Raw genomic sequence first — 72,089 nt, 5'->3', positions numbered from 1 at the left:
AGTTATAACTCTAATAAGTAAATATTCAGTGGAATAAAGTGCATTGAATCAGTCTCCCGTGCAGAGTCAGAGCTTGCCCTTATTCAGGGTAGTGTGCAATCTTACAACTTTTCAATGCATGCATATTTTTTCCCTTTGTAGGGCTGGATTTGACCTTCTTCTAGAGCACAATGGCAGTTATTGTGAGAGCTTTGTTCTACTGACTTTCTCAAAGCTACATGAATGGAGTGAATTTTGATGCATGGAGTAAATGTGATGCGTGGAGAAATTTCTGACGTATTTAGTTCATTTTGCTGTATGTATGCAAGGGGGGGGGGGGCAAAGCAGATCATTGGCTAGCAAAGGCATGATGCCACGCCCACACCCATGGCAGCGCGGGCCGAAGGAGGGGACATGCACCGTTGCCGAAAACAAACACCCCCAGATCACCTTTTAAATTATACATGCCCCTGCTGAAAAAAAGCGCCCTGGGTAATTAACAGGAGAGGCACGCCATTACATAACTAATAGGTTATTCAATCAAGTGGTCCGGGGGTAATTGCTGTGTCTAATTAGGCAGTGACATAACCGTCTGGCCTTCCTTTTAGGAAGATTTATGCGTCTCAGAGCAAGCAGCACTGCGCCCACGTCGCTGTGCGGGCGTCGGAGACTGAGGGCAGGGGTCGCCGTGGCAACGCGGGCGGGGACGGGAGGGATGAGGCGGGGCAGGTCACGTTGCAGACGGTGAGCGCGATTCTCACGCTGGCCTGTCACAGTGTCATGCTGCGTCTGGGACGGGCACAGCATGCGCCTCAGGTCCTGGCCCCCACCTGATGATGGAGGAGATAGACAGGCATTAAAATAAATCATCACGAAAGTGCTGGGAGCTGTACTCATCAGTTCCACAGAAGGAATTGTCAACATGAAGATTTAGCCTTCATGGCATTCACTGACAAGTGATAAACACTTCCAGTAATGGTTGGCATCATCATTAAGTGATGCACACATCCAGTAATGGCTGGCATCATCATTGGGCTTGAAGCCCAAGCACAGGATCACACCTGCTGTTGACCCTATACTCTCCCAAAGCCACCAGAAGGCACAGAATGCACATTCTGTAAGTGCAGCAGTCTGGTGTAGTGGTAAGGAGGAAGACTCATAACCGGAAGCTTGCCAGTTTGATTCCCAACTGGGGCACTGCTGCTGTACCCTCGGGCAAGGTAGTTAACCCAGAAGTGCTTCAGTAAATATCCAGCTGTGTGAATGGTTAAAATTGCAATGCATGTAAGTCCTTCTGTGTAAGTGTCTGATAAATGATGAAAATGTAAAGCATGGAAAGGTGGAATCAGGGAGGAGGACTGCAGGAGGACAGATAAAGACCGATGTTAGAGGATGCAGCCATCTTAGATTTCCAGGACAAAATGGTGTGGCAGGATCGGGATAATATTGTCTGGGAACTTGATGTTAATTCTTTGTTTCAGGAGTCTTACTCCAAGTCTTCCAACTGTGAAATGGCACTCGAAATTTCTGAAAACATTCCCCTGGTTTACGTTCGATCACGTTTCCAACAGATCCTGTCAGTCAATTTGCTCATCGATTTTCTCACCCACTCAAACTCCCCATTGGATACTGACAGTGAGGGTGAAATAAGATGAGGCAGAAATTAGAGCAGAGTAGCGAAAAGCAAAAAGCAAAAAACAGAGTTTAGAATAGCAACGTTATGCAGAGCACAGCATCATTCATCCGTCGTGAGAGACCTGGTGGGTTTCTGAAAAAAGAAAACAAAAACCCTAGCATACCAGAAGGAGAACAGGAAACACATAAAATCTTACAGGCCAAACAAATAAAAGAGAGAGTGTCTTAAACCTCCGAACGGGGATTGAACGAACATCAGGGACCTTGTGAACATGCCTGGGGCGGCTTCTCCTCAAATCTGACAGTGTTTACAGGACCAGATCCCTCTGCTCCAAAGGAGCTGGGGATCACGTGACCGAGTCACACTGCATCACTGCAACTCTCATGTTCCAGCTCTGCAGTTATCGAGAGAGAGAGAGAGAGAGAGTGTGTGTGTGTGTGCGTTTCCTCTGCGCTGTTCAAAAACTGTTTTTTCCCTCACCTGTCAGGCTCAGGCGTTTACTGCTAGCTGGCTGTTGGAGTGGTGCTGTTGAGGTGATCTTCCGTTAGTCCCAGTGTACCATTATGAGATGTGTTGTTAAACCAAATGTTTAAGAAGGCAAAACCTTAGACATAAGATTCATCCCTACTGTACCATTTCACCAAAATTGTACCACATTGTACCAAAATGGTGAGATGAATTTAGGTGCACAAACAAATGCAGCTTATTTTTGTAAGATTGAGAATGAATGTAAATAATACATTTATAGATCTGCTTTTACACATTTGTAAAATACATGACTGGAGATAACAATATTCCTCCAAAGTTTGTTTATGGGCATTTATGTATAAGTCTTTTAGATACACTTTGCCACAATTTGCATTTTTAAAAATGATCTCTCTGCAACAGGAATAACAATAAGCGAGCGTATTGCAAACTCACAGAGGTGGTCCTTTTATTATTTCATATGTGCAGTGTCTATCTCTATGAGGATGGGTATGTCTATGCTTTTCAAATAAGAAATGAAAAACAAGGTAGTCTCATACAAATAAAGTGCTCTGGTTATATAGTAGGCAACACATCACTCTTTTTCTTCAGGAAAACATCGGACACTCTCTCTCCATCTGCATTTTATATGTATATTTATGTGTGTAAAATGAAGCACATAATCAAATCATGCCAAAATGTATCAATCTTAACGGCTTCTGGCAAGGAAAGCTGTACTGACATCGATGCAGAGAGCAGTGCTATCCAGCACACACACGGAGATCACACACACATCGGCTCTGCACCGGCACATACACAAACCCGACTCCACCCATCTCACAGAAACCGCCCCGCTGCCGTTGCCTGGGTCTGTCAGCGCTGCCAGCTGCTTTCCTGGGGTGGCCTTTCTCCCGGGGGTCAGGGAATCATTTTCCAGATCTGCCAAATAAGACCACATTACCCTTTCCCAAGTGTGTTAACTCTGAGTAATAAAGTTTTTGCATTACTTGCAGTAGGGTTTTTCATTAATTTCAGCAAGGGCCAAACTCACAACTGTGTTTTGTTTGCCAGGTTTAAGGGCAAAGGGCATTGTGGTTAGATGGAATCTCACTGGTCCTTTGGTTCTTTAGTCCTCTGATTCAGCCCAGGATCAGAATCAGTTTCCAGAAAAAGAAAAACCGCACCACATCACATTATTGGCATTTAGCAGATGCTCTTATCCAGAACAACTTACATCAATTACAGGTTTTTTTTTACAGTGTTATGCATTTATATAGCTGGATATTTACTGAGGCAATTGTGGGTTAAGTACCTTTCCCAAGGGTACAGCAGCAATGCCCCTGTGGGGAATCAACCCAGTAACCTTTTGGTTACATGTCCTGCTCCTTAACCACTATGCTACACTGCCGCCCCCAACACTCAAAACCAAACCATCATTCTCTCTCTCACAGCCCTCTGTAGAGCAGGAATTACTTATAGTCGAGAGGGGATGTAACTGCGTATTAATGGAGTTCAAAAATACAGTGAACACAGACTGGTGCATGTATTGTAATGGTAGGAGTGTAATGTCCTGAACACTCAGGGTTTTTGCAGAGTTTACCAAAAAGTTAATAAAGTCACACTGAATTGTAGTCTGCGGTGTGCACCATATTTTCCCTGCTGTCACCATGCCACTTTCTCCACTTTGTCAATCACCTGCTGAATATGACTTGCACCCAGTCGCATACTGCTAATCGGCCTCTACCAGGCTATAGGCAGCTACGATAGGTTACCTTCCATTTGAAAGCATGAACCAAAGCTGAGTTGCCTCACAGCTGCATCAACCGGGATCCCCTGGAATTTGCGCCCAACTGCGTTTCTTGTCTATTTGTCCCTCACGCCACTGCTGATTTCTGTCCTGTTAAGATAAAAATCAATCCATGCACACAGAGACTAGGCCACAGAACCCCCTCCACCCTCAGCCCCTGGCTGATTCTGGTGTGGACACACAATGTGAAGAATGGCCACTATGGCAAAGGCAAACGCATCAATGAGAACAGGTCGAACAATGTAGAGTGTCTTTGGAACAGTGCTGAATATAGCTAGCTCAGCCAGATGAAATGAGTTCTGCTGCATGGGGGCAGGATATTAGTCACATGACCTCATCACATGACCTCATCACGTGACCTTATCTGAACACAGCATTTCTTTTTTTCTTTTTTTTGTGCAGAGTGAAATCTGCCACGTGCACTGTTTTTGCGAAAGGGAGATCGTGCGCGCATCCTCAGTAACAAGGAGGCCGACTGCTCGCCGAGATCTCAGGGAAAGGGGAACAAAATATCTGCAAAAAACACAGCCCTCCCCACGATGCCTGAGCAGCCTCACCACTGTGGCTGTGTAAGGAAAAGTTCCTCCTCTGGGCGAGATTTATGACCCTTTTCATCCGACAGTTGTCTCGTCCATTTCATTGGTCTCCGGAATGATTTATATGGCCCTCACCAAGCCAGAGTGCAAAAAAAAAAAAATTTCCCCGATTTTTCTAGCGGGGGGCTTGCTGTATGAGTTTAGGATGGGAGCCATTTATAACAGACATGCCCTGTTTTTTCTCATGTGGGAGGGATAAACCCACTGTGTGTTTTCAAAATTACACGCACCCCATCCTGTGGCCGGGACTCAGAAAGACCCGTTCAGAAGAGTTTTTGGAAACTGCCAGCTGTGTCATAACATTATGTAGCTCGAAAACTCACCGTGTAATTATGATATACAGTGCCTCGGTGGAGAATCCATAACAGAGATGCACTGTGGGGGGAAAAAAAACCCTAAAGTGTCTTACATCAGCTGAGAAGTAGCATCCACACAGGGTGGGTGACAGGGTGGGAGGGCGGAGCAGACTGACTGGGTTATGGTGTCCTGCTGGTTTTGCCACAGTCTGGATAGAGTCAGCTGTAATGGAGCCAGAGGTCTGCTTCGGAGCTGTGTGAAACTGGAGTTTGGAAGTTTCGCCAAGATGGGAAAATAAACTGAACAATGGGGCAACAGTGTGGTGTGGGGTTAAGGGGTTGGGCCACAAACCAAAAGGTTGCTGGTTCAAGTCCCCACTGGGGCGCTGCTGTCATACCCTTGGGCAGGGTGCATCATCCACAATTGCCTAAATCCAGGAAATATCGAGCTGTACAAATGATTAAAATTGTAAGTTGCTCTTGGATTTTTAACGCCGAAACAACCTTTCCTTTTGAGTCCCAGTCAGACATATAGATATACAAACCTATAGGCCAGATTTTCCCACCATTGTCTTGGGGTGAGTGACCACTCACATACAGAATTTGCACGGCATAGTCAAACAGTTTGGAACACTGGTTAAACCCAGGAGTGTGACAATCGCCTGTTTACAGAAGGAGAGATCACATGAACCAGAAGTTTTAAGATCAACATTGAAACTGAATCACCATAGAACGAACGAGGACAGGGCCGAGTCTCGGAGACACCAGTCAGTTACTTTTCCTCTGCTGTGGGTTTTCTCTCCCCGGCAGACCGAAGACTTGGCTCTGGTGTTGTGGCGACACACTAATTGAAGTGTGGCAAAGTGTTCTCTTAAAGAGAGGCCCCCTCCAGCTCCCTCTGGGCTTTAATGTCCTGAAGGGCTTGTGAAAGCCGCAGGCTCCCAAGACCCCGTTACAGACCAGCGGAGCACAAAGTTTATGGAGTCACAGCCTCTATTTAGCGGCAAAGTCGCTGGCTCTTGGGAATTTACTGTAAAAGGCGTCTAAACTCTGACTCTTTGTTTCTCATGTTGACCGAAGGTTGACTTATCGGACATATTCAGAGGAGCTGTGTTCAGGTTCAGGTGATGTTCAGGTGTCTGTCTTTCTCTTCAACTCGTTTTTTTCAAACAGGAGGTACACTGTAATAATCCCAATCAGCATATTTTCAGGCCTACATTTTCAGAGACCGTATGCAGACCAGGATACAAGAACACACCTTCCATTAAAATATATGGTCATTTTGCCAAAATCAAACCCCTGGCTGGATTCTGCACATGGTTATGAAGGCAATGTGTTGAGTTTACACAACAGAAAGCACAGCTCTGTTACCCAGCGACAGTTCAGAGAACAAGCTCCGTTATCCCTGATGATAACATCACCGCAAATTGCACAGTGACAATGATGAATAACTACGCAGAGTATGCGGTATTAATAACAGCAATTAATATGCACTGTTGTGCCTCTCTTATGGCTAGACAGAAAAATGACCCACCTACAGTGTAGTTATAATCAAGCACGTCTAAGGCGCTCAGTGTGATTTACACATTCGACACTGTGACACTTTACTATGGAAATACTATAAAAATACTCAAATAGAAGCAAATAGAAACAGTGTGGTATACCTTCAGGAGTTACAAGCAGTCTTATGCCACGTATGTCATTTGAGGGTACACCTTGACCCTTATAAAAATGCTTCAAAATTGTTGTAATCAATGAAGGTATTTTCTTTCTGGTGCCATATAACTGTCAGACAGCCTGCAGCCGGCAGACATTTAATGGCTGCGCTGGACTCTGCAGAACCTGGCGTTGTACAACAGCATAAAGAAAGACAGAACATCCTTAGCAGTGATCACTGTAAGAGAGCATTTTATCGACAGAATAACCGTCCAGATGTTTCTCAGCTGGGTGAATCTGGGAATGAAGATCTATGCAGAGTCTGTCAGAGACGAACATTCGCCCTGATCTGTTCTGAACATTGGGCAGAGTCTCTCTGAAGACCTTTTCCATCATGAGCCTAGCTTGCTTCTCCACACATCTGTTGACCTTCAGGTCTGTACATATTCCCTCTAAAAGTCGTTACTGCTTTATATAGAGCCTGCTTTCTCCAGACTTCAATTTTACCTGCATCCTTCCCCTGCACTGAACAGGACACGATGAGGAAAAAAGTGACCAGGTGAAAATAAACAGCAATACAAACATGGATTTTATTCAAAGCAAAGAATGCAAGGTTCTGCCCTTTTCACTAAATCATACTAAATACAATGACAATTCTACTCATGTTTGAGCATCTAGGTTCCAAATTCTACATCTGTGTAGAAGTAGATCAGTATTTAACTCTGATACTGCATAAAACAGTGTTTCACCAAGAAATGCTTGGAATATTGGAAATAGATTGGATTAATCAATTAGGGTTTTAGGGTGTAATATATTATGTAACTGAAAATCCCAGCACTGGAAGTCCCAAAAAAAGCCTATCGAGGAAGGATGAACAGTACTTGATAACACCCCTAAGGAACAGAAAGAAAACAAACTTTGACTAGACAGCAGAACTGACCGGTGTCGTTGTCTAACCATCAGCACTTCACACTTCATTACTGAAATCAGGACTTAAAGGACGTGCTTCAGTACAAAAACTTCTGTTAAGAAATGTTTCCTTATCCATCAGCAGGTAAAAATTCAAAATATGTAAATCCTGTGGCCTGTTCCTTGGTGCCCATTTTGAGATTTCAGTGTGAGGCCAAATCCATTTCTAATACAGTTTCGGGATTTGGAGGACGATGGCTCTCCCTTTGGAAATATGCTGTTGGTTTTGGAGGCACACGATGACCAAATGGCAGCGATTCTCAGAGCAGCCCAAAGGCCAGATAGTTGCCATAGGAACCCTAACTGCTTCCACTGGAAGAGCTGCATTCACAAGATCCTCTGATCATGTGCAATCTCTGATCCTCTTTCTAAGGGACATCCTGAATAAAGTACATTGTCAAAAGTGACAGTTTAGTTAATGTTCATGTCTTTGTTTCCTGTCATTTGATTCTTGGCTCCGCCCAGTCTTCCAGTGTGGGCAGTGCTAAGAGAAGATCTTTGCAATTTGACAGCAGGTTGCATTTCCAGTATCAGCAGAGTAGAGGTGACACTATACCTCAAATACCTAAGAAAGCTGATAGCATTGATTAGCAGCTTTCTGAACAGATTGTATTTCAACACTGTAAAGTATCAAATGACTTTATGCAAATTTTATTGTTACTCGCCATCTCAGTTGGAACTGATTGGGTTCCTTTCTATATTCACCAATCTGGTTTTTGAGGAGCGATTGTTTCCCTGGGTCTAGTTAAGGCCGATTTACTTGTCAAGCCTTCCAGACTCATTTCTTTTTTTTTTTTTTTTTACAACCACCAAAGAAGCTCTCTTATGAACTGCGAGATGTCTGTTATCAGCCCCCACTGCCAGTCTGTTTCCTGCTCAGATAAAGACAGTGATTTATGGGGCTGCAGACCGGAGCGTTTTACAGCCATCAGGGGCCACAGCGCTGCCACCACATGAGCCCCACCTGCTCCGCTGGGACCCGCAGAGCCGGCGTCTCTGCCACGTTTTGCCCGTGCACACACGCGCATCACTCTTCGGTGACATCTGTGCCTCTTTGCCCTGTCTCCTCGAAGTTCACTGACCAATAAATCAAATTAAACATTTTACTCCAGGTGAGTCAGGCCTAAAGAAGGGGCAGATGTTGATCTGAGACCAAAATAAAGCTGAAAAATATTCTGCTCCATCACTCTGTTGATTGTTACAGTTGCTCACGGATAGTTACTGCGCTGGTGTAAGATGCAACAGCTTCATACCATAGTTTTCTACCTCGTGAAGGAGGTTTGCTGTGTTCTGAAAAGGAATGCAACACCTCAGAAACACTGGGGGAGAGGGAACGGAACGAGGGAGAGAGAGCAAGGTGAAAGAGAGAGTATGTATGTGTGTTAAAGAGAAAAAAAGGAAGTGTGTGTGTGTGTGTGACAGAGACAGAGAGAGAGAGAGAGAGAGAGTGAGAGGGAGACCTGGCCTTTGTCAAAAGGAGAAAGCCAGAACCCAGAACCATGCAGTGTAATGAATGCATTAATGATGCTTTGTGACCCTCAAAGGGAAGGAACACAATCTAAATGAAGTTATTAGAACCCCCCCCCCCCCTACACACTCCTCCTACCACCCCCCTCCCCCTCCCGCACCCCCACCCGGGGCAGGGCAGGGACCTGAGCTTTGAACCTGCAGCTCACAGCAGGTCGGATGTTGTCTGTGAAAGAGACTGCAGCCCTCACCTCTGTCCACATGACACACACATGGCTGACTTTCTAGGCGAGCTACACAAATGCTCGCAGCTACGTAGAGGCACTGTTAGCTGTGCGTGATAGCAATTATTCTCTCTGATCCTCTCAGAATGTTTGCCTTAAAGCCCCGATCGTACTTAGGGAACCTGGGGGGAAAAAAGGAGCTTTCAGATTTAAGGCATGCGATTGGAATGGTTTGCCAGCCCATCTGCTATCTATCACTCTGCTTTAACAACATCTGGGTGCTTTCTACAGCAAGAGTGCTTTTACAAGTGAATTGTCATATTTGTGGTTACCGTGAATTTTTTTGTGTGTTACCCGCTACCTCTCCTGGCCCCCCTCAAAAGTAAGATGTTGCACCTCAAAAGGTATCATCCATGCAATATTTCTGAATAAAAGGAAAAAATATTAGCACCAGTTCCAATCAGTGAAGCGGGGAATTCTTTAACACGGCTCCGTACACAGAGAGGCCAGTCAACCTCGCCAACTGGAAGTATTTTACAGCAGAAAGAGATGAAACAAGCAATGGAAGGAAGTGACCTCATCCTCCACAGGAAGTCATTTCCCTTTTCCGAATGGCTCCTCGTCTCCACATGGGAATCTTACCGCTCCTCATCAGCAGACCCCTTGGACTCCTCTCCATTGGTATGGTAAAAAAGCCTCCCGAGCGTGTTATGAATGACAGAAAAAACTGTCCTCTAAAATCCCTCCCTGAACTTGCTGGCGTTTTCCCTCCGGACCACTTCCAGCGTAATAAACATCTTAACAAGGCCGGCCTGCCCCGGGGGCTTCTGGGAACTCCTGTGGACGCTCGGCCATGGAGAGGGAGCCGGGGCTTTATTACCTGCAGGTGGCTCTGTTAAAAAGCGCTGGACCCCGCCATAAATGTCCAATAAAAGGCAGGTTTCACCTCGCGGGGTGCGCGGGGGTCACTGCACCTGTCTGAGGCCTGCCTCTCGCCCCTTTACCACAGAGGAACGGAGCGCTGTCGCCCCCCCTGTCCCTCCCGCTTCTTCCGATATTTCAGTCGGCTGCGTGAACCCTGTCTGGCTGTCACATCCACCCCTCGCTCACAGCGCCCCGCCCGGAAACCCTGCCACCTGAAACCGCTCCAGAGGGAATCATGGGAAAGGAGGCGGAGCCCCGGAGGGCACAGAGCGGTGATGATGTCAGGCCGGGTAATTCATTAATGCCAGGTCTCAGGGGAGTGGCAAAGAAGCATGCCTAGTTTTTTTGTTTCCTAAACGATTCTCAGCCTGTTCTTAATTTAAAGAATCTATAACTGGAATACTCAAACAACAAAAACTGCACATGTATAACTTGATCATGTCATGCAGCAACAGTGTATAAGTTGATCATGCCACAGAACATACTGCGTGCACTATTAAATTAAGAAAGAAAGGAATAGTGGTTAGATGTCCTTTTCCACCATGTGTAAGCAGGTTCAGAGGTATTTTGTCAGTAACCACATGTGTATTTTAAAATCACAAGAATAAAAATAGATGGGATTTATAGATGCATTTGTTTTAAGTGAAGAACACATTAAAGGGTCACCTAAATTTCAGCAAAATTACATGGCATTTAGTTTCCTTGTTTTCTGCAAACATTAAAGGACTTAAAAATCTTGATATTTCAGTGAAAGTTTTCTTTAAAATACCATAAAATTAGTTACTGGTACACTTGAGCATTAAGTGCCAATATAATTTCAATCTGAATTTAGTTTTTCAGTTCAATCCATAATAAAAAATTTACAATCCATTCAACGACAGCACAAAATTTAGTTTTTCATTCTGAAATTTCCTCTTGCTCGTTCATCATTATTTAATCCAAGCCTGTCGTGTCACAATGCAGGTAAGGCCCGCGCTCATGACATCCAAACGTCCAAACGCCCACCTGTTTGTAACAGGTTTACAAATGAGTGGCACATGCTCCTAGCAACACCCTGGTTCCACCAATCAGAGCCTCCCAAACCCTTCAAACAGCCAAAACAACTTCCACAGGGCAGGTAATTAAGGATCAGGTTCTGCGTATGTCTGGAAAAGAGGGTGGGGTGGGGTGGGAGGGGGGAAGGGGTTGCAGGACCTTTTGATCTCGATAGGAAGGAGCTAATGAATCTCCGTGCTCCGGCCGCTTAGCGCTCAGCCGTCCCGAGGGGGACACACGGTCCGGTCATCTTTTCAGTGGCGCACATATCAGAGGAGGAAAACGCTCACCTCGCGCCTCGCTCCATCGCCGGCCAATTAGAGTAATGGGACTCAGATGTCAGAGGCCTCCCCCAGCCCGTGGGAGCTGGGAACAGCCAGAAACAGGGCTCGCCCAGCACTTTGATACAACTCGCCGCGCAATTTGCCAAAAGTCGGGCAAACGTGGTTCTCATATCCCTTCCCCCCCGAGTCCAGTTTGAGCTTGTTAAGGGAGAGAGGCGGAGGGGAGACCACACGGTCAACACTGTACTCCCGAGGGACCATGTGGGAGGGGGGGAGGGAATCATGAGAGGGTGTGTTATTGCTATCAGCCCTGTAATCATTATCAGCAGGGATATCAGAATCACATCCAACCCTCCCTCAGGCAGCTGGAGATAAGAGCAGAAAGTTTTAAATAAATGAAGAAAGTACTCTTGGGTAAAAATCTTGTATTGGTGGTGAAGAATAAACATCATACCGGTGCCTTTGCACAATGTGTAACAGAGTTCCTAAAAGGACAACGTAAAGAAAACACTGCCTGTCAAAACAGAAGAAAATCTTTTTTTCCCCCCACTCAAAGATCCAACTCTGAAATGAAAGTTAAAAGAGGAGTACACAGAGAACAGCAGAGAGCAGTCCCAGACTTACAGAAGAGTCTCAGCTTTATATTATTACATCATCCTGAAAATGCCAATTAGGACCTCATGGAAGCACACACCGCCATAAATCAAACGGTACTGCAGCACATTAGTGGCTTAGCACAGGCCCTAATCCAGGCTGACAGACCTAGCTTGCATTTAACATTATTCATTTATACAGCTGGACATTTTATTGGAATACAGAGCGACTGCCTTGCCCAAGACTTACTGCAGCAGTGTCACCAGTCCTTGTTGAGAACCTCTCTCATGTGTTGGTTTGTGTACTGTGGACCCAGGTGGATGATCTGGTGGAGCGCGGAAGGGCCTGGAAGTCAGACGGGTGCTGGATCGACTGCACTTTGACTGCAAGGATTTCTCTGTGCAGGAAACATGGGACCCACAGCCAATCAGAAAGAGAACCCCACTCTGGTTCCATTCCCAGACAGTGGGGTCGATGGTTCTTCCCCATTCCTGTCAATACTGGAAGCAGGTGGGTCAAGAGGGTGCAGAACAGGAAGCCCATCCACCCTGTTTCTGACAGGGCCCTCCCTGTCCTCTTCCACAGCCACACCCACTCTGTGAAACAGTGCCCCTTGGAGGATAGCAAAGGTAAGACAGCCTTAATCCAACTTGGAAGTGCTTCATAAATAAAAGCCTTTTTCCCATTTCTAACAACTGCGTCCATCTCTCTCTGTCTCTTTCTCTCCATAGGAACATCCTGTCTGTATCCCGAGCGTGATTTTAAAAATGAAAAGTCCATTTCACCCTAGACGCAGTGTCAAACCTATGGCAAACCAACAGTATGCATTCTATGGTTATAAATTGTAAAAGTGTCATGCAGTTTTTTTCCAAGGTGCCCTCAAATAATATTATTCCCACACATCGTCCAAATAAATTGTCGTCTATATGTGTGTAGCTAAGGCAACAGAGTAGTAAAAAGCATCCCTAAAATAGTCCCACTTTATGCTGAGTGTTGCAAAGTACACATACTAATTTGGACACGCAGCAGCCAGAGCCAGCTCCACGCACGCTCGCATGTTGCTGGTGTTTAAAAGCGGGGCAGGGTGTGCACGGAAAGGCAGCGGAAATAAAGGCTCTCTCTTTTTCTGTTTTACGGTGTGGTCTCAGAATATGATTATTATTTTTTATATCGTAGAGCGGAGTAGGAAGAAAAGTAAAACCATGTGAAGGAGCTTTTTGGGAAGAGAAGGGACGCCCGCACGCATTGGGTCGGTGACGCGGTTCTGAGGGGTGACTCTCGACCCATCTGGAGACCCGAACGTCCCGTCACCCCCTCTCTCTCTTGGCAGATTTGGACCCCTGAGGCCCTCAGTGAAAACAGCCTTCATTTGGCCCCATCTCCCCTGCTTCAACAGAGGACACATTTCACTGTCTGTCCACTGACCTGACACCTCCGCACTCTGTACTGCTGTAGGGGTAGACATTCGCACACTTGTTAAAATGTACGGTAGCACTCCCATGTTCACGATGTCAGTAGCTAATGCAGCACAGTGTGAAGGATCGACCTGTATTCAGGAGTGGTGTATGGTGTTCGGTTTCTCCTGACTTGAAGAGAAGTACCTTTGCATTGTCAGTAACTCTGGATGAGGGCCAAGTTACAGGAAACAAATGCATCACCAGCAGCAGACTTTGTAGGTAGTGTTAAATGTTACATACAATGAGAGATCACTGTTTTTTGGAAAGGCCTCACACCCTGTATTTTATACACTTCTAATCCACTGAAACGCAGCTAAGCTAAGCCCTGCAAGCTCTCCAACGCTACGCAGAGTCCAGCCTGCATATCAGGGATGATCAAACTCCGAGCCGCTGCTTCCCTGTCCCCTGAAAGACGGATCGGGTGCGACGGACTTCAGGGCTCATCAGGGCATGGCAGGCGGGACACTGTGACAAAATTACAGGTGGGAAAATGGCACCATCAGCCGGGAGACACCACCTCAGTGGGAGCTCCACTTTTGGGGGGGGGGGTCGTAACAGGCAGTTATAAACACTACTACTATTCTTTTCTTTACATTGTAAATATCAATTTCAATGCGGTTCCCAATTTTGGACATGTACAGCATATTACATATAACTACTCTGGAAACACTGATCTGCCAAAGGAAACACTACTGAACTGATATATTGATACTGGCGTGACTGGGCTCATGTGTGGTTATACAGGTTTCCCTCTAATCGCTTTTCAACAGATACAATACCACAGCAAATACCTGTACTCAAGGTGCTGTACTCAAATTACATTTTTTCACATGATCCACTCATTGAGCTGGATGTGTATAGCAGCAGTTCAGGTTAAGTGCCTTGCTCTAGGGTGCAAGGACTGTGCCCCGGTTTGGGTTTGAGCTGGCAACCCCATGCCCTCCTCCCCTTGCCGCTGGCACTCGGTCTGGTGCCGCTGATGATCAGGAAGCTAAGCCCTCACCCTCACACCCACCTGCTCCTCCTTATGCTCCTGTTTGTTTAATCCTGCTCCCGGATCGCCATGGGTTTGAACCTCCTCGCTCCTTTAATCCCTCCCACAGCCTGCCACGGGTCTGAACACAGGGTAAAGATCCCTCACTGCAGCTGCTAAAGCAGGCACACAGGTTACAGTATCTCACATGAAGGAGAGGCGGGGACAGGCAAGGAGAGTTAATCAGGAAATATAGCCTGTGTGTGTGTGTGTGTGTGTGCGTGTGTCAGGGAAAATCTGTGAGATGTCTATGGGAGAAACCAGGAGATGTAACCCACGTGTGTGTGTGTGTGTGTGTGTGTGTGTGTGTGTGTGTTTGGGGAGAAACCAGGTGTGACCTGTGTGTGTGTGTGTGTGTGTGTGTGTGTGTGTGTATGTTTGAGGAAAAACCAGGTGTGACCTGTGTGTGTGTGTGAGAGAGCGTGTGTGGGAGAGAGGGAGACGCTGGGACAGGCCCATCTCCTGTCAGTCTCTGGCTGTCAGAAAGGCCCTGTGAGGCTTGTCTGTGTAGGCAGAGAGGAATGCCTTTCAGCTGTCACCGCGCTTCAAAGCCACGCTGCTGTGGGTGTCTCCCTCAGAAACCCGCCACTCTGACACCTACCGAGTTTAAACACACGCCGCCTCTCACTACAGAGGTCCTACAACTCCTCCCGCCTGGAGAAGCAGAGAAGCACTGTGTCAGAAGACAGCATTCACCTGCAGCAAACATCACTTCAAAACACAAAAAAGCAAGCCAGCCACGAGGACATTTTTATTCAAATTACACCAACATACATACTGCAGGAGTAATCACACACTGAAATGTCCCTTTTGTAATATATAAGACAAACAAAACCCTTTAAAATAAATACAGACACGTTACAACAGCCAAATTTCTATAACATAAATCATTATGATAAAAAGGCTCCCAGACATACATTTGTTCTGGAGAAAATGTGCAAAGTGTACTGATGTTCTTGTGTTTGATAGTAAGTTAGCTGTTCAGCTGTGAGTGAGCAGCCGTGGAGAGTCAGAGACTGCCACACTTTAAAAACTGTGAGCTGGGTGGGACAGGGGAGAGGAGAGAGATCTGGAGGCGTGTGAGGCTGAGACACCCCTGCTGTGACTCAGCCTGGCCTGAACCTCACCGAATACCCTGCGAATGCCCCTACTGTTACTCCCTGCCTGAACCCCAATGCGGGACCTCACTGAACACGCTGGGAAACCCCTCCTCCAACTCCCAGCACGTCCTGAACATCCCCGGATCTCCCCCTGCTGTGAGGCCTCACTGAAAATCCCAGGTACACCCTGCTGTGACCCCCCAGCCTGCGGGACCGGTGAGGGAAGCGTGTGTTTGCAGAAATAAGCGCTGCGCCCCTTCAGAGACCTGTCAGAAGCCACACCACGAGGGGTTAACAGTACGTATCCACATTTTCCAAATCAGTGCTACATTTCTTTTGTGAGCCCCTTATAGTTATTATTATTATTATTACTATTATTACTGTTTAACACTGTTATTAGGTATAAACTGATAGGATCAACAAGGCACTGTCTGTATGTATGGAGACTGAGGTAATTTTTTTTTTTTTTTTTAGAAATCTAATTTGCTGTTCCATTTGAACCATCATATGAATTAACGGGGGATAATGACTAGCAGCTGATGTTATAATACGTTTTCTGACCGAGCACTGTGTAGGTAGTACTGTGTCACTGTGAGGGAGAACAATGTGGTAACTCTGCTTCTAATGTGAACAAGACAATTAGGAACATTACAAACATTTGTAACAAATCTAGTGTTCTGACACGTTCCCGCACAGAACAAAAACAATAGTTAGTAAAATGCTTTCTATCACGCAATAACACAAACACAGCTCCCCGTCTATGTCATAAGAGAAAAGTAACACTAGGATTCCACAGGCCTGCTTTATGAAGGGTTTGGCACCGCAAGGCAAAGTTCCACCATTTCATTCCACATTCCACAAGGCAAGGGATTTTGGATGTTAAAAAGGTTTTGCAAAGGCTTTTGGAAAAATGACAAAAAAATGAAATTGACCCAAATTAATACAGATTGGTGCAACTGACGATCCACTTTGATCAAAACCCCTCATGAATCAAGTTCCAGATTTCAACAAGGTAAAGCTGCCTATTTCTGCTCAAAAAATGAAAAAGGGAGGGGAGGGGGAGTTAAAAAGATGCATAGAGAACACAAGCCGTCTTCTTAAAATACGTATAAAATTGGTCTGTTTCTCATTAAGTCAGCACCAGCGTATGGAGGGTGGCTGGGTTCACCTGTGGGCAAGACAGAGCACTCCAGGGGTCTACAGCTGAAAGCTGAGAGAGGCTGCATGCTTACAAACCAGTCTCATCAGGAGAACACGCAAAGAAAACAATTCATCAACAATAACAACAACCGTTCAAAAGTCACACAGTAAAATAACCCCTCCGCACGCACGCACGCACCACACACTTATAAAGACCGTCCCCAAGACACTCAAAGCTATCAATAAACCATGAGTGACCAGTCACAGGTGAAAAAGGAAAAAAAAAATCCCACAGATTCACGGGGAAAACAACAACTGAAAACTCTCCTTTGTTATAAAGTTTGTTTAAAAGCCAGGATTCTCAGAGGTGACAGAAAGGTGACAGAAGGCCCTCCTTTTATCGTGACTCCTGTCACGACAGAGCAAAACACAGCATGCAGCTCACTGCAGAGACTGCCAATCAGGGGTCTGTGGAACCCAGCTTATACTGACGAGCCCTGTTACAGCCACAGCTGTACACCACCCTGAGCATACCGGTACACAGGTAACAGGTACCCAGGTACCTGTATGCTCATGGAACCAAAACTCTCCTATAAGAACAAGCTGCACTGTACCTGATCAGTTACAGTAAGGTTACAGCAGCAGCATTTTAATACAACCTATTAAGGTACTACCACACAAACACTAATTATTATTTTGAGAGTGGCATAGACTTCAAGATAATAAAACAACACCGCAAAAACAATTAAACAAGCAATTTATCTGCTGACCCACAGCCCAGATCTAACTGCATGCACTCTGTAGCTTGGTGTGCCAAATATAAGCAAGTGTTTTAGGTTTTCATACCTTACACAGTATTATGAGTTATGAAATTAACACAAAACATGTAAAAAAGAGAAAACAAACATCGTACTTGCTTAAATTTGTTACCAAAAGCCCATTGCCATTACTCTGAATGTTGGCAAAAAGTATTAAAGTTTAACACTGCTAAAAGTAACACAAAAGAACAAATGAAAATTTTAAACTGAATTTTTACACCCGACACACTATAGGGCAGATGCTCCACAGACAAATAACCTGTCCACCCTCCCCATCTGCCATTATACATGAGGCCACTGAGGCATCATGGGTAATCACTGGCAGTGTTTCCATCTAATTCAGAATAAGCCAGGGTCCATGAAGACTCAGCCATCAGTGCAATCTCTCTGTCTCTCTCTCTCTGAGGTGTGGAGGGAGAAATCTATATAAAAAAATGCACATGAAAAGACATTTTCATTTCATGCAAGACAAACGTATATCCACATGCAAATCTCCTTATGTGAGACATACTTTAGCTATTTGTAAAAACCTGAGGGTGGAAAAAAAACTTTTCAGAGAACTAGTTAAAACACATGCTACATTAATGCAGAATTAAAAAATAAGTTAATGAGGACCTACATAGTTACAAGTTACAATACCCAATATATGTGGCAGGTATAACAATAACAGCTATTGCGGTAACATTTAAATCTTAAAATGAATAAATGTTTTTCCAGAAAACTTACAGAAAACTTATGTTGTGGATTATATAATCTTAATCATCCAATGAGCAGCCATTAATGTTTGTGTGAGCAGACATCTAAGCCACACTTCAGTCCTATGACTTATTTTAAACAGTGTTAGAAAGTTATCCCTAGAGTTTCTCCCAGTGGCTTTCGTCTCAGAACAGCAGCAGACAGGGAAGCTGGGTTTCCAATATGTACTGACGACAAAAAAAAAAAACAAAAAAACATAACTTTCCAGCACACTAGAAACACCTGACATGATGAACAATTAATTCAGCACCGTTGTATTTCTGTGGGGAGATTAAATTTTAAAATTACTATAAAAAAAGGAGGATCTAAAACAGTGCCGATTGTGGTGCTGGTTTGCTGTAAACTGAGACTGTTATGTGAGCTGTGAGAGTATTTGCCCTGTGGACTTTGCAATGCTACACAGAGCAATTCTTCAGCACCTCTCCCACTTTACACTACATCAGCACATTAGCATCGAATTCAGTCCAGAGGGCGGAAGGAAACAACTTCTTCAAGAAGCCCACCCTGGGGGGGTGGGGGGTGGGGTGGGATTGGGGGTTTTTAAATCAGACGAAGGAGGTTGAGAACACCCCTGTAACACCTGCCGCAGGTAGGGAGGCAATTCGGTGCTGGCATTAAACGGCAGCTCCGTGTTTGGCACCAGCACGCCCGGTCTCGCCGTTACCACAGGCAGGCGGTTCTGCTTTCACAGGAGCTAGGCCAGTCTGAACAACCACAGAGAGCCGAGAACAGGTAGAGTGAGCCAGGGAGGGGCAGAGTGTCTGAGAACTAGGAAATAGTTGTAGTAAAAAATCACTAGGGTGATTTACTCCGAAGAGCCCAAGAGTAAACCAGGCTTGTCCTGGGACTGTTTGTGACTGCAGTGCCCGAGTTTTTCCTGAGGATGAACACGCTGTTTCTCTCCTTCCGTCTCCTACTCTCTGCCCCTGTGTCTCTCTCTGTCGCTCCTTATACTCTTTCAGGACAAGGTTCTCCAACACTGAATCCCAGTTTTATGCCAGTCACTTGGCTTCTTTTTTTTTGAATGAGATAAAAAACAAAATACAAATCCTAGCACAAACAGGCAGGTAGTTCCTTACTCTTGAAAGTGTTCTTAGTTTCTACAGTAAGAGGATGAAGTTTAAGTACACAGGTGTGATGCTGGAGTGATGGATAGTGGTTTGGGACGGCCGGCCGGCCAGTCCCCCTGCTCTCCTCGCCCTCCGGGACCCTCAGCAGTCAGAGCTCGGCTGGAGGAGGGTGGGGCTGGGGGGCAGGCATGTGACCGCGCTCTGCTCTGTGTGGAAGCTGTACTCGTACTGCAGGGAGAAAAGGGGAGAGACAATGCAGGCTGTTACATTACAATACATTACATTGCATTATTGGCATTTAGCAGATGCTCTTATCCAGAGCGACTTACATCAACTACAGGTCTTTACAGTGTTATCCATTTATACAGCTGAATTTTTTACTGAGGCAACTGTGGGTTAAGTACTTTGCCCAAGGGTACGGCAGCAGTGCCCCTGTCAGGAATCGAACCGGCAACCTTTAGGTTATGAGCCCTGCTCCTTAACCGCTATGCTACACTGCCGCCCCAGTGTGTCGCTGAGACACACCGCGGAGTGCAGCACACACAAAACCACGGCCTGACATCCCACGGCCTGACATCCCTGAAGCTTCGTTTGGAGAATGATTGTACGGTATTTCTCATACATGGGCACAGTCTCGAGAATACACACCCAATGCCATTTTCTGCTGAAATATACTGCGCCCATGGAGGTGAGAGGTGAGGTTACTCCCATGGGAGAAAATATAAGCCAATGCTGCCCCCTTGTGGACACACCGGACAGTGTTTTAAAAGAAAAGCACATGTGAACACCGAGTACTCGATAGTGTCTCCAGACATGCGATGGGGCACAAACTGTTTCCATTAAAACAGCAAGAACTTCCAGGAAGCATTTCTGGGATCTGGATTTGAACGTCTTTCTCACCAACCAACAAAAAAGCAAACAAAGTACAGACTGCGGGTCATGCATCTTTCTGAAAACGTGCCAACTATTTCATAAACAAACAAAACAAGCCTTCCCTTGGCCCTCTCTGCAAGAGAAGGGCCTGCAATAAATTTAAATGTTTTGCTTTTTCCCCACTGTGGCAGAACGTTTCATTTATATGTAATTGGTTTCGATGTACAAATAATTTCAGCTATAGCACTGAAATGAAGTCATTTCACTGAGCAAGGAAAAGAAGTGGATTCAATTAAACTCATTACCTTTAAAAATCAGTGAGAGAGTAAAAAAAAGTTTTAAAAAGTCAACTAAAATAGTGCTACATCTATTACAAAAATGTGCACAAATACTTGTTGCCAAAGCACTCATCCCCAGTATTGAGAAAAACAAGCACTATTATTGGGAAAATAAACACGTAAACTGCTAGTGGTCTCACGTTTGCCTGGGTGTAAATATCGGATTCCAGCCCTGCTGGAAAATTGTAAGTGAAAACAAACCACAGATCCAATCGCAGAAGTGAGTTTCTCTTGAACTACTACATAATCGCTCAAAGCAGAGCCCTCCTCAGAGCGCTTGTGTCGACGCCTAAAAACTGCCTAAAGCTGCAATACATAAGCCAGCCACTAGGTGATGCTGCAAGATCACAAAATATCCCGAATCGGCTCAGCACCACAGTCCTCAGCAGCGGACGAGGCTCTGTAGAGGAAACTCTCTCCCTCCCGCCGACGTGCACACACACCTTTTCTCATCCACCTGAAGGGAACAGCAAGTTATACAAACGTGTCACATGCCACCAGCCGGTTAGTTATAATAAAAGTCAGCCTCAGCGACCGGCTAAAAAAAAAAAAAAAAAAAAAAAAAAAAAAGATGGAGAAATAAATAAAGGAGTAAGTGTGGGGGAATGATGGATTGGGGGGATTGGGGTGTTATCAGGCAGAGCATGTATCACTGTCTGCCACTTTTACACGCCAGCTGACAGGCCAGCGACACCTGAGAGTGCGAGTGTCTGCCGCCCAGATGAGCAGGCCTTCATTTCCTGTCTCCGCTCGGCGGCAAAAAAAATATATATATGTGACATGTTGTCTTCATTAATTCCACCTCTATTTGAATCTCTCCCTGTAACACACACCACACACACCCCACTCTCTCAAGCACATGTGCACAAACACACACTCATGCACGTACGCGCACAGACACACACGCGCGCGCGCGCACACACACAAAAAACCATTAGCCAGCCGCCAACAACAACATTTTTCAGCAGTGCGAACTACATAAAGACGTCAGCTCAAATCGCTTACTAATTAACACTTAAAAAGACACAAATTAGATATGCGTGGCTAAAAGCAATTATAATCTCCACAAGTTTCTCGAGTCATTTGGGAAATGAAAAGAATGCCTAATTGCTGGAACCAACATCTTCTAAGAAAAAAAGCTTAAGTGATGGCTGTTAGGAAATGCTCTTATCTACAACACTGTATGTGATTACAGCACACTTTTCCTCAATTACAGATGCATATGTTTAATGCCACAAAGTGCGTTGCTTTAATGAATGTGTTTTTAATAGAATTAGAAATCTGTCAATTACTGTGTGCCTTGACTCCCTCTTTCTCCCAAAGAGAGAAAATTTCTGCAGTTTAACACTGACCTCTGCTGGACAACAGATACCTCCCACTCAGAGGAGACAAAGACCTCTCTGACCTTTGGAAACACCTTAGCAAACCATGAAGGACCTGAACCGAGAATAAGATATTGATAGGTGTTATAGTTGGCTAAAGTTGAAGGGATGGTGTATAGGCGTTACTGAGCCCAGTTTCTATGATTACTGAGGAAAGTACCTGTACATGCTCTAAGAATCTAGCATCTTTGCTGCAGTCAAAACCTTTGCTGCAGCATAACACACCCACAGAAAAAGTGTAGATGGGCAATACATCACTGCACATACATTGCCACAGTGGCGTGTGTCTGGGAGAAAGGCAAACACTAAATTAGTGAACTTTGCAAATCTATATTTTTTATTGCAGTCACAGCACAATTGTCCAAAAAGAATGTTCTTAAGGACACCCAACATCCTAATTTGTCCTTTTATGTTACACCAAAACATAGTGAAGGTTCCTTATTAACCGGCTGCCTGTTGAGTTTATTCTGACTGGCTGAATTAAATTAAGGCCAAACTGCCTCGATTCTTCCAAAGGGGTTTTGTCTTCATTGCTAAAATATAAATGGAAAAATTACAAACATCATCAAGTACTTTTCAGAAGCTACGATATGTTTTGGTAAAATAATAATGATAATAATAATAATAATAATAATAATAATACAGAAAAGGTACATAACGGGAAGAGAGATATGTGGAAAGATAACAATAGTTTTGCATTTTTGCGCAGGCAAACTAATTATCAGACGGCGCTGTGACGTGACGCCCGTCCGCGAGGCCGCTGCATTAATCTAAATCCCGCGCATTACTGTATCTCGCGGTTACTTCATCATTTACGGCAGAGCGGTAATGAATGATTTCCCGCGCCCCTGCGTGGCCCGCGCCGCGTCCTGCTGCTAATCACGATCTCACGCAAAAAAAACGTGCGGCTATGCTGCCTTCATCCTCTGGCCAAAATTAATGCAATAACGCATTACATTCAAATTCACAAGACAATTCAAGTCATATAAAAAAGCTACCGGCGTCTTTATATGCGCAGTGACAGCGGCGTCAGCCGCGGCGGCAGGTAGACACTGACGCAGGAGCCTCTGTTGCGCAGAGGATGCGAAAGTCAGCCGCACCTGTTCACTTCCAATGTCCTGTCACACGTGACAGTTCTGATGCAAAGCTACAACGCTAATGAGACAGGGGTCTTACACACGCCGTCTTCCATTAATCTGCATGTTCCCTTCTTAGTCAGAGACATACAACCACAATTTACGATAAAAAAAGAGAACCCAGTGTAAATTCTCCCGACATACCAGCGTCGACGCAGGCAAATGCGAATTACGCATGCAAATATTCCGTGTTTAAATACCCATTTCTGTCCTACATTTCCGATGTGAAATAGAATTCAATTACGCCAAGAGGCAGAAGCGAACAGCATCGAAATTAGTGTTGCCTTCAGAGGGAATTTCAGAACAATAAAATGCCCAATAACGGCCCTGAGTGACCTCTGAAATAGGAGTAGTATAAATGTCTCGACGACACTCCAATCCTTATAAAAACGGGAGCGGGGAAAAGGAAAAAATGAGAAAATATGAAAGAACATGAGAAAGAATTACATCTAAAAACTATATTTTTTTAAATTCAAATTTTACCACTAAAGAAAAGGGAGTAGCGCAGGAATTGTTTAAACCACAGGACGGGCACGACATTCGCTACAGTGTTCTCAGGCAGAAACAGCTGTGGAGAGGCTTAAAGTCTGGCTGCAAGCGCTGCTTTCTCCATTTCACACAAAGCACAGTGACCTCTTTCACCTGATGTGTACTGTACCGTGCACCCCGAAGGAACTCATCCTGTGAACGCCTGCAGGAGTAGATTACTTACACTTCATAACACACACACACACACACACACATACACACACACGCACACAAACAGTTTTCAGACACCAGAACTCTGGACCTCAGCCCAACGTCGTAATACCGGCGTTTCCATGCACGGAAAGAGGCTCTTTTGCAGGAACAGTAAAAAGCCCTTATAAAGCACCCTTGTTTTTAAATACCAGACCGTGTCTGGGATATTGAGTCTGCGCCGTTTTATAATGTCCGAGAGCCTTATGCGATTCACTACACTACTGGCATCATAAATCCCTCTCTGTCATCAAGCTGGCTTGTGAGGGATTTGTTCAGCTAGGTGTCTCATGCAGTTAGTTTTAGTAATTTCACTGCTGTTGTCGGGGAGACATTGTTTCCAGGTTACAGAGCTTTGGGGATGGAGCCTTCAGCAGTGCCATCCGTACGGCCGGATCGGTCTCCTGGAGTTTTTAAAAATAGACTCCTTACTTCCGTTTGCTTGGCTTTTATCCAGTTCAATACTGACCCCCTCCTGGTCTTATGTATTTTCATCTTTTGTTTTGTTCGCTGTCCTGACTGTTATCTATTAATTGTTCTTTTGTTGGTCTCCTTAGGCACTTGCTTTTATTCTTGCTTTTTTCTCTGACCCACTGTGCTCTCTTCATTTGTCCGGCTCTTAGTCTTTTGTATTGTGGCTCATTTTCATCTTAATTTTTACGACCATTTTGTGCTTTTGCAGGGTGCTACATACATCAGATTTATTATTAGTATGAGTGAAAGCAGTATTACCTTGGTATTATTATTGGTAGCACTGATGGTAGCAGTGGAACTGGTAACATAGGTAAGTATTATAAGCCGAAGTTTAGAACAGAAAGTACGCATGCTTTTGTCTTGTAAGGACTGTATTCAAAGTCACAGTGCACATTGGAAGGAGAGGATGGCTGTCGCTGATTAGGGGTGCTTTTTGCCTCAGTGGGACCTCGGTTTCGAATCACAGATAATGATGTTGTGTGTGCTGTAGGCACTGTGCTATGGGGTACCCAAATTTGAATCTGACACTGCCACCTGCCCCCTGCCCCTCAGAAGGACAGGGTACAGAGGGGTGCCGGTATGGGTGAAGTGAAAGCTGTCAGGGTTAAATAATAATAAAAAAAAGGGCTCAGGACCGCCTCACCCAACCAGAACCAACCGCTCATCTGCGGACTGTAAGTAACATTGCACACAGATTCGTTCATTCTGAATGGGTTCTCCGCGAGGATCGTTCTCAGCCTGCTCCCGCAGAGGGTCCCCGGGCTGCAGAGAGGCAGCGATAACACAGATTCAGAGTCTCTCAGTGCGTCGGGACCGTACTGCGGGAGAGAGAGCGAGCGCAGCGCTGTCCTCAGCAGCGGCTAACGCATACTGCGTACCCTGTGCTTTTTAAGGACAGCTCCTGCCTCACTGCGTCAGACAAGCATTTCGCTTCTTTAGATTTAAGGGCTTTGAGGAAAGAAAGAAGAAAAAAAAACTGAGATTAAAACTATAAGGGTGAGGAGCACTGGAATTCCTTCACAAATGAACAAATAAATAAAATTAAAATGTCACGCTGCTGCGAATCAGAATTCCTGAAAATAGCACTTCTCAGCCACGCTCCCGATTAAAACCTTATTCATAAATATGACTTTCATTTCCCTGCACAAAAGATACATGTAATCTCTCTCTCCCCCCCAGCCCCCCTCAGCTGTGTGCCTGGGTTCATTCAGAGCGCTCTGATTGGGTGGATTAGCCAGGGCCCTGCGCTGAGATGTTTCTGGGGAGAGGTTTAGACCCCAGTGCGATGCCACTGTCAAAGGAGAGAAAATCAACTCGTCCCGTTTGGAAACCAAACAAGAGCCCTTTGTGGGGCACGGAGGGGAAAAATCACTCTCACAGAGACAGTGGCTTTCCTGTCGGGGCCCCGGCTTAATTCAATCTGGGTTTAGCAGAGCCGAGGAGGCCTTCCCACAAACTCGGCACTTAATTACACCCCCCCCCCCCCCTAAAAAAAAAAAAACAGCCTTTGCTTTGCATTGAGTGCTGATGGTACAGCCGCCTGTACTCACCTCCTTCTCAATGTCTGCCAGCGATTTGATCATAATGCCCATTAAATCCACTTGCTGAATCTGAAATTCAAAAAGAAGGGGATGGAGGGGGTTGTTAGAGGGATAGTTAAGTGAAGACACAGGAGAGCTCTATCTGTGTTTTGATACCAATGGGGCTGCAGCAATGGGACATTCACTGGCCCAAAGTGGTCTGCTTACCTGCCTGCAGTAATCACACTGTGTGTGCTGGGGGGGGGGGGGGAGGGGGGTCTGTACTGGGGGGTCTGCACAGACAGAGTCAGGCAGGGCAGACACCCAGCACAGCAGCACAAACCCCCGGCCAGTGTCCACAACACACCCCAATTAATATATACAGACTGACACGAAGAGCCCGTAAAATGTCTCTCCACATTCCCAAATAGGGCTACACTAACTACACCTGAACTGTACATACAACCCTCTTCAATTTGTGCTTTATTCCTCCATCAAGCTCAAACAGTCCTCTACAGATGTGCCTGGATACTGAAAAATATTACAGTGGGGGAAGACTTAGTCCTGACTTCTTGACTTGCAAAGACGTGAAAGGAAGGCCAAGGGTTAGGGTTACAAGGAGAGTGAGCCTTAGCTGGCCATCGCTGAGGATTCACACACAGGAAACATTTGTCATATTCATTCACAGAAACACTCACGTGGCTTGACACGCAGGCAAATTTCTCTGAGATCGTGAAAGGCACTCCATCCATTGCTGAAAGAGAGCAAGAAAAAAGAGAAAATATGAAGCTTGGAATTAGAGGTCATGCAATTATGTGTATGTGCTCGGGAGTAAAATATTGTTTATTATTTTCACCCACAAGCACACCTGTCATAGTGCCAATGGCTTCATATCAGGCAATCAGAATCTGACGAGCCCCCTTTTAATATCGCTGAAAATAACAGTGTCAAACAGCAGAACAGCCAAATTCAGACCCCCCTTCACCACCACACACACACAAAAAAACCCAATGAAAGCCTCTTTTTTTCTCTAAACTGTATCTGAGTGCTGTTACGACCCCCCACCCCCACCCCCCCTTCCCTTCCTACTCTTTTCCATGTTAATTACTCTTGATTATTCCAGATTCCATCTTGTCAGTAAGGCGTTCGACTCCGAAAACAAAGACACACTTACACACGCGCTGAAAGAGGGAGAGAACAGGAGACAAAACATTCACCGGATATCAATTTGCATGAAAATAAGCCGCTCTGTTCGGCGGGCGAAAAAAGTGGATTGAAATGAGGCCTTGCCAGGAGCAGGGTGGTATAATTAGCATTCTCCCAAACAAACGAGCTTCAACAGAGCTATAATTAAGCAGGCCTGTAATTAAGTATATGCCCTCTATCATAATGATCATGGTTAAAAATGGTGTGATGGGCGCTGGTGGGTTATTAATGGTGTAACCCCAAACCGAACAAGGCCTACGCCGGGAACGGGGAGAGCCGGGCCTGTCAGGCGAGAGAGCAGCCCTTTGTTTATAAAATACATTAAAAACTAAATTAACCGAGGGTGATAGGGAGCACAAAGAGCCCCTTTTTTACAGGGGCCGGGGGCCCCGGGGGCCGCTGGTGGCTGTGTCCCTGAGACCCGGGGTTAACCCCCGCACTGCCCCCCTCTCAGCAGGGCCACAAATGTCAAGAATTCTGCCTCGCACCGGTGTCGTTTTACCCACAATCCATCAGGCGGCTGGCACAGGAACAGGAAGTCATAAACACAACACGAGGGACTCCCGCCAGTCGAAGGCTCGGATCGGGCCGCTAAACGTTGCCCTGGGAGCGTGTAATGTTGTGGAAATGCTCTGAAAGGACCTCGTTTTCTCTCCCCTCGCCGGGTTTGGGTCAAACCTGAGCTGCACTTCGTCTCGCTCCGTCAGGGGAGCCACTGGGAGCAGGCAGGACTGTTACACAATAATAAGTGTGCCTGTCTGCATAATACAATGTGATAAGTCTCTTATAAATGAGCTTCTGGTTTACCCTCCCCTCATCCCTGGGTGGAATTACCGCAAAGCCTGGAGACAGAGAGAGAGGGAGAGGGAGAGAGAGAGAGAGAAAGAGAGAGAGAGAGAGAGAGAGAGAGAGAGAGAGAGAGAGAAGGAGATAAATGGAGAGAGAGAAAGACCGAGAGAAGAAGAAGGAGGGGGAGGGAGAGAGGGAGAGAGAAAGAGAGAAAGAGGGAGAGAAAGAGAGAGAAAGAGGGAGAGAAAGAAAGAGAGTAGGATACAGAAAAAAAGAGAGAGAGAGAGAGAGAAAGAAGGAAAGGGAGACGGAGAGGGAAAAAGAGAGATGCTGATGCTGATGCTGCTCCTCTCTCCTCTCACTTCAATCCCCGCCCTGAGAAATGGGTCTCCACCGGCAGAGCACAAAGGAGACAGATGAACTGAAACAACAAGAGCAATCAACCTCACGGCAAAGCAGGAACCACTTAAAGGGCTTCGGAGATCCCGCGAAATTAGCGCGCGACCCCATCCGTCTCTCCCCTTCCTGAAAATCCCCCCCTCTCTCTCACCATTTAAAAGCCATCGTGGAGACTGCGGCCCCCCCGAGTCCATGCATCACCCCTTCGAAGAGCGGGCATTTAGCGGCACCGCGGACCGGAGCGCCGTCTAAAACAGCGGGGTTCCGTGATTGGGTGGCCGTGACGGCTTGTTTAGGCCCATAAAACATGTGAATAAACATGTGTTAGGATGTCACGGGGAACACGACGAGGCTCGGAGGCGGGAGGAGGATGCATCTGAATCAATACGCCCTAACGGAAGGATCCGCCGCGGCTTTGACAGATCTGTCAGTGACAGGCAGGTGCACCCACGGTTGAAGGCTAGACCATTCCTGCATTGTTCAAGGATTACGGTTTAAATAAGATCTCTCTCGGTCTTCATAGCGGAGCGTCTTCCTAGACGCGCATGTGGAAGAACCGCTTGGATAGAGATGGAGAGACGGGTGTCATATCGGGGTCACACCATCGAACAGTACGTGTGGTAGAATAGCGTTTGGCTAATCTCCATCTTCTACACTGAACCTAGCCCTCCACCACCACCACAAGTCACGCAACTAAACGCATTGCATCCGGCTGTAACAAGCCAACAGATTTATGGTCAACTAACTGCAACATACACATTCACTCATCCAGCAGAGGCACTAGCCCAGAGCTACTGACAAAGCAAGTGCACACTGCAAGGCTCAATGAACCTACAGGGAGCATACAGGAAACACCAGCCCTCACACGAGCAGGTATCAATGCACCACAATGCTAAGGCCACAGGAATACCCTATAGCACTGCGGGCTACATTGTCTGAGCTGTAAGAGCAGGGTAGGGGAGCCAAGCTGCACTATGAGGAGCTGGGCCTTCCGTCTCTGGCAGATGATGGTCAGGGTGCGGGTAAATGCTCGGGTGACCATAGTGATGGTGATGGTGATGGTGATGGTGCCGGTGCTGATGATGATGGTGATGGTGAGGCTGAGGGTGATGATGATGATGGTGAGGGTGATGATGATGGTGAGGATGGTGAAGGTGGTGATGATGATGGTGATTGTGAGGGTGATGATGATGATGATAATGGTGATGGTGAGGGCGATGATGATGATGATGATGATGGTGAGGGCGATGGTGATGGTGATGATGATGGTGAGGGCGATGGTGATGGTGAGGGTGGTGATGATGATGGTGATGGTGAGGGTGATGATGATGATGATGGCGATGATGATGATGATGATGGTGAGGGCGATGGTGGTGATGGCGATGATGATGATGGATGAGGGCGATGACGACGGCCATAAGTGCAGCGTTAGCGGGCATTGCCGTGACGCTGGGACACGGTTGTGAGTGACGGTGGAGTAAAGCAGGAGTCAGCAGAGCCCGTGTGGATCATGGGCTTATTAATGGCGACGTCAGGTGGGATGAAAAATGCAGGCATTGTCATCCTCAGCCCCTGGGTGCAGACGAATGGAAGGGCCAGCTCATACGCTGCACCGCACTACTCCCTCACGCTAACACACACACACACACACACACACACACACACACACACACACACACACACACACACACACACACACACACCGCGCGCGCACACACACACGCACACACACACACGCACACACACACACGCACACACACACACACCGCGCGCGCACACGCGCACACACACACACACACACACACACACACACACACACACACACCGCGCGCGCACACACACCGCGCGCGCACACACACACACCGTGCGCGCACACGCACACGCACACACACACACGCACACACACGCACACACACACCGCACGCGCACGCACACCGCACGCGCACGCACACCGCACGCGCACACGCACGCGCACACGCACACGCACACACACACACACACACACACCGCACGCGCACTCCCTCACGCTAACACACACACGCACACACACACACACACACACACACACACACACCGCACGCGCACGCGCACACGCACACGCACACACACACACGCGCGCACGCGCACGCACGCGCACACGCGCACACACACACACACACACGCGCACGCGCACACGCACACCCGCGCACACGCACACCCACGCACACGCACACGCACGCGCACACACACACGCACACACTCTGAGACTGGACAAAGAACATGCTTCAAAATGCCACAAATCCACAGAAAAAAAAGAAGAAAAAAAATCCACAAATTCCACTTTCCCTGCTAATGAGACCAAACAGAGAATAGGTGTAACAAGGCCCACCAAACTGGATTCACATAGGCAATAACACCCTACTTTCAGGCTGAGATCCGCATGTTTGTCTGCAGGTAATAAAGAATCAGGTTAAGCAGGTGCATGCAAGAGTAACGGCACATTGAAATGTCACATGACTACCACTCGCCTTTTTGGCTGTTTGGCAGTTTGAGGTGGGAAGGGGGAGCCAGAGTCAAATTAAGGCAGTACAAAGCCAGGCCTAAATCCCCCTCTTGAACCATGGGCTGTGAGGAAAAACGTAATTAGCATTATCAGTACCCTTCTTCCACTCATGCACCAGGAACTTTCTGAACCCTCACCCCTCTGCCCAAAATACTTCCACCCCCCCCCCCCCCAATACCCCCCAAATATACATTTCAGAACCTCACACCCAATGCTCATGCCCCCCCCCCCCCCAAGTCAAAACCCCATCCTCTCTTTAACATGACCATGGCTGACTGAGCCTGCACCGTGTGAGAGTGTAGTGCTAAAAAAAAAATTAAATAAAAAATAAAATAAAATAATAAACCCAGTAATGAATAATTCGGCTGGGTTGAGTGGGTGCCGGGCTCAGTGGTGAGGGACAGGGGTGCGGGTGGATTCTGGGCCGCTAATGAAAGGCTTCCTCCCCCTGCCTGAGCCGCAGACGGAGCTGCAGAAACGGCTCCTCTCCCTCGCCCACTCACAACCCCTCTACTCCCGCTCTGACATGAAAAATAGCGCCCGGCACTGACAGCCTCTCCCAGACATATTGGAGTTTATTTTGTCGCCCGGGCTTGCCATCTGTGCCATCCAACACAGGCAACGAGCGCAGGCTGCCGGGGGGAGGGGGGGGGGGGGCGAGGCGCGGGGTCCCTCAGTAACTGTGCAGCCTCAGCCAGTCATTAGTCAAATCGCCTAATGAGAGAGAATAAAAATGGCCCCCTGCTCTGACAGCAGGAATTTTGGAGGTGTCAGAGCTCCTGACCCGAGCTATGAGAACAGATGATGGCGAGTTGCTATTTTCAGATTATTTTAATGGCTGCTGCTCTGCGGATTCCATTCTTTTTCTTTAATTTTTTTTTCCCTTTCTAACCCCTCCCCCCAAAAAAACTATCCGACGGAGAACCGTGGCTGGGAGGGTGGGGGGATCATCTTAATATGTTTAAATTTGCTGTAAAAAAAGGAGAGAGAAATCAAAGGGTTTCTTTCACCAATTTAATGAAAAAGATAACCAAAGAAGAAAAGATAATGTCTGAACGGATCAATTGTATCGACATCATGTCCTTCTCTGCATAAAAATGGGAGCTGCGATCCAGCCAGGATTTATGGCTGCTACTGGAAGTACTGCCTTTGTTTTACGCTGTCAGGTTTTTTTTTTCTGCAACTGCAAACAAGCATGTTAATCTTGGCCTGACCATACCATCTTATCAATAAAAAGTTATTAGTCACTTAATGGACGCTTGGAATCATATCTCAATTCAAAGTGAAATTTAAAAATACACATAAATAAGTCCGGAGACGGCATACAGGGCATCACGTTTCAAAGTGCAGTAATTATGATCCATTTAAAAAGACGCTTGTGGCTGGGCGCGGGACAGGCCAGGGGAAGGAAATGCCTCCTAACGGGTGGGACAGCGTGGGGACCTGCCTCCATGGTGCCCAGTGTAAATTACCAGCGCCGGAAGATTCCGGCAACATCCCAGCCTGCTGCTGAGGGGCCGCGGTGGAGAGCTGCTTAACAGAGAGAGGGGGGGGAGAGAGAGAGAGGGAGAGAGAGAGAGACAGAGAGAGAGAGAGAGAGAGAGAGAGAGAGAGAGAGAGAGAGAGGGAGAGAGAGGGGGTAGAGAGAGGGAGTGAGAGAGAGGGAGAGAAGAGGAGAGAGAGAAAGTGAGAAGGAGAGAGAGAAGGGGAGAGAGGGAGAGAGAGAGAGACAGAGGGAAAGGAGGAATATTTAGTGAGTGAGGAAGAGGTGTTTTTCCATCTGTGTGACAGGCAGAGCCTTGAAATCTGGCGTGGGGTGGGGAGGCAGGAAGGGGTCCCAGCTGAGACGCAGTCGATCCATCTTGCAGAAAGTGGGATGGAGAGTAGCGCTTACGGTAGGATGGTCCACCAAATGGGAGTGATACCGCAAACACAGGGGCTCTGAGCTGCGAGACCCGACTTGGCCTGTTCGTGCTGTAGTGCCCCAGCGCTGCCAGTTCACCCCACATGTGCCCTCTGCCCAAAACTTTTCCTCTTCATCCCACATGCCCCCCCTCCCGAATCCCCAGGCACTGTGGAACCTCAGCACTGAAACCCAAACCTGCCTGCTGAACTGAGGAGAGAAGGGTGAATTAACACTGCAGTCCATGCAAACCATGACGGAGCTGGACTCCGTTGCAGTGACACTAACCGAACCAAAGGCGTAATCAGAGAGGGATTGAGCTGTTCGTACACCGCGGGGCAGGAGAGCCGGGCCTGCCGGGGGCTGCTGTTCTCCGCCGTTTGCGGCCCAGCTGCGGCTGGCGCTGTATAAATAGGGTAGCCCTCTCCGGACGCGCGGAGGCTGGCAGAGGACTGACAGGAAATCGCAGGTGCCGGATGGGACGCGGCAGAAGGCACAATTACACAAATCCCCTCTTAATTAGCGGTTCTGGGGGCACGCTAACCCGTAATGACGTGAGAAAGAAAAAAAAAAACTAACTCCAACCCGCAAATACAATGAGAAACCCCACTCAAGAACAGTACAAGAGACGCACAGACCGGCTACCAACCTGCCTTATAAAGGGACAGCGGGTGGGGGGGTTGGGGGGCAATGAAGGGGTGCAGAGGCACTGGGGGTGATCGTCTGGTGCCCCGCCCCACTCCCCCCCCCCCCAACCCCACCCTCTGCGGCTGTCCCCGCCTGGCCACCCTGTGGACTCTGGCGGCGACGGCGGGCGTTATTGAGTCCTCCGTGCTCACGGCGGCGGGCGAATGCGAAGTGGCACCTCACGTGGTGAATAATGGGCCGTGCCAGGGCTGAGGCAGGAGGGATGACAGCCAGAGAGGCCCTCCTCTGGCAGCCGCTCGCCCGGCCTTGCGCCCATTCATCATCCCCCTTAAGCCCGGCCGCCAATGCCGCGCCGCCATTTGTCATTAATTATGCTAATCAGCGCACCATTACTCTCCCGGTGACACCGCCGCCGCTTATTAGTTCGTTAAGGCGGGTTCAGATGCGCCGCTCCTGCCACGGCTCTGGCTGTTTTTGCGTGCGTGTGTGTGTGTGTGTGTGTGTGTGTGTGTGTGTGTGTGTGTGTCTGAGCGTGCGGAGCCACAAGGCCTTAATTACGGTGCATACCCAATTAACAACTTGGACCGGCACATTCCTTGGACTGTTACCATGGCAGTCAGACACTCTTACACCTGAAAAAGGCTCAGCTCCTGCACTGCCACCCTTTGGGGGGGGGGGGGGGGTCATTTAGGAAAACCGGTGTCCACCCCTCAAGAGGGCCTCTGTCCAAATATTACACGCAGAGGGGAGCAAAACTCATGATCCACCAATGCAGGAACGCCCTGGCTGATTGGGTGACATTCCCACTGATACCATCTCCCTCAAAGCATCATGGGAGGTCAGGGTATGGTAACAGTAAAGGTTGTATGTCCTTTGACAGCACTTAATCCCACAATGCCACTGCATTCCAAGGATGGAACTAATGTTTCAGCATATGTGCAACCCTACTGAAGGCACTTTTGCAATTTGCTCTGGATAAGAGTGTCTGCCAAATGACTAAGTGTAAATTTAAATGTAAAGGGTAAAGTCTGACCCGTTTCTCTCGGAGGGGCGCTGCGGTTTAACATGGGGGGCGTGGCGCGCCGCACCGTCCGGCGGTACAGGCACATGGCGGAGTCCTGATTGAGCTGCACCACTCTCGGGGGGCCCAGATGCCCTTCCACAAAACGACTTCATTTCACACTGCTTCATGGTGCTTTTAAATCGCACTATGTATTAGGGGCTCATTAATAACAAACTTAACAAGTGAACAGACCCATTAAAAGATCTTTAAGGGATATTTGACCATAAATCTCCTTAAACTATATTTAATGACTGGATTTCTGGAAATATTTTTATCAAGTCCTAATTAGATGTGCGATAACAAACCCTGCTGTACAGTACATGTGCCTGATGTGGGGAGCAATTTATCGAGCGAACGCTGTCTGGGCCACGAGGATAATGGAGAACCGGTTTTATTTTGGGGAAGACTATCGAGGGAGGACAAAGGGGAATCACACATTTCCAGAGGTACAGCCATGTGCCATTCAAACTTGTCTGAGAGCACGCTGGCGCTATTCTTTAAGACTAGACAGAATGGGGATGTCACTGTTGCGGGGGGGGGGGGGGGGGGGGGTGTCTAATATTCAGGCCTTCAAAGGCCTCATTGTCTGCCTCTGCTATGTGCAAAGTCTTGAAATTAATGACTTGAGAAAAATCATTTGACTCCTTTTGTGTTTTAAGCTGTCCTGCAGCAGAGTGCAGCCGGCTTGTTTCAAAGCAGCTACCGTGATATGGAAGCCTTCCAAAAGCTGCAGCTAAAAAGGGACATTTTTATTCACCAACACCAGACTGATAGCCCATGCACGCAATTTATTTATATTTCCGCTACAGTTGTTCCAGTTTTTAAAAAATAACAGTTTAAAGGAATCGTTCTTTCAGAATAAAATATAATTCACAGCTCTTCTAAGACAAAATAATACCGGATAATAAACAGCTCATAAACAGCGGGCAAACCGGGGAGACTTGGTGCAAAATGCATAATCGTGTTTTATATTGATATTTAATATCGGAGAATTTCCCATTCGGATACAGCGGCAGCGCGACCTTCTCTGGCCGCAGAGATAAATCTTTGGAGAGTTTTAGGAGGGAGGCTGTGTTCAGTCCTTCGTGGCACATCACAAGCCTGACAACCTTGGCTCTGTTTCAGGCATTTGGAACACTTTTACAGCGCAGAAATTGCCAGGTTTAAATCTTGCACATTCTAAAGTAAAACAATACTGTAAATCTGCTTCGAGCTCCCCCCCGCCCTCCCCCCCGTCATCAGAAATCTGTACTGGATTCATTTCGCCCAGTTTAGCTGACACCGGGCGGAATCGGGTGCAATTGGGGGGGGGGGGGGCTTTAATGGGCTCCTGTTCTGGGGGGGGGGGGGGGGCAGCACCGGTGTAGTTGGGTTTGTAATCAGCGGCCCACTCTAGGGAGCCCCATTGGAATAGGACAGTAAAACTGGCCTGATGAGTTCGGTGTCACCGGCCGGAGGTTGTGTCTTCTAATCTCTCAGCTTAAGGCCTTGTGTTATTGTAAAATATGGTCACCCTGGCACAGACGACATGCGGACACCGGCAGCACGGCTCCCAGCCCCAGATTGGGAGATATTTCTCCGCTCTCGCCGACCAAGGGACGATAAGATGGAAGTTTTGTTTGAAACCCGACGAGGAGATCTTTAATGAAAGCGGCGCGCAAAAAATAATCTTTTTTCTCCGTGTTAGTCAATCAAAAAAAAAAAAAAAAAGGCGAGGTTGAAAAAAAAAAAAAAAAGAGGAGAAAAGAAAGTAATTTTGCATAATCAGTGCGCGCCATCTGGAACAATTAACCGAATTCCACAGAACTCCGAGGATCAGTCATACTGGCTTATTACAGATCCAGAATTACACAAGTCATAAATCCTTGAAAAAATGAAGCGTACCCTTGCCTGTCATCACTATTTTAACTTCAAATACCGAGGAATGCTTGATAAGGCTGAAAAGAGGAGATTAATATATGCAAATTACATCGAGCATTTAAAAGCCCCCCAACAACCGTCTCAGTTTTCCTGTCTCTTATTATGGGGCTTTATGTTTTATTCATACACCGACTCACCTGTCACTTCATAAGCTATAATATTATGGGGGTATTATTAAACAGCGTAAAGCACTGCTTTAATTGGAAAGCTCCATTGCATTTTCCAATTATTTGGAGCAAATTAAAAGCAGATGCACACACTTTAATAAGGATCCTAATATCAGTTCCGGGAAATCAAAAATCATTGTCACCGTGCTGCCGTGATATTTTGCAAACTGAAGTTAATTTTGAGTCCTTCCTTTTTTTTCCCCTCTTCAAAGGATGAACTGTCTCTCTTGTCTGTTAATTGCACTTCTTTTAATAGATATGAAAATAATTGAGCTCCATATTAGGTTAAATCAGAGGCAATCTCTGGCTTCTTTTGATTAATGCAATAGATATGTTAATGCATTAACTTTTAACAGGTTTCTTTTTTTATTACGAGGGAGGTTTCCTGAAAATTCAGCGTTCGCCATGGAAACGTCAGGGGGGGAATCTATGGGATATGCCATAAGCCTGCGTGTATTTGCTGCGTCCGGTGACACGGGCCACGCGGTCGTGGCTTAGCGCAGGGTCTCCGCAGCGCAGCGTCACCTCTACTCCCGTCCCCATCACAACAGCGGCAAAAAAAGGGCTCCCTCCCCTCCCAAATCATGCGTAACCTGCGCTTATCTGATGACAAAAATCTGCATTTCAATTAGAAAGGAAGACCAATGAAGCAAAAAAAAGAAATCAGGTTTATTCATACCTTGTTGTTTTTTTTATTATTTTTATTATTTATTGTTTTGAAGATATCTTTGGACATTTTTTTTCCAGTGAAAGTAGGTCAGCTGGTGGCCCATATTCTCTCAGTTTTATTTTACATTGTGTGCGATTTGCATATCAGATATAAAAGACGTTAAATGTTTTCTTTTTCGGTACATTGGTCATTACAGATTTTAAATATTTCAATGAGACACTTTGCAGTAAATAACAATAAGCCGCGTCAGAGGCAGTGGAAGGGAAACAGTTATGGGAAATGAGACAGGATCAGAGGTACAGGTGAGGGAGAGGAGAAGGTTTAGGGCATTTTTACTCAGCAGCCCCTCTCAGACGTACAGGCTGAGTCTGTCAAGTGCATGAAGGTTGAAAAATCAATGTGAATTAGTTTTTAATATTCTGGTAATAAATGTCAAAGCGCTCGGGTTCCACATCTGTACGCGCGGTGGGCGAGGATGACAAGTCTCTGATACACGTTACCTCTTCCCCACCATGCCCCCTCTCTCACACATTCTCCCTCTCTCTATCCCCCCCCCTCTCCCTTCTTTCTTTTTTTTTGGGTTGCGTTTTTTTGTTTTGTTTGGAAGTGACGGAAGGTTTAATCAAGAAAGCAGGCAATTCATCAATCCTAAAGGAGCCGCCGGTCCGATCCTGACAGTGCACACATGGTTGTGTAGCAGCTCAAACCCGGCCAGCTGTCACCCCCATCACACCGCGCACCACACAATTAACACGAATCTACTGTACCGTCTGCTCCGACCTCGCGCTTCCTGTGCCGGATGCGCGCCGTGGCGAACGCCGGGCCGTGCACACACCACACGCACATGCACACGCCAAACGCACACACACACGCCACACGCACGCCCTGACGCCAACCCAGCGCTTTCAGAACCGACCCGCAGAACTCATCTTTAAAGGTCCGCACACCAGCAGGGAAGGAGGGGGGTAAAAAAAAAAAAAAAGTGGTGTGAAATTTCTGATATCTGTCCAATGTAATTTGTTCTGCGATTTGCAATTAACGATTATTATCGTGATCAACTTAATACTAATTATGCTTGATTGGGAGATTTTGCCCATAAGCTGCAGTGGCTTTTTTAAGTGCAACTGACTAGGAGAGAAGACTTTTCAGGTCAACTTTAGTTTATCAGTTTAAATAAAACTGGAAAAGGAGAATTTACATACAAAATAAATAACTGCCTGAATTAAATGAATTTATTATTTTAGAGGGATGTGGGAAGAGAGAGAAAGGGGGGGAGGGAGAGTGAGAGAGGAAGAGAGACAGACAGAGAAAAATGGCAGGATTTTTGGACGGAGAGCAGTGGTCAGACCCACAGAGCTGATCAATAGCCTGTGCTGCTCGCGCTGAAGGGATGATTGGTGGTCACGTTCTTCGTCTACATGGGTTTCCCTGTCAATCAAAACCCGGTCCCCGAGGAGATGAGCTGCGGGCTGACGCCACCCATTCGCCTTGAAACTACAGACAGAGCTCCGTTCTCAATCCACCAGCATGCAAACGCACTGCCAATGCCGGCACTGCGTACGACTACCGCACTGCTCACCGAAAACGTAACTTACACAGCAAACTGTCCTTCAGCAAAAAAAAAGTTCAAGGAAAACAAGACAGAAGAAGCAGCGCTATAATGTGGTGGCAAAGGGAACTGGGGCCACAGCCGGAAGGTTGCAGGTTTGAATCCGCTGTCGAACCCTCCAGAGGAACTCTAAACGAGACACGTCAGAGGATACGCAGCTGTATGAAGGGATAATGTGTAAAACAGAATTTATACTGGGTGGCATTAAAAAGGGCGTCTGCCAAGGGAATAACCAAAAACCTAGTCTTTATGTACTGAATGTGAGCACCAAATTAAAACTCCTACAGCATGTGGTGGGAAGTGGCGGAGTAAATATATTAGAGGAGATATCAATATATATACAGCATATAAAAAAACAGATGAATGGGTAAATATATTTTATTTGGTGTACACGTGGAACTCTTCGCAGATGGTACAGTGTCCCGTGTCTATGGGTGCGGCCCAGCAGAGCACTGTGTCATCAGTGGGGTTATTCCCCGGCCTCCAGCTCCAGCTCCTGAATACAGGAGGCTCTTCACCACATGGTGTCTCTCTCCAGCCAGAGAAAACCTGCTCCGGCTCCACACCTCGCCTGGATCATCCCGGAGGCTGGAGGCTACGCTACGGGCCTCTGCCACACGGACACACACACTGCATTAGCATCTCGCGCTAACTCACAAGCAGGAGGGGGTACGGGATCCGTAAATAAATAAACAAAGGAATAAGCAAGCAAATAAATAAACAAATAATTTCAAATGCGAATGAAATGCCATTTGTCCATCGTACGCGTGAAATTTCGCCCTTCCAGGGCGAATGGGTGATGGGGAGTTTTCCAGTTCTCTGAGGGAAATGGGGTTCACGCTAACTGAGAAGCAACCCACCCAATTTCTTCTATAAATGACAAACCTATTGAGAGACTTTGTGGTGTGTGGTGACACATGCCTTTATGGGCGTAATAACCAATACAATGCAATGCTGAACAGCAGGAACAGCAAGCAGTAGAACAGCAGTGTGACGTGTCATTTGTACTGGTTTCTGCTGTGTAGAGGGCAGGTCAGCACACCCAAGCAGACATACTTTTCCTAAAAGAAATCATTAAAATTGCATATGTCCATGTGTAAATGGCAGCAGCGCAGTTCATAGGCATTGGAATCTCTGACAGCCCTCCATCTATAAATAGTTATATTATATTTGAAACGTGACAGACGGTGAGAGTTTGCAGTGCCTGGTGTTTGTGTGAAAAAGAGCAGGGAAGATGGTGAATGTTTGCAGTGATCTGTACACCTGTGAAAAAGAGCAGGGAAGATGGTGAATGTTTGCAGTGGTCTGTACACCCGTGAAAAAGAGCAGGGAAGATGGTGAATGTTTGCAGTGATCTGTACACCTGTGAAAAAGAGCAGGGAAGGTGGTGAATGTTTGCAGTGATCTGTACATCTGTGAAGAAGGGAGGGAAGATCACCTGATATGGCGTACAGGTTGGAGTTCTGGTGCTCGTAGTCTGGCCTGGTGGTGCTCTTCCTGCTGAAGCTGGCTGGCAGTGTCATGGATATATGCCTGAAAAACAGAAAAATGCAAATATATATCTAAGTATACACATATGTCAATGAGTGTTACATGTATATTACATGTGTGTATTACATGTATATAAATAACTACACACATATATATACACTCACACACAGATTCATAAAGTCAAAATGTCAGACTACTGTCCTGGGTTCAAATCCCAAGGGTTGCTCCAGCAAAAAAAAAAAAAAGAAAGAAAGAATGAATGTTCAATGAGACACTTTTTCAGAGATCTGCAAAAAAATGAAATAAAATCAGAGGGGCGGTGGGGGTGTGTGTGGGGAGGGGAATACAGAAAACTCCTCCACCCCCCCGACCCCCTCCTCCGAAAAAAGATCAAAAACAGCGTGGTAGGACTGACAGTGGTTGGGCTGGCATGGGAGACACACTGGAACCCCACGGGGGGAGGGGGGAGAGAGAGCTCTGCCAAACTTTTAATGATGGCGTCTGGGATTATGCTGCCGTGTGCTGGAGCTCAGATCAGTGCAGGGGTTAAGATCTCTGCTTTGCAGAGAGGGCATCAGCTTTAATAGAGAGGACTGAGTGCCCCCCCCCCATAATCCACGGGCCTCAGCGGTCTCTCTCTGACACATGTGGGCACAAACACAGACGCACAGACACACACACCCATGCAGACACACCCACACCCATGCAGACGCACACACCCATGCAGACACACACACACCCATGCAGACACACGCACCCATGCAGACACACGCACCCATGCAGACACACGCACCCATGCAGACACACGCACCCATGCAGACACACGCACTCACACAGACACACCCACACCCATGCAGACGCACACACCCATGCAGACACACACACCCATGCAGACACACCCACACCCATGCAGACACACGCACCCATGCAGACACACGCACCCATGCAGACACACGCACCCATGCAGACACACGCACTCACACAGACACACCCACACCCATGCAGACGCACACACCCATGCAGACACACACACCCATGCAGACACACCCACACCCATGCAGACACACCCACACCCATGCAGACGCACACACCCATGCAGACGCACACACCCATGCAGACGCACGCACCCATGCAGACGCACGCACCCATGCAGACGCACGCACCCATGCAGACGCACGCACCCATGCAGACACACACACCCATGCAGACACACACACCCATGCAGACACACACAAAAGCGAATACACACATGCACGCACGCAAACACAGAGATGCACACACACACACACACACACACACACACACAAGCACAAGCACAAGCACACACACACAGACACATGCGTGAGCGCACACATACACATACATGCACATACACACACTTTCATCAACGTACCTCTTATTTTTAAATTCATTCCCCAAAGAAAGGCAAAACATTCCACTAATAAGCTTTGGTTTATACATTCCCTCTGTTTTCACTGACAGGATCATACCCACAAATAAAATAAAAACAAAGTTTGACTAAAGTTTCCTTAAGTTACAAGGGTTTGATTGATTCTAAGCTTCATCAGAAAGTTTCACTGAATAACAAGCTGTGTTTTATGTTTTCACTGGCTTTCAGGACAGAGATGCCTCCTAAAACCGGTCGCCCCGGATCTTCCTCTCCGCCTGAAACGCAGTCCCCCTGAAAAACGCTCCCCCAACCCCCGGGACGGCACTGCCAGGCACATCTGAGCGTCCGACAGGACATTTTAAAAAGCGCATCCTGCCGAATTCCATCAGGAGGAATCTGACAGGACAGGGTCTGCTCGACACCACGCCAAATCGCACTGCAATTAACGTAATGCTCATGTACTGTATACCTGAACTGTACACTGATCCACTGCCAATATTACCCACATTAACTTCACTAACAGATGCACTTATACTGTGGCATGTCCAGGGATTACATGTTACATATCATCCATTCCACTACAAGGCTGGATATTTCACAGATTTAAGCACCTTTCTCAAGACGACTGCGGCAATGTTCAGCCCACGGTTTAAACCTGCAACAAGCGGGGCTGCTTAAGCATGTGTCTCTGGTCAAACTGAACTAATTACTCACTTTTCACTGCCAATGTCTGTAATAAAGAGATAAAAGTGTGCTTCAGAACCAATTGGGTGTAGCCTACGGTGGACTATGCTGCAGCTTTGCAAAGAGGGATCCTATAGCCTACTTCACGGATAATTATTAGTTTAAAAATCAGCTGGATTAAATCATCCAGGGCTCTTCTGTTACTCTACTGTAATACTCAGTGACTCACCAACAATAATCAATGCCTCCACTACAAGCAAAACAATTCTTCAAACTGAGGAGTATTGCAAAATTCTACATCAGACATACTCTGAAGATAAGACTGTTTGCTGGACAGCATCGAAAACATAAAGAAAGCATCATTCATAAAGCTGAAGAAATGAAACTGATGAGCTGAGATGAAGAAAAGATCTGATGGAAGTGGGTTATATTTTAAAGCCATGATAATTTGAGTTCTCAAACAAAAAAAAACAAAAAAAAGAGGGTCTCAGTGTCATGAGGAATGCATGTACCCACAGAGGCAAAGCACCGGTCAGAGCAGGTGCTGCAGAGGAAGAAGATGATCAGCGGAGAGAGTGTGGAAAAGGCAGGCACTTGGGGACCATAATATACTCAGACTCCCAACGATAAGCCCCGACGGAGGTCATTTCACAAAACAGACTGCTGAAACTTAAACTCATTTTAAGTGTCTTCAGCATTTTGAGGGCGATCTGTTATTTGAGTTAGTTGCGCGTTTCTTCCCCCCCCCCCCCCCCCTCTTATCTTCCTGTCATTTCTAATGAAATAAATGAACGCCATAATTTCTATCAACATCAATAAAACAAGCTGCCTGACAGGTTGTGGTATTTATGAGGTGAAGTCTGAAACTCAGATTTATTTTCCCTGATAGGGTCGACTTTTCCGCTCTTCATTTGCATCAGCATTTGGCCGTGTTAAATCCGGGCCAGTGGTGAATTTTTAAAAGGTTGGCATCAATCTTGTGGAACCGATTGCCACGTTTAATGAAGACTTCCCTCCCGTTGCAAAGGTTGACTCCCATGTAAGGAGAAAAGAGTGAGGGACCTGACTCTTCACTTGGCAAGACATTTCACAAACAGATAAACTGGAGGGGAAGACATTGTTTGGATGCACCTTCTGAGACATCAACCTCAGCTGTTCAGCTTTTGACATGAGAGCAACAAAAAAACAGACAGACAAAAAACTGAATTTAGTTCCACTGAGACACTGATATGTGATACGAAACTAGTTCGTCGACTTAAACGTTTGTATTTTTAACATTCGGATAACACTAAACTGCAATGACACAATCGAAAGCAGCCGATGTGAAATTACGATTCGCCACGACTTCACCTGCGAGCCGCTTCAAGAAGACAAGAAAATCTACGGTCGCGTTCGTCCTCGCTGCCAGAGCCAGCTATGAAATCGCCCCGCAGACCGTGCTGACCGTGACCAACGCGGGCACAGAAAGCGGAACGCCCCGCACCTCACACCTCGACATCGACCTCCGTGTCGCCAGGCGACACACCTGGTAATTGCACCCGAGCCGGCCACAGCCGCTCGGTCACGTGACAAGGGGAGACCGCCGCACCTGATTGGCTGAGAGGAGCCGACTCAGGCCATGGAGGAAAACAGAACAAAGGAAGTAAGAAAACCCCGCTGCGGGACCTCAGACGGAGCTCCCATAACTCTCCCTCTATAAACACAAAGGACCCAGGCAGTAGCCAAACGCAGAGCTTTCTGAACATCTTTTAGGTGTGCTGCCTGGGGCAGCATATGGCAAATCAATTACCAGTCTAATTCTTAAAACAAAAACATGGCAAGTGTATTGCTGTATAATCAACAGCAGCGGTTCGGTTCAGATTACGTCGGCCACTAGAGTTTTGAATACAATTAATCATCATTCTAGGCAACTAGAAGCCATATTGACACTTATTTCTAATTTGAATATTTAATTACAGTGTAGTTCCTCATTAAATTATGGTGAAACTGGGATCACAGCCTGGAAGATTTAAACAATTACAACTTTTAACTCGTGAACCACGGGCTCATTCAAATGTGCCACACACACACATACACACACACACATTCACATATGCACACAAGCGCAGACACACACACAAGCACACCCACATGCACATGCACACCCACACAAACACGTGCACGCACACACTCGCACACACACGCGCACAGACACTACATCATACTGTTGGACTCCGTACAGGAATCAACAAAGCCGAGTTGATGAGAATCATCTACCCTCACACCTGCTTCCACCAGATCTTATTGTTCGCAGGGGGGAGAGCCAGAAGAATCTCATTGTACAGGTTAAATAAACTATGATCTCCATTCCAACACAGACTGAGCAGCAGGGGCCAACAGCAGAGAGGACAGACCCGCAAAGCAGGCCTGATCAGATGCACCGACAGCGCGTTATCTACCAAAAAACGAGGCCAGCAGAGGGGAGAGCGGCCCCACCCCCTGAGGCAGTTGGGGGGGGGGGAGACAGACCCGCCGCGCACCCCGGCCTGTGCCAGTGACCGATGAGTGCCAGCTTGCATCAGGGTCATGGGGAGGGGGGGGCCCCCTCTGCAAGGAGAGGAACAGAGGCACCTGGGTAACAGGAGGGTGGAGTAATGGGGGGGGGGCAACTCCGCTCGGCCAGGGGGAGGCTCTGGGCCCGGTTCAGCCGTCGGGCTGCTCGCCTCCAGACCCCTTCCACCGGTGCAGCGCACAAAGAACCGGCCGTGGTTCCCGCACTCAAATCGCCGTGCCACGCCCCGGAAACACTCTCCTCCTTATCCACTGTGAAAACAGTGCCATTTACTAATATAACCACTTATTAGCTCGAGTTCTATGATCAGACTAGGCAATGAAAGATCAGACTAGGTCATCGCTGATTTCATTACAAATACACTTTCAATTTTCAAGTTGTTGTTAAGGAGACACTAAGGTATCCTAAGGTAACCTAACCACTGATTGCTTTGTGCCGAATGTCTTTTGGTAGTTAACTGTCATCCTGTTCCTTCAGATCTGGTGCCAAGCCTTTCTAGACCCAGTGTTTAAACTTCAAAAATGAAAACAAATCAACAATGCATGCAGTCTTTTCCGGTTCACAGTTACGACAAATTTTACTTCATTGTTCCATTAGTTTTGGCCAAGCTCCTACTACAAAATATATTTTTCTGCTTTCCGCTTCCTTCCACAGAGCTGGGAGAGACAGAGAGAGTGTTACTGCAGTCGGGCGGGCTTGCACGCGGCGTGTGGAGGGACGGTCCCGGTCAGCGGGGTGAACGTGTGACGGCTTCTCCCCTGGAGCGATGAGGGCGGCGGAAGAGGCCGGGGACGAACGGAAACACCCGCCTATCCACACAGCTGCGATGCGCCGCGCCAGCGGGGCCTGCGACGCTCGGCCCGAGAGCTCCTCCGGCTCCCCGGGAAAAAACTTCACAAGCGTCTGCGCTGAGCCCTAATGCGAGCAGACGCCGCAGCCAGCCCTCCCCGCTCCCCAGGTGTCTGCCCGAATTCAGCAGGCTCGTCGAGGCTCCCCGACAGCCCCCCGAGCAGGACGGTGACAGCAGCGGCAGCGTTGGGATTTTCTCCCCTCCCTCACCCCCCCATCCCCGTCCCACCCCCGCACCCCCCACCCACCCCCATCCCATCCCCGCTCCCCTCACCCACCCCCCCTTCAATTTACACTCCCCGGCCTTCACCTGACACAAACTTTGTAAATCTCCGTGTTGGAAAGTTGGTGTCATAAAAATGTGTACAGCTTAACGGAGGGGAGGACGCCTGGGCAGCAACCTGTTTATTGTTCTGTCTTTTGATTTTCTTTATTTATTTATTTCATTTTTGTGTGTCATGCTATAATAAAGGGCCGTCAATCCAGGAGAAATGTCAGAAACCTTGATTCAGGTACAGTGGGTGGGAGGGGGTGGAGGAGAAAAAGCAGTAATAGCACAAGGCTAATTTATGCCGGAGGCCTGTTCGGAGGTCAGATATTAGCCTCACCAATGACAGTTTTATCGGGGAGACAAATGGGCAGGTTGGCAGCGGGTAAAGGCGAGCAGGGAGGGCACCGCGGCCTGGCGGTGCCCGGCGGATTAAACGGCTGACTCCGCAGAGCGAATTTTCCACATTAGGGAGCCGCTAACCGGCTGGCTGGCCTCCGCTTAAACGCGACACGGGAGGAAGAGGCTGAAACAAGGCCAAACCGATGAATTAGCGGGCGGCGCGCCTGCCAGTTAGGTTGGCCTGGGACGCACCAATCGGGGGAGCACTGCTCGAGCTCGGCGGTGCCCAGGGGACACGCAACGGCCCTCTGTATTACTGCGCCTGGCCCTAGCACTCGCCTCTACAACACAAGGAGGAAGAGATTGCCTGGTTCACCTTTACTCAGTACAGGACACCCTGTAATGTCCGTGCACTCAAGTATGACAGGCAAAGATGCGCCTGATTGTGTTAGCTTCCTGATTTACAACTGATCCCAAAATTTTAACAACAATTTTGACAGCTGTATGCTGTTGACCAGCAGAATGACAAATGCATAAAATAATTGAAACAGAATTTGTTAACCCATTTCAAATTTTATATTCCATTCTTATACTACTATTTACTATTTATATTATTACTGATACTACTACTACTGCTTATACTACTACTACATTGCCAGTATCAGTTGGGTTGTTCTATACAAAACACAAACTCTCACCATCCAGGGAATAATGAATAGGTTTTACTTTTTCCACAGAAATTCACTTGCTAGGCATGTATACTGAAAATATATGCATGCGCTCAGCATCAGCAATTTGAATTCACAGTTTACGAAAAAAAATTGGAGTGAAGGAATATGTTATCTTATAATATAAAACAGATTGCATTTCCATCTCCTCCTAATAACAGCCATCACATACTTGATGCTGACAGCTCAATCTTCATCTGTAAATCTGACACACACCGGGGAAAAAAAAAGACAAAAAACGTCAGTCAGGTATGATGCTTGTTGTTTTCTTTAGTGATACTCGCAGTCCTAATAACTGATGCCCCTGTATTAGTGACCCCTCTAACCAGCCAGCAGCCTCGGTAAGTGAATCTGTACGTGCAGTATGCAGGGAGTGAGAGCAGGAGGCTTATTCTTTCAGAGACAACAGCATTCCCCTGCAGCCTGGCAGAGAGTTCTCTGTACTCTTCTGAGGTAACGCAGGTGATAAAACATTAGCACACAGCCTTAGAGAGGACTCGGCACGTAAAGTTAAAGGTGCGAACATTACATTACATTATATTTTTGGCATTTAGCAGATGCTCTTAACCAGAGCGACTTACATAGGTTACAGTTTTATCCATTTGTACAGCTAGATATTTACTGAGGCAATTCTGGGTTAGGTACCTTGCGAAAGGATACAACAGCAGTGCCTCAGCGGGGAATCAGACCAGTTACCTTTTTGATTCAATCCCCTCTCCTGACCACAACGCTACGCTGCCGCCCCAAAACATTTTTTCCCCCAATTCCAGTGAGCCGCTGGTCTGAGAGAGGGGCAAGCGGGAGACACTCCGGAGTGGCGCCGTGGAGACGGCGTCCTCGAGCAACCTTCGGCAGCGGGCGGAGTGTGGCGGTGCACCTGGCCATCTCCCTGCGTCGGCGTGCCGTGGCTCGAGGGATGAGAGACAAAAGAGGCTCTCACGGCAGAGGCACGAATCCGAATGCTAATACAACAGACCCGGAGCCTTTGATCTCAGCAGGCAGTGCGGAGACTGCCGCTCACAGCTACAGTTTAGGATTCTTTTTTTTTTGTTACCCCAACGCTTCGCCAACTTGAAAGCGGGGGCTTCAAAAGAGCCGGGGGGTTACCGGCAACGGCCGGCGGGGTGCGGAGCATGGGCTCGCCCCAACGTTCGGGAACATCAAACGCTGCCCGCCTGTCCGTTCCCGAAAACGCACGGGCCTGGTCTGCTTGTTTGAATGGAGGCCAATCCCTCCAATCACAAGGCCTGTCGCTGTTTAGTAACGACAACCAGTGTTTGCTGCTCTCTTACCTAACTCAAGGAGTCATGACAGGAGCGGTACTGTGAGTTAAAGAGTTTACTGTGAGTCACAGAGGCTCACCGGCAGCACTGAACACAGCCTCTCCCCTCACTGAATGCATTCTCACTCTGCTCAGTAAACTCTCACTGGGGCAGGCTGCATCTCTCCAAGCAGGCCCGCGGTGGGCTCCAGCTCCGGCTCTGGCTCCTGGAGCTGGCACTGACAGTACACCCCCCCCCCCCCACCCCCCAACCCCCCCAGCCCTCCTCAGCTTTGCAAGGATCCAAAGAATGCTCCATTGTTTATTTACAATTTGCTGTGGAAATGCCCCACACTTCCTCACGCTGAATAATGGAGCATGTTGGGTTAGTGTTTTGGAGGCCGTCTCTCCCTCTGTTCGGGGGGAAGCTGTGGGAGCACAGAGAGGGGGGGTTCGGCGTAGCGGGGGCTCTCGGCGCGCTCTCTGCTTCCTCTGCAGCTGTCTCTCTCCGGGCACCTCCTCTCCACGTCTGTGTGCCTCCGAGAGGAGGAGAGGGGGCCGAGCGGGGTACGCCTCCTGGGAGGCAGTGCAAACAGAAGGAGTTTAGCCCCAACTGAACCCCGGTTCCCATCTCTGGGGGACCCGTCTGCCGTGCCTCGATCTCGCTGCTGCTGCTCCGATATCGCGTGGGGGAGGGGGGTCATCAAAAACGCACCTCGGGTGCCTTTCCTGTGGTGATGATATCACTAGTCGTAGAGCCAAGCAAGCAGCCTGACATATCCTTTTGAGTGCCAATAAGTTTAGCAGGTCTCACACACACACACAAACAGCTAAACAAGAGCTATGAGTGCCGAACGCATTTAACGGGTCTCACGCAAACAGATGGCGGGAGTGATCCGATCGCCTCAGCCGCGACCGAACGTGTTTAGGACACGAAAGACAGGAGGGTAGGCGAGGGACATACCTGGGCAGGATGGGTGCGGGGGTGGTGATGGAGGTGACAGTTTGGGAGGGGGGACTTTGAGTCTTGGTGGGCTCCTCTGACTGTGGGACTCTCCCCATCCGGTACCAGATCCCCATGCTGTTCATCTCTCTGCAGGGGAACACAAACACACACATCCAACACCATAAACAGGCCACTTCCTGTACAAACAAAACTCAGCACAGGGACAGGGTCTGATTGGACACAGTATGCATTTATGCACCAGTGCTATGATGGTCATCACCCTGGAACATGACCTGTATGTCCAACTTAACTTTGCTGGGGTTAATCTTTAGTCACCTTTTGACCTCTTTCAGAATGCTGAAATGTATCATGTGCTCCAGGTAGGCACAGCTGTGAAAATGGATTTATCATGTTATTAAACTGCACCTTGAATTACTGAACAGCACTCGGTGCTCTTCAAAGGAGCCGATTCCGAATCTAACTCAAGACTATGGACTGAAGTGATGAGCTGATTCTGAATCTCACTCACAGTGTGGACTGAAGCGATGAGCCGAGTCTGAATCGCACTCAGACTGCGGACTGAAGTGATGAATTGATTCTGCATCTCAGACTGTGGACTGACAGGATAAACCAATTCTGAATTTCACTCAGATTGCTGACTGGAGTGGGTCTCACTTGGAATTGCTGAAAATATGTGTCCACTGAGTGACAGGAGGTGGCATGGGCAGAGTACCCACAATGCCTCTGGCAGGACTGAGGCCATGTTTTTGGAGCCTGCTGTTCTCAGTAGGGAGATCAATCAACACGACAGAGAAACAACTCTACCTCTGTGCCACTCTTCAGTTTCTGCCCGAGAGTCATTTCAAAGTTAAAATAAACTGGACTACTTACATGGAAGGCTTGCTTTCAAGCACACGTCTGTTTATGAGGTACATACAGACCTGAAAACTGAGGTTTACATTTTCACATTTGTTATAAATTCATACAGGTGAATGACTCACCTATAACTCTGAACTGCTCATCTCTCACAGAAAATATGACAATAAAATGTTTCATTTCATGATTTCAGAAATTTAATAGAGATTAAGGAGATTTTCCTGTATGAACATTGTTTGATTTTCACTGAAAACATTTCAAATGCCCACAAGTGACAAAACATATGGATCATGTGTTGTATTTGAAGCATTTGAAAAAGCTCCTGTATTAAAATCAAACCAAATGTCTGATCCAGGAATCTGAATTTCAATCTAACACCTATTTTAATATACAAGGTAAGCAAGAGATTGATGTTCAGTGCCTCTTTTGGAGAACATGTGGGTTTTCTTCAAACTTGATATGAGCTCCGAAAACATACAGCAAAGCTAACCCCACCCCTCCTTCCACTCACCCAATGAAAGTGTACTGGGGCGGGGCCTGTTTGGACCGGCCCATGATGCGGACATCGCAGATGGCCGCCTCGGTGGAGTCCCGCGGGATGAACTTAATGCACAGCCTCCTCTTCCTAAAGGCCGGCTCCTCTGACAGGAAGAAAGGCCAACAGCCAATGAAGTCACTTCTCATGGGCCCACCCTCAGTAACTAAGAGCAAGCTTTCAGTGAGAAAGTGATAATCAGAAGGCAAGACTTTCCTTTTCTTGCTGTACTCTTCATGTTAGCCTGTGGGATATGGCCAAGAGTCAATGCACAAAGCCATTCCCCATGTCCCCACCCACAGCTATCAAAATCAAGATTTCAGTGACATAATCACAAGCCTTTTGTTTTTTTTTGCTGTAGTCTTTATTTTAGCATGTGTAACTGTAACTTTTAGCATGGCATTGCCGTGCAGTTCCTCCCGCACCGCGTGATGGATCGGCACATGTTCTGATGCGGCCTGTCATGTTCTACATGCACTGCGTTTATTTGAGACTTTTTCAGACGCAGTTTTGCTTTGTACTTCGCTCTCAAGTGACAAAACGAAAATGTAAATGCAAGACAAACAACGCAGGCGATTGTCTGTGTGTTTAGTGGGCGCCTGGAGTATCTGAGGAGGCTTCCACCGTTCACACTCTCACATGCTGTGCGTGTACGTAGCTGGGTGTATCTATGGGAGCATCTCAGGTTAAGCGCCTGCCTTCAGGGTACGGCAGCATCTCCCCGCCTGGATATGAAAGTCCAACTTTCTCCTTACAAGTCCATAATTCTACGCTGTTGCCCCCGGTGACAGATTCAAGATGCTGTTTATTATACTGTCCATAAGGGTGTTACCTCAACACTTCACTACAAATACCAAGAATAGTTTTTTTTTTTTTTTTACCTAAAACTATCATAGCTGTACCTCTGAAGTACAATCAATAGTCATTAGATTTTTTTATTTACTTGACGATTTTACTTTGGTGAGTAACATTCATACAGACTTATGTTAGTGACAGACTAATATACACATTTATATAGTGTTAGTGTCCACAGTAAACAGAACAACTTGCCTGGTACTTACTTTAAACAAAGTTAAAAATGAATAAACACTACAGGCTTTATTGTCTGACCACACAACACCTCAAACACCGTACAAGTGCTGCATCAATTTCATAATCATAAATCCAACAAACTCAATGTGTGCTCTCACACTCTCACACACACACACACACACACACACACACACGCTTATTCTCAAACACACAGATGCATACATGTGCTCACACTCACATATGCACACCCACACACGTGCATGCACACGAGCGCGCACACACGAGCACGCACACACACACACGCACGCACGCACGCACGCACGCACACACGCACGCACACACGCACGCACACACGCACGCACGCACGCACACACACACAAATATTATGTTTTCCAGGCACAGATAGTGAGGGGGAAAAACACAGAACACTCCAAAAGCACTAAACCATCAGGGAGCGCATTTCATTAATATTAGATAACCAGCAGCATCCACTCATACTCTCCTCAAATAAATACATAAATAAATAAGCTCTTTCATAAAGGAGAGCACAGCTCCTGCTCAGATAAACAATGACTCATGATTCTCTAGCCCTCTCCCTCCAGGGCAAAATGTTTCTTTTATTCCCACCGACTCTCATAAATTAAGCCAACCTGTACCCATAAAATATTCACCATCTCCAGCAAAGCTGTCCCCGGAGACACCGGAGAAGCTGGTCAAAGATAGTCAAAACAAGACCGAGGGGGGAGAAAAGGAGCAAAAAAAAAAAAAAAAAAAGAAGAGGAGGATCAAGGAGAAGAGGAGGGAGGAGAACATGAGGTTTTCGAAGAAAAATGGCTTGCTTACGCGTGTCCAATGTTTCCTGAATGGGGATGAAGCCGACAGGCAGCGTGTCCTTCATATCGATCAGCTTCATATCCACCAGCACGTTCCCTAAATGGCTCTACAGGAGAAGAGAGCAGACGAGAAAAGAAAAAAAAAAAAAACACTTGAGCTAATGACCAGTCCCTGCATCTAAACAACGAAAACACGGACACACGCAAGAGGAGGATTTCCTGAGCTTGTCTCATTCCCAGGTAGGCCGTCCATAAAAAAATAAAACTTAAAAAAAAAAAAAAAAACCAAACTCCACAGAGTAAGCCAAAAAAAAAGTGCATAAAAAATTCAAGTTCATAAACCGCCATTTATTAAAAGTTTACAGTTGCTCTTTTGGAGCACAGATGGCAGCTTTTCCCAGTAAGTCCACAGAAAGTAGAACTCAACAGCAATTAAATTGCTGCAGAAGTGCTGTTAAAAATAAGAACCAAGGGGAAGCAGCACTGCCCCTGCGCTCGTATTCACACCTTTAAACCGGGGGTGTGTGGGGGTGGGGGGCGAGCCTGTGCTTTTGCGTTTCGGGGCAGGACGAGGGGAACTATCGGGGGTGTTTAGCTGCCATTTTCCCAGCACTACTCCCCTCAGCCTCCGGACCTGCACCGCTTCCAGTCCCATTTTGCGCCATAATATATAATATTAATAATAATAAATTGCAATAATACGCAGCAGCCTTAGAGAGGGAACTGGGTGTTTTACCCCTGACACGACCAGTCAGAAAATCTGGGATCCGCCGCGGGTGGCGGCAGGCAGTCATTACTATCAGAGGCATTCTTTATTCATAGTTTTTATTCCATCTTAAGGCAGAGCATGGGTCATTACTATGCATGAAACCTTTCCTTCTTTTTTTTTTTTTTTTTAAAAAAAAAACAAAAAAAAAAAAAACAATGCGAGGGGAAAGATTTTTCCCATCAGGAGCTGACAGAGGGCCATCTACCTCCAGCCTAGAGTGTGATAAATCACAAAGTGTTTGTTTCACCGCGTAATTCCAGGGCTAATTTTGTAGGATCTGTTTTTGTCATAGACAATTACAGCGGGGCCTATATTGACTGGCAGACAAAATAGCTTTTGTTGATGGTACTGTCATGTTTTATTTGCATCAAGTTCTTTAAAACAGTATGGACACTCATTTTAAAATGATATACAGGCGCAGGAGGGATGGTACTGGTGTGATACATACTAAAACTCCAGCCCCGACTGAACTCTATCGACGGGCAGCACTTAAAGGGCAGGTCTGGGGTGGTTCTGCTCCAAAAGAACAACCAATAAGCTCTTTTCGCATAATTCCTCAATCTGAGGATTTGGCTTCTCCCGAAGAGTTCAGAAGACTTTTTTCTCTTTCATTTTGCTTTCCTACTGTGTGACTTCACACGAGGGGTTGGTGTATCTCTTTAGTACCCGACAGTCACCTACTGTCAGTGGGAGTCTCCCCTCTTCAAAAGCCCTTTATGAGAAACTGTCACCCTGCAGAGATCGGCACTCCGATCCTCAGCCGCCGAGCGGGAAGAGGACCACAGGCGAACAGGATAGAGGGCGTGTGGGGCTCCCACCTCATGTGATGCAATGGAGCAAGCACAGACACGTGCATATGAGGGATTCTCTGGGACACAGCCAGGCTGGACACCGTTACAAAACCACCGTCCGTCAAAAAAAAAGGAAAATCTATGAAATGATGAACAATGTAAAATAATTGCTCCGGGGGGATTTTGAGTAAAAAAAAAAGAAAAAAAAGAAACAGACTTAGAGATTTCCTGATAGCACATGCTGTGTAAGGGCGGACCCAAAATGCACTGTGGTCTCACTGTGCGTTAAATGTAACACTGAACATGCTTCACAGGACTCATATGATTAAATACCATAAGCAAGAGATCTCATGTCAGCTAATTATCGTCCACACACTCACAATCACATTCAACTCCTGCCACTTTGGATACAACTACTAACCCTTAAATTTCAGAATTTTAGTCTCACTAGTGATTAAAGGAAGCAATTAACGTTCGCCGAAAAAAAAAAACATAATAAAAACTTCAAAAAAAAAAAAAAAAGTACTAATGTTTTCCATAAATACAGCAAGGAAATTTGAACCTATTTGAAATCCGCAGCAATTCCAGCTCTGATTTTACACATGCACCGGGAACCGGACACGGTCGAGTGCGCTCAGAGGGGGAGGTCAGGCAGCGTTCTGCAGCGCTCTGCCGGGCCGAACACGTTCCCGCGGATCACCGGGGCGAGAACCGCCGCTGCCGCTAACCTGCTGCTCCGCCTCACCGACCCAGAGTGGCCGCACCCCGCCCCCGTCGTCACGAGCGGGCGAACCGCGGCATGAGCCTCCGAGCCGTGAGAGGGTTAAAGCGCTTTCCACGCCGGCATCTAAGCCGCGGAGAGCGGAGAGAGGTGTGAATGCTGCAGCAGATGCAGCGGTGACAACCGTGTGATAAAATGAATTTAACATTCCGGCATGCTTGTCATGCCTATTAGCCGATCAGAGTTATTTTTATCCTCCCACTCAGCCTTTAAAACTATCCGTTTATTACCCATAATGCAACGCTGCTGCACGCTCAGCTGACCGTAATGTAATCGCAAGTCGAAGTACCTACGGAAAACCTGCTCTACAATGCTCCCAACCAGCTGCTGGAAATTATAATTATTATTACTGTATCGTGCGGTTAAGATGAGCATGCACATCGCTACTGTGTCGAGACAAACTTTCGCCAGGGATGTAAAAGAAATCAATCTTTACAGTGCATCATCTTTGCAGGTGCTCTTATCAGAGCAATGTACATATTTTCAAAGCTTTTACATGTTATATGTTGATAAAGCTGGATATTTACCGAGGCAACTCAGGTTAGGTGCCTTGCCCAAGGGTATAACAACTGTGCTCCACTTGGGAATCAAACCGGCAACCTCTGAGTTACAAGCCCTGATGCCTACCCACAATGCCATGCTGCTGCCTTCTTTCCCTTTAATGACTAAATATGATATTTTATATGTTACATATAAAATACACACACATTACATATGCGTGAGTGTTGTTTTGAACAGGTAAAGATATCAAAACTGCATCATTATCAGGAATCACCTACCTCCCGCAGATGTGATGTGATGTGAGTATTCAAAGTAGAGTCAATCCACAGAGGACCCCTTACGTTTATAAATAAAATAAAATTTAAAAAAAGACAGCCGCTTCCACCATATTGTGCTAAATGTTTGATGTGTCGTTTCTTATAATGCAGGATTTTCATATTTTAAAATTCAGGCAGTTTTTTGTCGTTTTTTTTTTTGAAGTGTGCATCACCTTTGAAGAATGACTGGGCGGTATCAGAACCGTCTGCAGGGAAAAGGTTAATTGAATAAAATAAAACAGCGGGAATAAAGCAGATTCCTATTCTATGAATAATCATAACGTATATTCTCTGGTGGGCGAACGAGAAAAAAAAAAAAAATTTCAAATCAGAGAGGCTTACTCAGGTCCCACGCCAGGACTAAATTATGCCACCAAACAATCAAAAGTTTGCATTTAATTAAAGGATATATATATATGCATACACAAGACAACAACAGTGTAGGGACTAGGTAATAGTACCCAAAAAAATCACCTGTGACAGTGAAACCACAGCAACCAGTCCAGGCAACTATGGCAAATGGGCTAGGCTGTAGGAGCAGGACTTGATGGGGGTGTTTGGGGTTGGTGTGGTGGTGGTGGTGGGGGGTTGGGTTGGTGTAGGGGCGGGATTGGGGGGTAAGCACCGGGCAGAGAGGTGAGGGCCCTGGCCCTGGGGCGGGGGGCGGCGGCGTTGGTGTAGGGGCGGGATTGGGGGGGGTAAACACCGGGCAGAGAGGTGAGGGCCCTGGCCCTGGGGCGGGGGGTGGGGGGGGGATCACTGGAGAAACACATACGCTCGCACTCACGTTTTCTCTGGAGAAGGCTGTGGTGAAGCAGAGGTAGCGCGTGACCTTGGATTTGAATAAGCCGTCCTTCCACAGGTCGGCGTCCACGCCATCTGTTGTTTGTGAAACCTGAAAAACAACGAGGAGGAAAGATGACGCGCGAGGCGGGATAAAGTTAATGTATGTGCGGCACGCGGGGGCCCGCGTGGCGCTCGGAGCGCACGCTCGGCGCTCTCCTTCCGCGCCTCCCGCCTTAATTAGCGTGCCTCTCCCCCGCTCCTCCTCCCCCTCATTAGTGCCCCGCACGGGTAAAAGCAGCAGCCCTCCATTCCGAAAAGGCGACTAAAAATACCGTCCCGGGGGACGCGGGTGATTAAAGACAGCCTGACAAAGATCTGGTCTAACGCAGAAAATGAAACTTTATTGTTCTCTTAAAAGGGGGTGATGGGGGAGGGGAGGGGCTGGAAAGAACGTTCTTGGGTAGAGGAAGAAAAAAAAAAAAACACAAAGCTAATCTCGTTATACTTTCATTGAGGGGTTTGGTGCGACGGGTTCAAGAGGTGCTCCCCCAGGTGAGGGCGGAGCCTGTCCCCACTCAGTCTGAAAGCTATGCTAACCGTTTCACTTTTTCATAATGATTATTTCTGTTCCTGTTTATTCGTTATGCTGCTTCATCACATTCGGCGAGGGCCAAACCACAACCTCCATGGAGCCCTTTCACTAAAGCATCAAGCCTGCAGAAAATATACACATAAAACCAAACTTCTTCCTCTTCTTTCAACTGTTTATTTTGCCAGAATAAACTTGATCTGTCCAAATCCCACCTTCAGGCAATCGCAGGCATCTCCAAAGGCCTTTTTGAGAGTGCTGACTTGCTGGTGCACAGCTAAACCTACCCCTGGGCCTGTAAAGAGATTACTGGAGGTGCACTCACATCACCATGTGAGAGTGCGGCCTATTTAATCACCACCAGTCAATTCACCAATAAGTCTTGATTATGCCTGGTTAAGTCTGGATCTGCTGGGGAACTGAACACAGGCATAATATATGACCCAACCCCATGGTCCTAAAGACTGCATTCTGTGAGCCCACAGACTGTAATCCCTACCACCATGGCACATGAATGCTTACAGGCATAAGGAAACACAGCCCTTGTGTGTCTTTGGCACTGCAATGGCACACAATGGCTATTAAAGTGTGAAAGGACAAATACTGGAGTGACATCAAAAGAACAAAAAACTTGGACTACACATGAGAAATGATTAAAATCGGCCATCGACTGGTGACCAGTCGTTACGATAATTTTAAGCGCGGGTTGCGCTGGGAGAGGGTGGGGCAGCAGGTGAAATTCTTCAGCATAAAAGCATAAAAGCCTTCCATCAGTGTCGCACCTACTATGTACTGAGATTACCTTCTTTGACTAGTCCTGTGCTTTCAGTGCTGGCAAGTGTCCGTTATTCAGCATGGCAACTACACGCTCTGCGAGAGTCCGATAAATTACAGCGCAGATCAATCCTGCGTCGGTTGGAGCAGGGTGCGTCGTTAGCTCATGCCAGACGTGTAGGCTTATGCAAATATGCGGTGTGGGAGACACCCCCAATCACAACAGAGCCGTCGGCGCGAGCGGATCGGCGTTCCTGCAGGAAATGGCGGCCGACAGCTAATCCCAGGATATTAGGATACGGGGGTAAATTAGAGTGGTGCTCCATTACTCAAGCACGTAAGATGCAATCTCAGATGCAGCCGGGGTCTGAGGAGAGGCGGTTTGGGACAGAGGCGGGATCCTGGGACGGGTGCGTGTGTTGCTGAGCAGAACGCCGTAGCGGCCCACACACCCACACACACCAGCCCCAGAGCTCAGAATCCTCAGCAGATCTTTTACAGGTTTTCTAACTCCAATCGTTCCAGATGGGGGGGGTTACCGAAAATCACAGCCAGACACCGCGCTTCTTTAAAAAGAGGGCGGCTTTTTAAATGGAGAGGCACTGTAATGAGGCTCGTTGAGAGGGGTACCTCATAGATCTCTGCTCCTGGGCATATTACAAACCCTGACAATGGTGATGAACGAGCCCACCAGCTAGGCCTTGGTTGTGAGGGGTAGGAAAACAAGGGACGGGGAGACACACACACGACCCAGGGAGAGAGAGAGAGAGAAAGAGAGAGAGAGAGAGAGAGAGAGAGAGAGAAAGATACATAACCCACAGAGAGACAGGAGAAGAGAGAGAGGAGAGAGGAGGAGAGGAGCAGGAAAGAGTTTGGGAATTTTAATTTTAATTTCAATTTTAAAGTGTGAGGCAAAGAGGACAGGACAGAGGACAGAGAGGAGAGGAGAAGGAGAGTGGAGAAAGGAGATGGGGAGTGGAGGAGAGGGAAGGAGAAGAGGAGAGAAGAGGGGAAGAGAGAGAGGAGAAAGGCGCAAGGAGAAGAGAGATGGAAAGGAGGGGAGAGAGAAGTAAGAGGGGGAGAGTGGAAGAGAGAGAAGGAGAGGAGGAGAGAGAGAAGAGACAGAGGAGAAAGGTAGGAGGAGAAAGAGAGGGGGAGAGTGGAGGAAAGGGAAAGAAAGGAGAGGAGAGAAAGGAGTGGACGGCTGGTGCCTCTCGCCAGCTCTGTGATGGGTCCCAGGAGGAGCCTATACATCACCCCCACCCTCCCTCCCCCCCAACACCACCCCTCCTTACAAGACAGCCCGTCTCTGGCACTTTTTCCAGGTCAGTGGCCAGCGCATCCTGTCAGAGTAAACAAGGGGGTGGGGGGGGGGGGGGGGGGGGGGGGGGTGAGAGGCAAAGTCAAGCCGGGGAGTAATGAGGGCAGCGCGCTCGGAGCCGACACCACCGGCGTCGTCCTGCCGGGCCCACGCGCTCCGAATGCCAAGCGCCGCCCACACTGTTCACCTGTGCCCGGGGGACAGTCTGCCCAACTCACCGTGCAGTTTTCTCCTCCATCTAAACTTCCACCGCCAGGTTAGAGAGCATCCGAACTTCCCCATCCAGTTTACCTGGGTTCCTCTAACACGCAGGTACATTTTTTTAATGACAATCACCTGTGTGCATCAGTTAATGCAAACAGCTGTATATTTTACATTACATTATTGTCATTTAGCAGATGCTCTTTTCCAGAGCAAGTTACAATCTTACCCATTTATATAGCTGGATATTTAATGAGGCAATTGAGGGTTAAGTGCCTTGCCCAAGGGTACAACAGCAGTGCCTCACCAGGGAAACGAACAAGCAACCTTTTTGGTTACAAGCCATGCTCCTTACCACTATGCGACACTGCTGCTATTTCTGACAGTAAACCCTCACTTCTGACCAGGAGAAGTGTCCACAATTATATTACCCCCCCGACCTCACTGTTTTTCCACCCTGATTTTGGAGTGACTGATCAGAAAACACTACACCTCCAACACTCAGACAGGGCAAATTGCACATGCTCTCCTGTGATACGCGCACTTTCACACAAAGCTCTGTCTTCCACAGTACAGCCTGCCAGACAATCTTCCAGACCAGCTAATGCTGGCTGGATGTGTGTTATACAGGTACATGTCCCTATGAACAGCCAATAACTAACAGCCACCTGGCCAGTCACCAGGAGTCAGCACTGGAGCCAATTAAGGCCACCCTTTCCTAGCAGAACTAAGATAAAGACACAGCCCAGACTCAGACGCGTGATGCCTGGAGCTCATGAAACTACCCTTTATTAGGAGTCCTGCACTTAATGAACGAATTGGATGGTGTAACCATCTAAAAGTTTGCTCTAAAAAAAATAATAAAGATTTTCAATACTTCATATTAAGCTTCTGGTAAAAGTGACATATGGAACATTGAGGTGTCATGAGCTGTGTGCAGCCCTTAACCTGGCTCAAGGCTACACCAAACCGACTTCCAACAGGAATACAATGGGTGTACTGTACTACACAGTACTGCTTCCCAATACAGCAGAGTTTTAAAACCATGATGTTTGTTACACCATCGTATCTGTTGTTTTAGTTTAATCTCAGTTAAGGTTGACACATGCATTCATCCTCTTGAAGGCAAAACTGAGACATGATTTCATCTTTTAAACTTGTTTTGTTTCTGAGTTTTACACATAGATGAATAATCATTAAATGAAAAAGAACTGATTACTGACGGTCTGGTATATTAATCATATAATGTCCTTTTTCTCACAAAAGAAATTAACATCTGATCAACAATAAATCTGTACACACCAGGGTAATGTTTTTACAATGGACTCTATAGAAAAAGAAAACCAAGGCAGTAATCAGACAGGAGGGGAGAGGAGAGGGAGGCTCAGGACAAGGTGCTTAAGAGAGACGAAGCCTCCCGAGGCTACAGATTAGCAGGCAAAGGAAGTAGAACGCAGCACTTAATCCACTGATAGCGTCAGGACGATAACCCAGAACAACAGGACCTCCTCTCACTGGGAAGTGTCTCTGACAGTAGACCGAACAAGAGCAGGATCAGTGCTTACCCATTACAGGATCAGTGCTTACCCATTACAGGATCAGTGCTTACCCATTACAGGATCAGTGCTTACCCATTACAGGATCAGTGCTTACCCCTTACAGGATCAGTGCTTACCCCTTACAGGATCAGTGCTTACCCATTACAGGATCAGTGCTTACCCCTTGTGGGATCATTGTTTAGTCCTTCTGAGATAGCGTTTACCCCCTCTGAGATCATGTTTAACCCTTCAAGGATCAGAGTGCAGCCCTTATGGGATCAGTGAGTGACCTGAGTGAGCTGACAGGGTTAGGGTGACAGAGGAGGGTCATGGAAAAGCACCCTGGGCCTGAGCTGGGCCAGCCCGCCTGGTTCCTGCACCACAGTGGAAAAGGGGCCACAGCGCCCTCTGCAGGCCTCTGGCCCCGAGCGCACATCACAGCCAGATCAGCCGGGCTCTCTGCCCAATCGCGGACCCAAGCAAACTGCCCAAACAAAACAAAATGACCCCTCCTGGGGTTCCGAACACAGCTGCCAGCTCTGACTGCTCAAACGCAGGATTTCCGCCAAAAAAAAGGGCGTTACTCCTTCCCGTTAAAGCCGAACAACTCCGGACACAGCGCGCGGAGCGGATCGCCCCGCGGTCCAGAGTCACCAGAGGTGGAACAGAGGCAACGCCGTAGCGGAGGTGCCAGCCAATTACAGCCGGCTCTGATCCGGCGCGTTCAGCGAGCTCCTTCAAATGAACTTATGTTAACGCGCTCCTGGGAGTCGTACGTAACATGTTCCACCAAATTAAAATTACATGCCTCCTCCCCGCGCAGGGCCGGATGCTGGCGCCGGCCGCAGGCCGCGTGTTTGATGTCGGGGTCCCTGCGGAGGCACGTTTGATCAGGGTCCCCCGCACTTCTGCGCGGGCAAACAGCCCCAGACGCTGCCGAGGTGAGAGGAAGACGCCACAGCGCAGGAACGGGAGGCGAAAGAGTTCATCATTCTCGTTTCATCAGCGGATTGCTGGCAGATCTGTGGCGCCGGTCCGTCTTAAAATGGGCCACGCGGTAATCAAATGCCGTCTGCGAAACAAAACGGTGAAGCACCGGGACGGCTTTTAATCAGCCGAACGGGATAGCGGATCAAAAGCGGAAGCCGTCCTCTCCCCGGTCTTACCTGACTGCCAAACGACACTGGCGTGACACGTAACAAATCAAATGAAGAGATTTCTGGCCCCCTCCATGACAGCAGACGACCGCAGAGCGGGAGAGAGGTATTCATCAGTCAGATGATACAGCTACGCGATCAAAGGAGGGAGAGAGAGCCGCTCAAATTAAAACATGTGTCGCTAATTAAAGAAGCGGAGCTCTGCCTGAGTGACCCAAAATGGTCCTGATACCAGCACACGTGCAGAAACACTTTCACTCAACTCAACTTCCGCAAACACAAAAGGTGGGGGCGTTCAAAATGTATGAACGCAGAGATGTTTTATCATAATTTCAATTGATACTAAAATTTAATAAAGTTGATTTTCATACGACCCAACCGTACTTTCTTTCTTTTCAGGAGATCTGTTTTTCAATGTGACACCACCACAGATAATAACTGTGACATGAAAATATCCCGATACTTTGATTTATTTGTTCAATTTCTAAACAACTGCTAAGCAGCACTCCTCAAAAAACCCACGTTCTCCAACAGGCCACGCTGCAACCACAACCCTGTCTCACCACAATAACATGAAAACACAATTTGGTTCCATTGTGTTGCTCCTTTATTAGGAATAAGCTTTATTCATAACTCTCATGATTCGTATCGATAAATCACCTACCGCAACAGGCGGCAGACTGATACTGAGTGTGGATGAGCCACATGTAACAATCTGTGCTTTCAGACACACGTCCCGAGCGGAGGGAGCGGCCGACAGACTCTCTCCGCCTACGGAAGCTGTGCCTCGCGGTACGCGCGGAAACCTCAGTGCCAGCCAGCAGTGCTTCATCAAAATGCCAGCACACCTCCCTCCAGAGACCCGGGAGAGAGGAGGGGAGGAAGGAAGAGAGAGGAAGGGGGAACTAGGAAGCGCGGAAGGGAGGAAATGAGAGGGAGATGGAGGGAGAGGAGGAGGACAGAGAGAGAGAGAGAGAGAGAGACGCGCTCGGCCCTGGAGCCCGCTCTGGGCTGCGTGTTGCTGTGTTTGCTTTGTGCTTTGTAAAATCCACAGGCCACATCACACCCCCCCCACCCCCCGGGGGCCATTAGCACAGCTGTCCTACTTCCCAGTTCTCTGTTCCGGATCTTCCCCTCTGCCAAACGACTGGGTATCACTCACAATCTGGCAGCACGGGGTTAACCTAGCAAGGGGACAGGGAGTCTCTGCTGGGAGGGGGGGGGGGGGGGGGGGGGTACCCAGTGGTCTGCTTAACCACTACCCACGGGAAATACTGGATGGCCATTACTACAGGACAGGTCAAAGAATGTGACATTTTCTACAACTGAACCATAGAGACGTTTTACTAACTCTCACAACTTTGCAAGGGAAGCTTTAATTTAGTTCATGTAATGTTTGTGAACCTCAAAATGAGTGGAGCTACCGTGTTTTACCAGTTGGACATTCACTTGAACTAAACATAGTACTTTGTAATGCAGGGCAAAACACGTGATTGGATCATACGCATCAGTGATTGACAGCACAAGGTAGCTCCACCCACTGCTGTTCCATCACGGCCACTGTCCCTGCTCTCCCGGGCCTGTTCGTCAGAACTGAAATGACCGGACGTTGGTTCCACTCACCACTTCGTAGCCGGTGGGGGCCCCGTTTCGCGAGGCCACCACCCCCATCCCCGTGATGGGCTCCATGGGCATCTCTGAGAGGGCGTCCGTCAGCTCCCGCACCTCAGGCATGGCGGGTGGGTTCTGGAACACAGAGGGAGACCAGGTCAACGCCACGCCCAGCAGCCAACCCCTGTCCACGACAGGAAGGCCATGGGGAAACTTTAAACCGGGAAAACGATACACCATCCACTCAGAAGGATGAGGCTGGGAGACTCGTGTCTTGTACACCAGCCCTGCTGGAGCTGTATCACTTCTTCACTGTCACACTCACGTACAGTCAGTACCGTCTTCTAAATGAGCCCTGCTGTTACTGCATGAATTCTTTAAGCTCATATCAGAGTGTAGTCAGCGGTGTCGTCTACACTGGCTATGCGGCGGCTGTACAGCTTCTACACCGTCACAGTCCAGTGCAGGCTGTGGTGTCTCCTACGCCGGCTCCGCTGGGACCGCGTGCCTCCTGTGCAGTCAGATTCTGTTACAGCGTTCCATTCCTTTCCACCTGTACTCCCCTCCTCCTCTTGGCGCCATTTCCATTTTCCCCTCCGCGTTTCCCGCCGTACCACGGCGCAACCGCAGACTGTCGCAGGTTAGCTTTTTGGTTTGGGACGAGGCCCAACCCCGCAGCGTCGCGTCCGGCCACGGTGACGGAGGCTTGCAGACTTCACCGGCGCTGTGGCTAAGGAACGCCAGCACAAAAGGCCAGCTAAAGGAGAACACAAATGCAGTCTGGAGGGGGCCTGAAACGATGCAGCTGCAAGACTTATCTGTACACTGAATAAGCCCTGAAGAGGGTGACAATAACGATGCTGAAGGTCTAATCAGCCACCATGGTATTAATTACCATGGGCTGCTTCCCTTGTAACGAGGAGCACGCAAGCGGGGACCGATGGGCGACATTACTGCAGGCCTGAAATAAATAAATCCCTGTGAAAAATGAAATGACCGCAGAGTCTCAATCTTACCTGAAAAAGGCGTACAGATCTGAGAGCGTTCCGGGCTATGGCTGTGGCTTTGGGTGTTGTCTCATTGCGGTGCGAGTTTCAACAAATAAACCAGTTTGGAACAACAGAAAAGACTAATGACGCCCAATGTACAGCACATGCCAAATTCAACCCTGCCACACCACTATGATAGCAGGGAGGGCGACAGGTTTACTTTGGCTGAAATGGTTGGGTAAAGTACACAAAGGAGGCAGTTAAGACGTCGTGACTTGCCCCTCCTCCGTTAATACTGCACACAGAGGTTAAACACCATAGTGACATTCATTAGAATGCTGTATCTACGGCATGGAATTTTCCTCTAAAGTTGACTCAGCCATACAGGGGGGATTGAAGCCAGCTTCTTTCTCACAACTGGCAACCGCACAGTCTTATCTCTGCAGGCAGGTGTCAGGGTGACTTCTCTGATTTAGAGATACGCCAAATACCAGACTGTATAATACCTGCTTTATGAAATCATTCAATCTGACAATTCTGCAGGCTTTTTTCTTTTCTACTTTTTTTTGGGGAAGTTGAAAGAGTGCATGAGAGCTTCCCTCTTGGTCTGAGAGCTGACATCGTGAAGCTGCTTTTTTCAGGAAAGCAGAGAAAAGGAGTCACTGGAGGGCACTTAGGCAACAGCGCACTCCCCTCCAACACGTCCAGGGCTGCGCTACACCCCTCAGAAGCTACCAGGCTGAGCCATGCCAACAGGGCGCAAAGAACACAAACCATACTAACACTCTAATGGCATTACTTTACAAAAAGACAGAAAGAAATTCCAGAAAATCATGTGCATAAAACATAAAACAGAAGATAAAAAGAAGTACTTATCAAAGAGTGACTGAACAGGTATGAATTCCTGAAAAAGAACACAGACGAGAACTATAGGGATCGTGACAGCCTTACAAGCACAACGCAGTGAGACTGACCAGTGATGGCTCCCTTTTAGATAAAGAACCAGACATCCAGCATAAATGAGCAGTGCATCAATCAAACCCGCCTTTAAGACAGACTCTATGTCCTGTCTTCAACACCCAACCCAACGCAAGCAAGGTTCACACTACAGATCTCCCTCCAATGAAATCTACTCTCCCGCAGGTCGATAAAAGGAAAATTAAAGAGGATGGGCACAGAGGCCCCTGTTCTACACTGACCCCTTTAGCTGTGTGTAACTGGTAATACTGAAAATTGTGTTCCAGCTAACCTTCATCTCCAGATGGCAGGACTCTACTGTCCATTAGAATAGCTGTGGCCTTAAAATTTTACTTTCAGCTGGCACTACTGCTCATGTAACTTGGATGGATACACTTCTGTTCTCGTCTGGAAGTCGCTCTGGAAGTGTCTGCTAAATGCATGCAATGAAATGTAATGTAACTGTCACTAGGTAACCAAGGTAAAATGTTCCCCCTTTTTTCCTCGATGAAATGCGAAGGTTATTTTTTATGTTCTTCCTCTAAGGGGCAAAAAATGTTTAAGCAATATCTTGCTATATGTAATTTCAAGGTGTTGCAATAAGATATCGCCCTTTCATTTGGCTTATATTTCCACTGCTACTTGAATTATTTAAATGACACAAATCTGTTCTGAAATGCTCAATGAGAAACCTTTCTTTAAGAATGATATATTATAAATATATCATTATCAAATAAAATGTGATTGGTTCTCTTCAATCAATGCTGTATCCCTGAGTCTGGGAAATGTTTACAATGAGTCCATGGGCATAAGATATAGCATAGCATCTTCTGCTATCATAGGTTACAATGGGTATGATGCGCAGGTTTCTGAACTGAAAACTGCACTGGGCCTCATAATTAGTGAGGTTCAGTTGAGCACCAAAGTGGTTTGAAACTCAAGACCTTCATGACCTGCCCCAGGGTCAAAGAGCAGTCGGCACTGGTAACAGGACAGGAAAGCTCCACTATATCAGTCCTGCTCTCCCTCCAGAGCAGTGCACTTCTGGAGAAAAAAAAAAACCTGCCCACGTTACAACACGCAACTTTGATTTTCAGCATCAGAACTGCCTCAGATTTTTTTAAAAAGCTGTTAATCACGGTGATTAATGCTGGCGCACTGGTACATACTTTATAAAAGCTGCTGTCATAGCCCACACACCAGGGGTAATTAAGTTAATGAGTGATTAATGTGGAGAGAGATCAGGGCTACCTGTTGAGACAGAATGCAGGGATATCCACACATTGAAGTGTTGCAGACTACGCTGCGAATCCCATTGGCTACCCCACCTCAGGATGAGACACTACCCAAGGGGATACAGACAGTGCATAGGGAGCAGGAACTGAATGATATTATAATACCTGACATGGATCACGGCCCCTGCGCTTGTTCTCAGTAAGCTACGGTCATAAATGTGCTAGACACACAGCACTCATACTATGGGCTAATCCGCATGGTGCTCCACAAGCATTTCTACAATTCTACTCTTCGGCACGAAATGACCTTATTGCCTTTTGTGCCAAAACCGAGAAGATCTTACTTTAAGACAGTCACATACAAAACTGAATAAAACCTCAAAGAGAAACCAGGCAATAAAATCGAACACTTCTGCATAAATATCATCTGACACAGTTTATGGGTATAACTTATATGCCTTCAGATCATGATGGGAAATGCAGGCTATACAGCAATGACGACAGTTGAATTTCAGGTCCAGCTGGACCCTCTGACCCACATCTTCATCAACACCCTAAGTCTTGACAAGCAATTTACCTGCTTAACAACATTCGATTGTATTGAACAGTGTGACAAAGGTGTTTGCATGGCCAGGACATTCAATGCACCGCATCAATAGCAAACAAAATCAAATAGAAAGGAGTCATTTTCTGTGGCTTCTCATGAGGTGAAAGGGAGCAGTTCACCCCACATGCTCCAGTCAGTCTCTGAAGCTGCCATTCAGTGCAGCTGCCATTGCCAGCCACTTTTTCACCAGCCTCCCCAAGCCTTGCATTATTAGATGACAAGTGAGCCCGGCGACTACAAGCAATTAGAATCCATCCAGTGAAGTCACCCAGTAACAAGACCCAGCAATCACATATATTTTCCAGGAAATCCAGTAAATGCAGATCTATTATTGCCTATTCCTGTCCAAAGTAGCTTTCCCTTAATGTGAACACAGGGCTGGTAGGGAGATTAGTGGCTTTGCAGAGGTTCCCTTGCCGTTTTATTAAATTACGTTTAAAGCATTTTTGTAGAGTAAACGACACAGTTATTGCGTTCAATCTAAATGTTTACTGAATTTATTGTAATTAGGTTTATTGAATTTGGAGGATTTACTGCGGCAGAAGTCCTCCCGCTTAGAAAAAGTTAGTTGGGGAGACTTATTAAAGAGATGCAGGCAAGCAAATTAGCTTACAGAGGGAGAATGATCTCTTTCTTGCGTTAATTTGCGCACTAATCAATCCGGCTTTTCCTGAACCGCAGCATGCTATTTCGTTGCAAACTGACTTTAATTGGAAAATTGAAGTCAAGCAGTCCAGACTAAAGGGAAACTCCCAAGGGTGCTAATGACAGACACTCATCTTGGAAGCCTGACACAAACAGTTTAACCCCTGTGTTCGATGCAGACTTGAGCTCAATGCACTCTCAAGGGAAGAGCTCTGCCCAAACGGGCAAAGTCAATTGCACCTTTCCAAACAATGGAATGCTCTGTGCTAGCAGGGAATGGAAATATGCTAATCGTCTTTACCACAGCCTCTCCTAGTGCAAGTAGCTGCACAGGACAAAAGAGAAGTAAATGAAAAAGCCGGCCCCACCCCTCGGAAAAGTTAATAAATATAAATGAAGAAACGAATTCCTATACACTTCACTTCTAGCTGTTTGGGTATTCAAAACGAGCAGCGTACTTAGCATACCAGTCTAATGAAGGACAAAGAATGACCTTGATGTTTAGATGATGCGACAGGTAAGTATGTCGTTGTTGCTGTTTTTTTTTTTTCTTTCCCAGACATTGCCTCTCAGGGGATCCTGGTTAATAACTGTCTCCAGTCATAAGTGAGATGAGTTTCAGAGACTACAAGCTATACCCAGGGACACAAGATACTGCAAAATGTCTCCAGTTATCTGAGGGAGATCAGGACAGTTTGGAGACAGGCAGTGATGACATGGGAGGCCTGCGTCTGTCCTAAAACAAGGGGTACAGGACGACTAAACTAGTCCACTTATTGCTTGACAAGGTGAATGCCTGTCTTTCTGTTACACAGAGAGCTTTGAAGATCCTCATATATTAGAAACAAGGACCAGAGACACAGCTGGGATCACGTTTCAGACTTAACTTGATTAGCCAGCTATTTAGATACATTAGTATACGCCTGTCAAGTGTCTGTTTACCTCTTTTTAAAGATATTCAGTCTTTGCAAGGGTATTATTATTGCAGGGTTATTATTCAATTACCTATATGTGAGGAGGACAAAAATCTGATCTGTATGAACATATCCTGTAAATAAAATATTTGTATGTATTGATCACTGAAACACTTAAGTTTCAGTTAATACATAGTCTAGCTAACCGTGACAACAAATCGCTGTTTATTCACCCAAATAAGCGCATAACCATCTACTAGAAATGGCCGAGAATGCAAACACTTCTCGCTCGATATAACGCATACATTTTACCAAAGTATATTAAAGCTTTGTCCCGTCAGATAGTACAGCAAAGTTCTTAACTGGGTGGACAATCTGTTGCCGCAAATCTTCGTAACTAGCACATATTATACTTCAATTTCATCAGTTAGCTAACGATAGTTATTTTAGTTTAATTTTACTACTTCGTATTAGTCCAGTTCAGGTAGATGGGCAGCTAGCCACCTGGTTTGAGTACAGTCGACTGGACTGAGACAGATTAGCAAATTATGGAGGCTTTATTACATATCATCAAACTTGAGCCTTCTAACAAAACGTCTTCACAAAACAAGTCTAGACAGCTACCAAGCTATCTATAACGTCTTGGCAAGCAATGGGTGACCTACTATCTAAAGTTAGCAACTGGATGTGAGGGAAGCTGCCAATGCTAAAGAGCTAACGACCAACGACTGCAGAAACGTTTTCAATTAGAGTGCCAGCGACCTAACTAGCTGCAAAGTTAACTAGTTGTATAGTCAGCTAGTTGCACAGCTTGCTAGCAGTAACCTGTATTCATTAATAGCAGCACGTTAACTAGTCAGCTAGCAACAAGAAAGCACAGTTGCGATGACACCAAGACTGGAGCATTTCGACTTAGCAGGCTAAGGTTAGCTGCTTGACCGCCGGCAAAGTACTTGGGTAGTTAGCTTAGTCTAGCTAGTTGGCTATATAGAGTTAGCAAGCTATGGGCGACTTATAAATAGAAAGGTAAAAAAAACAAAATCGAATTGCGGATTCCTTATCTTATCGACTTAACTGTTTTCGGCACCTCGTTCCTCCTCCTTAGACAAAAGCAGCCTCTCATGACACTGTAACGCTACGCCGCGGACTCGCCGAGAGACCGCAGCGGGGAGAAACCGCATGTAAGGCGGTCTGTGGATAGCCAGCTCCTCCTGCGAGAAGACCGGAGCAGGGAAAGCCAGCTAGCTGGCTAACTCGGTTTCTTACAAATCAACAGTTAAAACTCACAAGAACACGCTTTGATTACTTTACTGATGCTTCCTTTTCCTCCTTCCCCCTGTCAGTGTTGCAGGTCCCGCACCCCCTTCTGGGATTCTTGATCCCTATTTTCGTTTCTTTTTTTGGGAGTCATTAACAATTAACGAGCGTCCCATTGAAATAGCAGACATTTGAGACCAGCTGTTTGGAGAGACCCCTATGGTGCAGAAGTAGAATTACTTGCAACCTAGAGACTGACCTTGTAAACTAGCTAAGTAGACAGGTAAGTCCAACTAAATACCGTCACTGGAAAAAGAATGAAGACAAGCATTGGTACAAAATACGAAAAGAGAAAATTAATATTTCTGGTTTCGAAAAATGAAAGATTCGTCCACATGCCAAGCACCTGCAAAGTGTAGAATTTGAGTTGTACTCGGGAGAAAACACGGAAATCCTACAGGAAATGCATTTCCATTATAGTATAGAATTGTTTCCCGCTATAGTGCACACACACACGCACACACGGGCATTGTACACACTCATTAGCTGCTCTTAGAGGTGCAGACTGCATTGTGTTAAAATACTGCCACAGTAAAATTATGGTTAACACATCACGGCATAACAGGAACACATACACACAAAGACACGCATGCAAACAAACCCAGCACAAGAAATACATGCAATCAATATATAGTACTGTTTGTAAATGTTATAGGTCGGTGAAAAGGGTAATCGAAGACATTAACACCAAGCATTTTATTATTATTATTATTATTATTCTAAGTGGTGGTAGTAATAGTAGGCTAGAAGCCACTGTAATTTCCTAAGGAAGCTTTTTAGCATTAGTTCATAATACTGGCGATAAAAACGGTCTACATTCCTATTTTTAATATCAAGCTATCACCTATTAGGCCTACGTTCATTTGAAAAACAAACTACAAAAATGTGCAATGTACATTCTTTCTGTACTGTACTTTAACAGATGTAATTATTGGGTTACACTTCAAAAGCACATTGTTTGTCTCATATGACGTCCCCATTACCGCTTGATAACATCAGTTTTCATTGGCAGCTTGCTCATGCCATCTGATTTAATGAAGGAATGCTATGTCTTTAAATAATGCTCATGATAGACGTTATATGAAGCAGATTAACATGCTCTGTGGGCAAAGCATGGTATACTACAAGTATTACCAACTCTGAGTAAAAAAAATGCATATATAAATATACATCTATAAAGCCATCTGTAAAAAATGTCTGTATCTATCCATCCACCCACACGTATATATCTGGAAACCTTTATGATGACTGATAGGAAAGTGTGAAATAAAATCAATAGAGGAAGAACAGTGGGATGGGGAAAATTGTGGCGTTCCAGCAGCAGAACAAGACTGACATGCTTGCATAAATCATGTTGCGATGATCTCCCGAAGCCTTGGTTGGTTGGTAATATAATAAACAGCCTGACACCAGCAATTGGGACCCTGCCTTGCCCTGCCATTTATACCTAATCCCCTGTAGGAGACATGGTCTAACCCCTGGATTCATTCATTTATCTGTCTCCCCTCCGCGCGCACACACGTCAAACCGTCCCCTGTCCTCGGGGGGTGTAAAGACACGCCACCAGTGGCCTCACAGTGCGTACAGTAGCTTCCCGGGGAGAGTTTGCTCAGTCACTGCGCACAGCAGGGTGTAGTTGACTTCCCAGCAGTTTCCAGCAATATCAGCTCCCATGCTATTATATTGGCTGTGTATGAAGGTGAGAGAACCAAACAAAACAGGGCTAAAGCAATTCATGTCTGTATTTCCAAGGTCTCTAATTTTACTTGTTACAAGATGACTTGTGTGTGTGTGTGTGTATATATATATATATATATATA

At 47.0% G+C, this 72,089-nt stretch overlaps 1 protein-coding gene across 1 annotated transcript; it reads right to left on the bottom strand.

Annotated features, from left to right (window-relative positions):
• Positions 1 to 18,754: 18,754 nt before the first annotated feature.
• On the bottom strand, positions 18,755 to 70,394 carry mvb12bb (multivesicular body subunit 12Bb). The gene is made up of 10 exons (XM_036527454.1): positions 70,028 to 70,394; positions 63,618 to 63,740; positions 56,416 to 56,523; positions 52,480 to 52,576; positions 50,581 to 50,710; positions 49,212 to 49,340; positions 40,122 to 40,216; positions 26,466 to 26,521; positions 25,798 to 25,857; positions 18,755 to 19,534 (listed from the first exon to the last, which is right to left on the bottom strand). Exons 1-10 carry the CDS (start codon positions 70,073 to 70,075, stop codon positions 19,448 to 19,450), a joined length of 933 nt encoding a protein of 310 aa, XP_036383347.1. The 5' UTR covers positions 70,076 to 70,394; the 3' UTR covers positions 18,755 to 19,447.
• Positions 70,395 to 72,089: the final 1,695 nt, after the last annotated feature.

Source organism: Megalops cyprinoides, chromosome 4, assembly GCF_013368585.1.
Source record: "Megalops cyprinoides isolate fMegCyp1 chromosome 4, fMegCyp1.pri, whole genome shotgun sequence".
Classification (NCBI taxonomy): domain Eukaryota; kingdom Metazoa; phylum Chordata; class Actinopteri; order Elopiformes; family Megalopidae; genus Megalops; species Megalops cyprinoides.
The sequence above is the reverse complement of the archived record's forward strand: the minus strand, read 5'-3'. Positions and strand labels throughout refer to the sequence as shown.

Coding starts and splice junctions, on each gene's coding strand:
- mvb12bb (XM_036527454.1), bottom strand. CDS start 70,075: ATGAGAGGCTGCTTTTGTCTAAGGAGGAGGAACGAGGTGCCGAAAACA. Junction 26,522..40,121: donor CAACCTGTACGCCATATCAG/GTGATCTTCCCT, acceptor GCTCTCTTTCAG/CAATGGATGGAGTGCCTTTC. Junction 25,858..26,465: donor TTGCCTGCGTGTCAAGCCAC/GTGAGTGTTTCT, acceptor TTTGAATTTCAG/ATTCAGCAAGTGGATTTAAT.